Here is a 72,089-nt window from a genome sequence, read left to right on the forward strand (position 1 = left end):
TACTGCAACCAGTGCAGCGCCACTTTCCGTGCGCCCTTTAGCAACACCCTACCGCCACTATGTGTGCACTGTATCCAAGATAAGGCGCACCATGGCGCAGGGTAGGGGGAAATGGCATAATAATTGTTGACGGTATTGATGTACATTTTAGGGTTAGTCCTAAGATATTGGTCCAACCCTGAGCAGTACATGGGGGCTATCATAATTAATGGGGTGCCCCCTTTTGATGCCTAGTCTAAGGAGGCATAGAAAATGCCAGAATGATTAATGCAAACATTTTTCTCTGTTTTCTTTGTGCCTTTCATTATTTCCCCTACCCCCTCCTAACAGAGGAATGCCCCCTTTGCATAGATATAGCACGGTGTAAGCATAATGTTGCCCATAGGCTCATAAAGTGGCACAACGCATGCACTATGCAACTTTATCACCCTTTCTGCTACATTATGCCTGTGCCAACTATTATGTATGCACAGTGGGCATTTGCCCATTACGTAGGCTGAAGAAATGGCACATTGAAACTTAAAGGAACATTTAGCTTCATTTTGTTTTGCATATTTTAATGACTGCTCAGAGCATGTGTTAAAAAGGGGGCACATCATCATATGTTGAAGGCCCACCCTGTACTGGTCAGGATTTTTGGCAAATTAATGGGAATAATCCTGAAAAGTACATCAATATCATCCAAAATTATAGTGCAATTGCCCCCTAACCTGTGCCATGGTGCGCCATATCTTAGATACATTGCCCACATGGTGGGGGTAAGGCGGTGCTAAGAGGTGCAAGGGAAGTGGTGCTGCGCTGGGTGCAGCCACTTACTTTAAACCTGCCCCTTGATGTCCTCACCTTTCTCATGACATGCTAAAGTTATCCTTATGCTCTACTGTCATTCCCATGTAAAAGAGGACGTTGCAATGTTACAGGTTTACTTACCAACAGATCATCCAACCCGAACCACCAGGTGATCCAGGAGATCACCTTTCCTGGCAATGAAGTCTGCCCACAGGTGCTTGATTTGGTGGTCTGTGCACTCCACATTGAAGATCCTACGCAGCTGGAACAGGACTTTTCCCCAGTGCAGCTTCCTGGCCTATGTAGGGTAGCACATGGTTACATGGCCACCCATTCTCATCATATTGAGGTGGTGGTGACACATTAGCCAAATGAACCCCCCGTTCATCTGGACTCAGGTGCTGTGCCCATCCCTTGCCAGACATCCTGCTGTCTTCCACCATAGCAACCAATGACCCAAAAAAATAAAAACATATAATAAGCTCACCTAACCCTAAATACCCAACAATGTAGCCCAGGACTAACACCTGACAATACAAATATAGGGGGTGATTCTGATTGTGGCGGGCGGCCGAGGCCGCCCGCCACAGTCCCGCCGACAAATGACCGCACTGCGGTCAAAAGACCGCGGCGGGCATTCTTACATTTCCGCTGGGCCGGTGGGCGCTCTCCAAAAGAGCGCCCGCCGGCCCAGCGGAAATGCCCCTGCAACGAGGATGCCGGCTCCGAATGGAGCCGGCGGAGTTGCAGGGGTGCGACGGGTGCAGTGGCACCCGTCGCGTATTTCAGTGTCTGCTTTGCAGACACTGAAATACTTTGCGGGGCCCTCTTACGGGGTCCCCTGCAGTGCCCATGCCATTGGCACTGCAGGGGCCCACAAGGGCCCGGCGGCACCCCCTACCGCCATCCTGTTCCTGGCGGGAGACCCACCAGGAACAGGATGGCGGTAGGGGCTGTCAGAATCCCCATGGCGGCGGAGCGCGCTCCGCCGCCATGGAGGATTCTCCCGAGCAGCGGAAAGTCGGCGGGAGACCGCCGACTTTCCGTTTCTGACCGCGGCTGAACCGCCACGGTCAGAATGCATGAGGGAGCACCGCCAGCCTGTTGGCGGTGCTCCCGTGGTCGGTGACCCTGGCGGTCACCGGCCGACAGGGTCAGAATGACCCCCATAACGACAGAGCAATAACACTACACAAAACTTACAAATTCAACAAAATGAGCTGAACAGCAACAGGACACAGCACAATACTCTCAGCAACCACCATTCCTCAACCGGCTCCACACAACCTCTCCCAGACTGTAAAGTAAAAGTGAAAGTAAATTCACTTTACTATGTGTACAGCAAGGAAGTCTTGTTACATCACTTCCTAGACGAATGCGTCACATTTTCTGAAATGCGTCTTTTTTTTAAGCAACAGCCATGCGTGGATTTTTTTTATGAAGGCTGACAAGGTATGTTGACTTGCAATTGACGCACAGAGGCAAGGCATTATTTTTGGAATTTGCGATGTTTGTAAGACAATGGTATGCATCAACATTTTTGACGGATGCCGGGCATGCGTGAATTTTTAAGGGAAGGCTGAGACAGGAAGAAGCGCATGGTGCCAGGCATTATTTTTGTGATTTGAGCTGTTGGAGATCTACCATATTCGGACTCATAACAGCCATGCGTGGATTTTGGTGGAAAGGCTGACAGTGCACCCACATTCACATTCCTTGTTACAAGGGCTATGCATCTATGTAGTTTGTATGGTTTGGCTACATATGTGTATGTGAATATAATTGTGTACCAGTAACCTAGGAATATGTTACCATACGTATGTATGTGTGTGATGCATATGAGGACTGATAAAGTTTGCAAATGTGCCTGTGTATGAAGACTCTCAGCCTCATACATGTTTACACATGTGTACTGAGTGTGCATATTGGTGCTACTCATGTTGTGGGTCTATTACAATGTCATGTCAGAATTCCAACTGTACGTTACTGTACACAACATAGGATGGGAAGGCCCATGTGCAACACATGTTCAGGTAAATCATACCCTTAACAAATCTTTAGCAAAAGATGCTGTTGATGAAGGCCGACATAAGGTCCTGTAAGCCAATTAAATGTGAGTGCACGTATGTGCACACTATGGTGTGTTGTAAGGGGCAGACTTAAAGATGTAAAGCAAAACACGTGTAACACATGGTTCCCATGAATGCAAAATGTTGGAGATGATGTGCTGACATGTGTTATTGTAGGCATATGTATGACATGTTTTTTGTGTTAAAATGGATGTATCATGGCGGAACAGTGCTGTATGATACAGTGATGAGTTTAGGTGTTGGATGCATACCAAATCTCTATTCCAGCTATCCTAAATGTAGGCCATTGTTCCAAATCTGTGTACTCATATAGGTGAAAAACATGTTTCACAATGGGGGGGACATTTGAACTGGTCATGATAAGTTGTAAGCTGCCATGTGACATGAACACATTTTATGATGTAAATTGAACTCATTTGTCCATCCCCAAATTGACAGCAACAAGCCTGGTCCACCTAGCTGCGGCATGTGTTGATACATTTAGGTATGTTGTGTTAACAACATATATTATCAAAGTTCAATTAGTCAAACATAGATATGATTGGCAGATTGATGAAATTTAATACAATCTGTGCGGCAGGGGTTCTCTCATGCAGTGATGGCACCGTGGTCACCGGTACTCCTGTCACAGTTTAAAGGAGCATACATTGCATTTGTTGCATGTATGAACACCAGTTGACTGTGGTCACCTCAGCTCAGTTCAGTGTGGGCAATCAGCAGGCCCCTGACTGTGTCAAGGGTCAAAGTAGGCTACTCAGGCTCAGGGTACTGAGGGGGCATTGAGTGGTGATCTGCCATCCTCATGATGGATCATCTGCACTCCAATGCACAGTACCCTGCAGACATACACCTGCACATTTGCGATCCCATGACCAAGTATTTGTTCTTACATTTGAGGTACTTATTGTCAGGCTAGCCCTATCATATACTGAGGAATGGCAGCTTGTTTGTGTAGGACAAATCTAATCAGTTCCTGCTGTTTCACATGATTTGCCAAGAATCGGTGTGGTTATTCCTTGGATGCTTGGTTAGGTCATTGATATTTATTTTAACTGTGTCTAGTCTGTAGACCCACGGTACAGATACTTGCCTCCCTGGGCTTCCCTTATTTGTGGATGACCACTATAGAAGCTTGGCGCTGGTCTAATGGGAGTACTCACCCCTGCTGGCTCTTCTCACACATCTACTTCTGATGTGAGGCAAGGTGAGTGGCTGTCAACTTGTAGGGTTCCATTGTTACCCCACTGGGTCCTGATACTTTGACAGACTTCACATCCCTGATGGTTCTTACAATTTCCCCCAGGGAAAGTGCATCTTCTAAGGCTTCCCTATCCTCTGTAGTGAGGTTTGAGTGAGGTATGCCAGCCAAGAGCTTGCCTGATTTGTTTTTTTGAGGTGAAATACCTTGCATAATCGATTTTCCCATTTGGGCTAAGCCTACCTCAAGGGACAAAAACTCATGTTCAAGAGCCTTCAATTTGACCCTTCTTAATTGTTTCCCTTGCACCCTCATGGTGAATCCCACCTCCTTGACTACTGTCTCATAGGCCACCCACAACATGAGTGGAGACTCGACTGATGTGCTGTTTCGCTGAAAATAATGGTCTTTTGCAGCTAACATCCATTCCCTAATTTTTGGCTCTTTAAGGTACCAAGAGCTCAATGTGATGCGGGTAGTGTTTGGCCTCTGGGCCCAAATATACACCAGCTATAGGGGCGAATAGTCAGAAATAACCCTGGTTAAGTTAGTGGCCTCACTGACTTTTAACAGCTGGTGAGTCAGCATGAGAAAGTAATCAATTCAGGATAGACAATCATGCACCCCCAAGAAAAAAGGATGAAGTTCTGTTGTGCTGGGTTAAGGGTACACCGTACATCTGCCAGTCCCTGGGAAGTGAGGACGTCTGCAAATTGTCGTCTGATGGAGTCCATGGGCCTGGGGGATATTAATGAATGCTATCACTCGGTGTCGCGCTGAGGTCCTCTCACATGATCACTTTCCCATGTGTAGCAGAGTGGTCAGGGCTGGTAGTACTGAGTTGTGAAGTCATGTTGTGATATCTACTGAAGGTATGTTTAAGATGCCTGACCTCTCAGATCCCAGAGATCACCATATAGGGACCTAGAGGATCGTACATATTTGCCAAATGACCAAGGGCAGCATTCTCCTCACAAACATTATTACTCCTCTAGAGGAGGGGGTATGGCCCACATTAGCAGCCTTTTTATTTCCCCAATGGTGAAGGGCATTACACCTATTACCTATGAGGGGAGTCTCTTGTATGAGAACCATCTCAGGGGAATCTGGTTTGAAATACTGGGGCACCACTCCCCGTTTGACTTTGTCGCCTAGGCCATTGACATTCCAGGATACTATCCTTAGGGTTGACATTTTAACTTTGGACATCCCACTCTATGGTTAAAGGACAACACACAAAACACTTTAGGTGCATATCCAGTGCCATATTTATGATCCCACAACCCCCTCTCATCTCTCCATGGGTCCCAAGATCTGTTTGGGTTATCAGGATAATGCCCTAGGCTAGGCGTTATATTTTTGACCTGCACCTCCACTTCAAGTGTTTCACTATTCTCCTTTGCCATGCGCCACCCCGGGGCCTCTCGGGGCAGTTTCAGTGTCTTGACCCTCCTGCCACCTGACATTCAATCCAGCCATTCACGACCAGCTTCTGGGCTTGATAAAAAGTGAGTTTTGCATGCTGTGACTAATCAAAGCTGCGCTGGATAAGTCATTGTTTACTTGTGGTCCTGTTCCATCTTAATCTAGAGGAAACTGAGGTGCAGCCTCTGGACCCACAGACATAAATTGGGGATGAAGGTAACCTGAGCTTTACCTATATGCAATGGAGGGGCACAGTGAGCTGCTTGGTGACTCATGTCCTGGTATCAGACGTTTATGAGTAGTGGTATGATGGGACAAGGGTGTGCTTGAGGCTTTCATAGTGGATCTGGGATGCCGTGGGCTCTCTCCACCTAAAAGATTTTTGGGAGTCCACGTGTTTGCAGGTGTTTCAGAATGAGATCGTCCACAAACAGGTCCATGGCTGGACCCTTGGTATTTAGAGGTACCACTAGTATCCATACATCATTTCATCAAGACCAACCCTCCAAGTCTTCAAACTTCTCTCTCAACTGTTCTACTGTGGCTTCACATCATTTTTCATACATGGCTACATGCTCACATTTGCTTTCCACAACCTATGTAACATTCCCAATGAGTGTATTTTGGTACTGTGATTACTCGTGTCAGCTATAACAAGAAGGAATGACTCAATCAAGCATTCTACAGTATGTCATTCTTCACACATACAATTTGGCAAAGGGTCTGTGACTTGTTAGTACTTTGCTTGACTTACATGGACATTCCGACTTGAGTGGGTGTGATACACCTAAACATTTGTCTGTATTAGTCCCTTTATGTCACTCTCTTGCTAATACATGTGAGTGGCACTGAGAAGTACGTTCCCAGTACTCACGTGTGATATTGTCATTCAGACGTAGCTAGGTTACATAGCAGATACACACCTGCCATTATAGGTGTTGGAAAATGGGTTATTGGTAAGGGCTGGTAGGTACCTACACTTAGCAATAGGCCACTAACGTTCACTAAGGTCCAGTTAGGTCTCAGTAAATGAAACCCAGCTCAACCCTTGGTAGCTTGGCAATGGGCGTCAAGGCTTAATTTAGGAGACGGAGTATAAAGCATTCAAATTTCACAAAACAGTAATTAAATAAAACACAGGAAACAGTTTAAAAATCCGAAGCCAATTTATAAAAATAGATTATATTTTTATCTTTAAAATGACACACAAACGAATAAAATCGGATAAGGGGAACCGGACATATGAATGTTTAAAGAATTTTATTTTTTTTCGAGCCTAGAAACAAAAAGCACCAATCGGGTCATCTGGTTGCACCTCTACCGGGGCAAAGTCAAAGTTTAAGGCCGACCGCGATGGAGCCCTGCTCGGCTACAGGCCACAGGAGGCCTCGGTTAAAAGTTTACCTTCACACTTAGGTGGTCATTCTGACCTCGGCGGTAAAAGGCGCCTACTGCCGGTCAGAAATCCTCCATAATTCCGCCGCGGTCGCGGTAACCCGCCACGGTCATTCTGACCCGCAGCAGCCAAACCTCCAAAAATCCGACAGCCACAACAGACCGCCAGACCAGCGGTCGGTGGAAAAGTGGAGGTGACCAAACCTCCACCGTCACGCCAACAGAAATACGCCCATGCCATTACGACCCACGAATCCACACGGGGGTCATTTAAACGCGGTTTTCCATTGGCGGTACACACCGCCGCGGTCAGAATACACACAAACGAACAAAACTCAGCCACATTGGCCGATTTGAATTCCACACACCTGATACACATACACACACCACTCCCACACACACAATACAATATAAAACACACACCCACATCACCCACAAACCCCTACGACCAAAAATTCCGAAAGAAGCACTGAGAGACACATCAGCGATCACAGAATACCATCACACAGAGGCAAACTACACCATCACCCACACAATATCCACACACAAAACAACACACACCACCACACTCAACACACTTAACTACACATACTCCACCCCACACATCATACACACCACTCCATTGCACCCCAAAGACACCCCCGCTTCTCAGACGAAGAACTCAGGGTCATGGTGGAGGAAATCGTTCGGGTAGAGCCCCAGCTCTTCGGCACACAGGTCCAATACACCAGCATTGCCCGGAGGACGGAGCTATGGCAGAGGATTGTCGACAGGGTCAACGCTGTGGGACAGCACCCCAGAAATCGGGAAGACATCAGGAAGCGATGGAACGACCTACGGGGGAAGGTGCGTTCCATGGTATCCAGGCACAACATCGCCGTGCAGAAGACTGGCGGAGGACCCCCACCTCAACCCCCACAATTTACAACATGGGAGGAGGAAGTCTTGAACATCCTGCATCCTGACGGCCTCGCAGGAGTCGGCGGAGGAATGGACACTGGTAAGTTGAAGCTTCACTACTGCTTCCCCCCCACCTGCATGCCAAATCATACCCCAACCCTCACCCCCATCCTCGAACCCCACCCTCACCCCCACCCCCATCCTCACCCCCACCCTCACCCTCACCCCCACCACCATCCTCACCCCCACCACCATCCTCACCCCCACCCCCAGCACACCTATTCCCTGCCAATGTCTCACCATCACAACCCACACATCCCAAAACCTAGGCCTGCATGCGTCCACTAAGCATGGACACCCATCACCAAAGCATGCCCAATGCATATACACATCCCCCCCACAAGCCACCCTCACCAAAGCCCCCACACACGAATGCCAGCACTTGGGGACACGGAAACCGACAGATACACCCATATGCCACACATTGAAACTATAACCATACCTCTATACCCCTGCAGGACCCGACCGCCAACACACCGCCACGGAGGGCCCAGAATTCTCCACACCCCCCACCCAAGAGGCCGTCAGCGATGACAGCAGCTCTGTCGACCTGGACACCGATGACCAGCCCGGACCATCGGGGACCTCTGGACAGTCGGTTCCCCTCAGACAGCCACAGGCCACTACAGACCCAAACCCCTCTGGGAACACCAGCACAGCTCCCACCAAGCGGGCCCATGCCTCTGTCTCCAGGGCGCGTCAATCTGCGGTGTGTCTACCACTACAGGGCACCCAGGATAACCCACCACCCCAACAACAACAGGGACCTGGGGGCAGTGGTAGTGGGCACACCGGCCAGGGGGCAGAGGCCCAGGGAAACAGGGCAACTCGGAGGGCAGCTGTGCGACAGGGGGGGGACGGGCCCAGGGAACCCACTCTCCACGAGGCCCTCACCACCATCATGGGAGCATACAACCGCTCCCAGGAGACGATGGCGACGGTACTGGCCTGGTTCCAGGAGATCCAGGTACTGCAGGAGGAACACTATTGGGGGTACAGGGAGGACATCAGAGCCCTCACCTCCACCCTGGTTACCATGGTCGGGCTGCTGCAGGACCTCATCAACACCAGGACGGACACTCAACACCAACAAAGGGCCCCTGCCACTAGCCTGGACCAAGAACAGCCAACCACCTCCGCCGGCGCTAGTGGTCAGGAGGCCCCCGCACAACAGCAGCCCACCAGACCCCCACCTCCTGCAGGAGAAGAACCACCCCGCAAGAGGGCCCTGAGATCTCGCAAGAAGACAGAGTAGGATGTCAAGACCCCCGCCAGCAAAGGATACCACCTGATGTCATCCCACTGTCCCACATTGTCACCCTGTCCATCCTTGAACTGCCCATGCTCCATCTCTCCACAGGCCTCTGGACAATGCACCTGTGTGACTGTTACTCTGGACTCTGCCATGGACATTCCTTCACCATAGCCCCCACCCACTTGAAACCACCCATCCCATATTGAGCACTGAAATAAACACCCATTTAGCACAAAACTATCTGGAGTCTGGCTGTGATTTCAAAATATTGTAATTGACATGACAGTGCAAATATGTCCTTGTACATAGTGAAGTCAACAAACAGCTGCCACAAAGCTGTAGTCCATGGGGAAACGAAGCACAGGACTCGTAGTGGGGACCCCAGATCTGAAATAGGGAGGGAAAAGCCACAACTCAGTCATCATACACTGGGGCAAATAGACAGGCAGCAGAGATGCAGGAGAGTAGTTCACATTCACTAAATTATGTTTGAATTGTTACCTGTGTCCTATTGGAAGTACTGTTCAATGATTCTGTCCCTGTTGTCTGTTTCAGCCCCGTCGTCTTCCTCCTCGTCACTCTCCACAGGTTCCACAGCTGCCACTACACCACCGTCTCGACCATCCTCCTGCAGGAAAGGCACCTGGCGGCGCAAAGCCAGGTTGTGAAGCATGCAGCAGACCACGATGATGTGACACACCTTCTTAGGTGAGTACATTAGGGATCCACCTGTCATATGCAGGCACCTAAACCTGGCCTTTAGGAGGCCAAAGGTGCGTTCGATCACCCTCCTAGTACGCCCATGGGCCTCATTGTACCGTTCCTCTGCCCTGGTCCGGGGATTCCTTACTGGGGTCAGTAGCCACGACAGGTTGGGGTACCCAGAGTCCCCCAATAGCCATACACAGTGTCTCTCTAGCTGTTCCATCACGTAAGGGATGCTGCTATTCCTCAGGATGTAGGCGTCATGCACTGACCCAGGGAACTTGGCATTTACATGCGAGATGTACTGGTCAGCCAAACACACCACCTGGATGTTCATGGAATGGTAACTTTTTCTGTTCCTGTACACCTGCTCCCTGTCTCTTGGGGGAACCAAAGCCACATGGGTCCCATCAATGGCACCAATGACGTTGGGAATATGTCCAAGGGCGTAGAAATCACCCTTCACTGTAGCCAATTCGCCCACCTCAGGGAAAATGATGTAGCTCCTCACGTATTTCATCAGGGCAGACAACACTCTGGATAACACCTTCGAAAACATGGGCTGAGACATCCCAGAAGCAATTCCCACTGTTGTCTGAAATGACCCACTTGCCAGGAAATGGAGTACTGACAGGACCTGCACCAGAGGGGGAATCCCTGTGGGTTGGCGGATGGGGGACATCACGTCGGGCTCCAGCTGGGCACACAGTTCATGTATAGTGGCTCGGTCAAGCCGGTAGGTCAGGATAATGTGGCGTTCTTCCATTGTCGACAGGTCCACCAGCGGTCGGTACACGCGAGGATTCATCCGTCTCCTCGCCAAACCCAGCGGACGGTGCCTAGGAAGGACAACATGGAGCACAGAGTCAAGCAACCCACAGGTACGTACTCACAGCTTGCACAGTAAACGATTCTCTATGCAGTGAATGGCGTGTCTGAGTGGCTATGCAAGGCCTAGGCCTGTGTGACGCAGTTGAAATTGAGCCATGTGGACCCTCGAAATGGCGGCTGCCTGACCTGTGAAGTGTGACAATGGGATGTGAGGTCAATGCGCTGGCGTGGCACACCGCGGCGGTTGGCGGGCGAAGACCGCGGCGCGAAGCCGCATTGGTTAACATTGAAGCCTATGGGTTTCAGGAGCCAATGGCGAAGGGCGCCGGTGGTGGCGGTACGCCCCGCCGCGGTACGCACCGCCGCGGACGTGACCGCCATTTCCTATCTACTTATCCACTTGCGACTTGAACTTTCACAGGAGAGGACCTATACTGCAAGTGTTGCTGTGACCTCGGTCTGGAAGGGACAATGGCTGCTGCGACTGGGGAAAGGGCCCCTGCCTTCACTGGAGAGGAGTTGGAGAAACTTGTGGATGGGGTCCTCCCCCAGTATGCGCTACTCTACGGTCCTCCAGACCAACAAGTGAGTTTAATTCAATATGGATTTGGGGCCACTGGCTGGCTTGGGGGCCTGGCGGGGGGCCTGGCGGGGGGCCTGGCGGGGATGGGGGGCATGTTGGGCCTGGCGGGGATGGGGGGCATGTTGGGCCTGGCGGGGGGCCTGGCGGGGGGCCTGGCGGGGGGCCTGGCGGGGATGGGGGGCATGTTGGGCCTGGCGGGGGGCCTGTCGGGGATGGGGGGCATGTTGGGGCTGGCGGGGGGCCTGGCGGGGATGGGGGGCATGTTGGGCCTGGCGGGGGGCCTGGCGGGGGGCCTGGCGGGGATGGGGGGCATGTTGGGCCTGGCGGGGGGCCTGGCGGGGATGGGGGGCATGTTGGGCCTGGCGGGGGGCCTGGCGGGGATGGGGGGCGTTGGGCCACTGGCAACAAAAATGCAGACAAACTTGAACGTGGTATTTCTCCCTCCCTGTACGTGTCACATAGGTCCGCGCCCATGAGAAGATCGGGATTTGGCGTGCCATCGCCAAGGAAGTCCGGACCCTGGGGGTCCACCATCGACGGGGCACCCACTGCCGCAAGAGGTGGGAGGACATCCGCCGCGGGACCAAGAAGACCGCCGAGTCTCTGCTGGGGATGGCCTCCCAACGTAGGCGGGGTGCCTGCCGTCAACTGACCCCCCTGATGTTCCGGATCCTGGCGGTGGCCTACCCTGATTTGGATGGGCGCGTGAGGGCAGCACAGCAGACACAAGGGGGTGAGTACAAGCATCATCTACTCTGTTGTCGCACAGTGGAGGTGTCTGGGTGGGGGAGGAGGGCTGTGGGTCCCCCTAGGCCAGGGCGATATCTGTAGGCTGGGCACCCCCGTAAGCCCCTGTGTCCCCAGCCACCACCCTCAGTAGTGTGTCAGTACAGCCATCCCTGGGCCGTGTCATCCATGGGTGCAGTTGTCAACTCTAGGCGTGTAGGGCATGTTCCACGGAATGCGTAGCGGACCCCAAGTGCGCAACTTAGTGCAGGGGGCATCTGTGTCTGTCATGTCCGCTAACTGTACCGGTGATCCATGTACTCAAAATCCCTTTATTTCTCTCTCCCACCCCCCTTTTTGTTTGTCTTTCTGTGCTTGTGTGCATCAGCATCATCAGGCGGAGGAGAAGTGGCATCGGGGCAGGAGGGAGCTCCATCTTACATGGCCCAGGAGGGCCATGCCACAGAGTCTGACTGGACCAGTGAGACGGAGGGCGAGGGGAGCTCCACAACGGGGACGACTGGACCCTGCAGCGACACGGACACGTCCTCGGAAGGGAGCTCCCTTGCGGGGGTGGCACCATCCGTGCCCCCCGCCATTACAGGTACAGCCGCCACCCAGCGCACCATCTCCGCCCTCCCAGCAGCCCCTCAGCGTTCGCCCCGTGCCCGCTCTGCCAGGAAGCCGGGCATCTCCTTCGCCCCAGGCACCTCAGGCCCTGCCCCTGTTACCCCCGCTGCCCTCAGTGAGGAGGTCATTGACCTCCTCCGAACGCTCATTGTTGGGCAGACTACCCTTTTGAATGCCATCCAGGGGGTGGAGAGGGAGGTTTATCGCAGCAATGCGTACCTGGAGGGCATTCATTCGGGTCAGGCTGCCCATCAGCGATCGTTCCAGGCTCTGGCCTCAGCACTGACGGCAGCCATTGTCCCTGTCTCCTGCCTCCCTCTATTAACTCCCTCCTCCCAGTCTCCTGTTCCTCTGCCTGTCCCACCCACACCATCAGACCAGCCTGCACACACCTCAACACCCAAGAGCAGCTCATCCAAACATAAGCACCACAGATCACGCAGACATTCACACAAGCAACATTCCGATGCAGACATGCCAACAGTCACTACCACCTCTGTGACCCCCACCTCCTCGTCTCCCTCCTCCCTCCCTGTGACGTCTACACTCACACCTTCATTCACCTCACCATCAGCCAGTGTTTCCATCACCAGCATACCCTCCACTCCAGTCCGCACACGTGCAGTCACCACCCCCACGGCCATTTACACGTCCCCTGTGTCCTCTCCCACTGTGTCTGTCACCCCCTCTTCCACACCACACAAACGCAGCCACCCACCCACCCAACAGCCATCCACCTCACGACAGCCTCCCGCTCCTGCACCTGCACCTGCACCCAAAGACAGCAAACTTGTCTCGCCTACAACCACATCCTCTCCCTCCACTCCCATACCCACTGTACCTACCACTCTCCATTGTCCCAAGAAAATCTATCTCTCCACTGCTACCTTCTTTCCTGACCCTGAGCCCCCCCCTCCTTCTCGTCGGGGTAAAAAGAGCACCTCAGCCACCACCAGCCCTGCAGCCCCCTTGACAAGGGTGCAGGGGTATTGGAGCCCACCAGCCCGCAGGTCTGGATCTTCGCCCAGCAGCAAGGGGACAGCCAGCCCACCCCCTGGGAAGAGGAGCAGAAGGCGGAAGGGCCGCCGCCGGAGCCCGGATTCGATATCCCCCCAGGACACTAGCCAGCCACGGTCAACAGCCACAACTCCAAAGGGAAGAAAGGGCCACAGACTCCCGACTAAGGAGGGCAAGGGCAGCAAGGCGGAGAAGTCAGGCAGCAGGCCTGCTGCCCATGGAGGACCCGTCACAGCTGCCCAGGAGGAGCCCGCAACCCCCATAGCCGCTGCCCCGGGAGGAACCGGCACAGCTGCCCCGGGAGAGCCCACCACCCCCATAGCCGCTGCCCAGGGAGGACCCAGCCCAGCTGGCCAGGAGGGCCCCACCACCCACAGCCCAGGTGGGCATTGAAGGAGCACCATCCCCGCTGCCCAGGAGGGCACCACCAGGCAATGAGCAGTTGGCCATAGAATGGCCGCCGTCTCCTGCACCGCTCCGCTGGGGCCCGCCGTCTCAAGGACCGCTGAACTGGGCCCTTCAAGGCAAGAACCGCTGAACTGGGCCCCGCCGTCTCCAGCACCGCTCCGCTGGGGCACGCCGTCTCAAGAACCGCTGAACTGGGCCCTTCAAGGCAAGAACCGCTGAACTGGGCCCCGCCGTCTCCAGCACCGCTCCGCTGGGGACCGCCATCTCAAGAACCGCTGAACTGGGCCCTTCAAGGCAAGAACCGCTGAACTGGGCCCCGCCGTCTCCAGCACCGCTCCGCTGGGGACCGCCGTCTCAAGAACCGCTGAACTGGGCCCTTCAAGGCAAGAACCGCTGAACTGGGCCCCGCCGTCTCCAGCACCGCTCCGCTGGGGACCACCGTCTCAAGAACTGCTGAACTGGGCCCTTCAAGGCAAGAACCGCTGAACTGGGCCCTTCAAGGCAAGAACCGCTGAACTGGGCCCCGCCGTCTCCAGCACCGCTCCGCTGGGGCCCGCCGTCTCAAGAACCACTGAACTGGGCCCTTCAAGGCAAGAACCGCTGAACTGGGCCCTTCAAGGCAAGAACCACTGAACTGGGCCCCGCCGTCTCCAGCACCGCTCCGCTGGGGCCCGCCGTCTCAAGAACCGCAGAACTGGGCCCTTCAAGGCAAGAACCGCTGAACTGGGCCCCGCCGTCTCCAGCACCGCTCCGCTGGGGACCGCCGTCTCAAGAACCGCTGAACTGGGCCCTTCAAGGCAAGAACCGCTGAACTGGGCCCTTCAAGGCAAGAACCGCTGAACTGGGCCCCGCCGTCTCCAGCACCGCTCCGCTGGGGCCCGCCGTCTCAAGAACCGCTGAACTGGGCCCTTCAAGGCAAGAACCGCTGAACTGGGCCCTTCAAGGCAAGAACCGCTGAACTGGGCCCTTCAAGGCAAGAACCGCTGAACTGGGCCCTTCCAGGCAGGAACCGCTGGCCCTTTGGCAGACGTGGCAGGGCAGGATCTGTCTCGGGCAGGGCTGCAGGATGTCCTCTGGCCAACATGCCTCCTCCAGTGGCAGTGGAGTCTGTTATGGACTGCTTGGACTGTGGCTTTGCTCTCCCCAGGATGGCCCAGTGGGAAGGCCACCCACTGTATGGACCGTATGGACTGTGGCTTTGCTCTCCCCAGGATGGCCCAGTGGGCAGGCCACCCACTGTATGGACTGTTTGGACTGTGGCTTTGCTCTCCCCAGGATGGCCCAGTGGGCAGGCCACCCACTGTATGGACTGTTTGGACTGTGGCTTTGCTCTCCCCAGGATGGCCCAGTGGGCAGGCCACCCACTGTATGGACTGTTTGGACTGTGGCTTTGCTCTCCCCTGGATGGCCCAGTGGGCAGGCCACCCACTGTATGGACCGTATGGACTGTGGCTTTGCTCTCCCCAGGATGGCCCAGTGGGCAGGCCACCCACTGTATGGACCGTATGGACTGTGGCTTTGCTCTCCCCAGGATGGCCCAGTGGGCAGGCCACCCACTGTATGGACCGTTTGGACTGTGGCTTTGCTCTCCCCAGGATGGCCCAGTGGGCAGGCCACCCACTGTATGGACCGTTTGGACTGTGGCTTTGCTCTCCCCAGGATGGCCCAGTGGGCAGGCCACCCACTGTATGGACCGTTTGGACTGTGGCTTTGCTCTCCCCAGGATGGCCCAGTGGGCAGGCCACCCACTGTATGGACTGTTTGGACTGTGGCTTTGCTCTCCCCAGGATGGCCCAGTGGGCAGGCCACCCACTGTATGGACCGTATGGACTGTGGCTTTGCTCTCCCCAGGATGGCCCAGTGGGCAGGCCACCCACTGTATGGACTGTTTGGACTGTGGCTTTGCTCTCCCCAGGAAGGGCCAGTGGTCATGGAGTCCCCTCGTGGATCTGGCGTCGTGTACTCAAGTGGCTCCCCTTCCCTTCCCCCTGAGGTGCCTGTCCTTTTTTCTTTCTGATGCCCCTGCAGTGTTCTCTCCGTGGAGTTCTTGTCGTGGGACTGGGCCTTGCCCCTTTGCTCAGGACCCCTGTGGTCCACGGACAGTGGTTGGACTACATTTAGTGGCTGTATATATTTTGTACATAGTTTATTTATTTATTTGGATTACTGCTGTCCATTTTTCAATATATCTGCCCGTTTGAGTTCTCTTCTTTTGGTCTTTGCATTATTTCGGAAGGGGGGGGGTTTGTGGGTTGTGACAGTGATCTGTGGGAATGCATTGATGTGTGTGTTGTAGTGGGTGTGGGTGGGTGGGTGTGTGCTGGTAATCTTTTCCCTCCCCTGTGTCGTAGGTGCAGTACTCACCGATGTCTTCCGCGCCGCCGGGCGTGCTCCTGGTACAGGAGCAGGTATAGGAGTGCGGGGATGACCTGCAACTCTGGTTCCATACTGCCGGAATCTCGCGTGGTGTATGTGGAGGTGAGCGTTTTCCCGTTCGTAGTCTGTTTCCGCCGTGTTTTTATCCGCCGTGTTTTTATCGGCGGTGCTCCCGCCCCGGAAAAGGTGGCGGATTGGTGGGTCGTGATAGGGTGGGCGGTACATTGTCTGCCGCCTGGCTGTTGGCGGGGGACCGCCGCGCTGTTTGTTTGTTCCGCCGTGGCGGGCGGAGTGTTAATGCGGCGGGCTGTGTTGGCGGTTCCCGCCAGGGTCAGAATTGCATATTTTGGACCGCCGGCCTGTTGGCGGGTTGGCCGCCGCTTTATCACCGACCGCCAGGGTCAGAATGAGGGCCATAGTCTCTTTTTCGAAGATTTTCTTCAGCGGGACAAACCTGCCAGTCCAATCCGACCTCCTGGAGCCCTTCTCAGGATACACGTCGCGGGAATCCTCAGTGGAGATTTTTACCTTCGGACTTAGTAGTTCTTTCGAGGTGAAAATCCTTCGACCGAGGTAAACCTGGATCTTGATCTGATGTCCCTGGAGCCCTCCTCGGATACGCTGGCTGGGAGATCCCGGTCAACTTTTTACCTTCGGACTTAGTCTCTTTTTCTGAGATTTTCTTTACCGGGACGAACCAGCAAATCAGGCCGGGTCGCGGTTGAGGCAGGCCGGCTAGAGTTGCCTCGGCGGGTCGGTCCCTCTATGGAGCTTTTTTTCAAAAGTTCTCCAAACTTCTCCAAACTTCTGGGGATTCTCCCAGGTGTCCTTTTGGACCCAAGGGTCCAGAGGTTCTGAGATGGTCTTTGGGGGTGCAGACTACTACTCCCAGAATGCACCTGGCACAAACTCCTTTTTGGCCACTGGACAGTGGTCAGCTGGTCGCTCTCTTCAGGAGTTGCTGCAGGGGACTCCGGTTAGCAATTTTTCACCTGTAGCAAACAGGGAGTCCCTCCTTGAACCAGTTGAAGCCAGGCAAAGTCCTTCTTGTGGTGAAGCCCAAGTGTGCAGCTGCTGTAGTCCTTCTGAGTGCAGGTTCCAGGTGCAGGCCAGGGGTCCAGCAGGGCAGTCCTTCTTCTTCTGTAGTTCTTCCTGGTAGGGATGTGGTAGGGAACTGAGGTGTGGGTGCAGGTCTGTCAGTTTTATCCTTGCTCCTGGGTGAAAAGCAGGGGGGTCCTGGTTCTCCACTCAGGTGCAGGGTCCTTCCTCCTGTGATGACCACTTCCTGGGAAGTGTGGCAAAAATCAATCCCAGGAGGCAACATTCTTCAAAAATCCATCATGGCTGAATCTGATTTTTGGAGGTTACATCTGGCGGAGCCCACCCACTGGTGTGGCTAGAAATCATAAACACACTTCTCTCCTCCCCTCTCCTAATCTAATCAAGGGGGCACCTAGTTGTCTGGGGTTGCAGGATGTGAGGGTGTTGCTGGTTGCTCCAAATGTCCTTCTCTGCCTTTGAAGACCAGTTTGGCAGCCCTCCCCCTTCCTGCCTCACCATCTGCTGAGGGGAGATTCCCTCCCACAGGCACATCCCTTTGTGTGAAGCCACGCCACTTCATACCTCATCAAGGCAGCCTGGCCAGGCTGCTAGAGGCAATGCAGGGCTGAAATTGGAAACTTTTCAGGAAAAGTTTAAAACTCTTTACCTGAACAAGTTATATTAAATCCAACAACTGGAAGTTGTGGTGTTTATTATAACAATTAATTTGATACCAAACTCCTGGTATCCATCATTTAAGGGGAATTTAAAAATTAAAATAATGTCTCCCCATTCTAGCCCATGAAGGCCATTTACTACAATGAGGGTAAAACGAATTTGGCTGTTTTTACCTCACCAGGGCTTATAAAACTATTTTTATGAGGTCCCTGCTTATAGTTACATGGCACCCAGCCCTAGGGGCGCATAGGGCACATCTTAGGGGTGACTTATATGTAAAAATAAGGTAGTTTAAGACTTTGGAACTACTTTTAATTCCAAAGTCGAATTTGCATATAACTTTAATTTAAAAGCAGCCAGCAAGGCAGGCCTGCCTTTAAAATGACACTGGGCACCTCAGCAGTGCACCTATGGGTGCACTACATATGCTGTGGTCCCTAAACCTACATGCCCTACCATACACTAGGGACTTATAGGTAGGTTAACTTAGCCAATTATAATTAGCCTAATTTGCATATTGATTTTACACAGAGCATAGGCCCTGGGACTGGTTAGCAGTACCCAGGGCACCATCAGAGTCAGGAAAACACCTGCAAAAAGTGGAAAATAGGGGCAAAAAGTTAGGGGGCCTCTGCAATCAGCCCTGTTTTCTCACAGTAGGTAGATGCTAGCCTTTTCCTACCTAGCCTATAAATATGTACAGCAGTCTTCATGCATATTTCCTGGATTGCTACAGGCATTTGTCAAACTAACACATTTGTCTGATATGTGTGTGACAATGTAAAATGTATTAGCCACAGATAATGCCTACATTCCACCAACACATTCATGTGGTATTGAAATATTTAGGAGATGTTTATTGTTCCTGACTATTGGGGACGATTAAAGTAAAGTGGCGCAGAAGCCAGTGCAAGGCCACTTTTCTTTCCCCCTTAGCATCTTCCTACCACAACCATGTGTTTGTGGTATTTTACAGACTCCACACCATGGGACAGGGAAGGGGGCAATAGCGTATTAGGTATTTGATGCAACTGATGTACTGTTCAGGGTCTGAGCTAAGATTTCAGCCCTTACCATGAACAGTACTCAGGGTGCCATTGGTACCAATGGTGTGCCCCCTTCAAACAGCTACTCTGAGTAGGTGTCAAAAGTAGCATATATATATATATATATATATATATATATATATATATATATATATATATATATATGTATATATATATATGGCACAGTTGTTTTTGTTCGATTCCACTGCACCATTTTGGCTCCCCGTACCAGTTGTACAGCCCCCTTGCATATTGTGGCACAAGGAGTTACCAAGTGGCGCAATGCCTGCAACTATGAGTTTCTACTGCTTAGATATTTGCATAGTTGGGCCATATTACTGTAAGATGTTTGACACTAATGGTGCACAATGATGTACTAGGTTCTCTTAAAATAGGGCCCAGGTCAAAAATGGTATACAAGTATTGTGGTGTAGTCATGCTCCCTGAGATATGGGCAAGTTACAATTGGTATGCGATGGTGTAAAATAGTACACCATGTACATTCTGAGTTTACATGATTTTATTTAATTATTTACCTCGTGATTCTTGGAGTACAGTTTTGTGTGAAAAAGTTTTGCACAATTAGTTTTGATTCAAAACAAGCTTTATTCGGTCATAAAACCATCAAATCATACAGCCTTAATACGCAATATGAATTACATAAAAGATAAAACAGCATACATAATTAACACCATTAGTTAAACATACATAAAAGAGATAAATATACTAATCTTACAAAAAAAAGTATGTGTGTACCATGCAGTCACAAGGAACTTGCTAACTGCATGAACCAAGATGGTTGAAGTATCACTTTTGAGAATTCTAAGAGCAGTGATATGTTGTGATATGTTGTCTAATGCCCAGGTTCTGGCAAATTGGACATATCCACTTACACATTGGGGAAGCATAAACTGTGCACAAAAACAAAAGAGAGTTCATCTGGCTCAGAGGCAACACCGCAAACCAAGTATAGGTTAGATACAGATGACACCCTCCAACTACTTATAAAAGACGTTAACAACAAGCACCCATAACGGAAGTGGACATGCAAGCTCTTGGCTAAGGATTCAGGGATGGCATCTATAAAGGACTCATAATGGGGGTACCATTTAAAATCAATAAATTTATCGGTGATTCGTCCATGGGTTGCGCCAAGGGGATAATTATTCCTAACATAAGACCAACAGGCTAGTTTCAGAGATTGCTTCTGGGCCTTCCTAAAGCCCAGTGGATTCTCCAAATAACTGCAAAGACCCAGAAAATGAAACCAGTTTGACACATGCTTGAAACATGGAATAGAAGCTACATTGGGTAGTTTTTTTTTTAAAGATCAAGAAGTGAGTCCCTATAAATATTCAGCTCGGGAATACACCAAATCCTTACCCAAAAAATGCAATGGACTTAGGGCTAACATATCTGATATTCGATTGAGCTCAAGATCCAAGAAGATAGGAACCAGAGGGTACTGCTTGGACATGCAAGCGGTGCTCTAGCGAAGATCTTTGCAAAAAAAAAAAACACCTAAGCGCCAAAGGCAGCATCATTTTGTGCTTTTGCCAAACAGATCTTTAGAGCCGGAGAGAAGGTTCTCGTGTCAGTACTTCTATATAAGCGGAAGATGGCACCTGACTTATGTTGGAGAAGTGTCAACATCAGGACAGTGCGCGCTCTATGGGCGACAAAAATGCAAAAACCCAGTCTTTATGCAAGAGTATAATTCATGCATTGTGTTTATATGCAGTATGTTAACCTTTTGCATTGCAGAGTTTAACCTTGAAAAACACTATTAATGATGTTTGCAATAAATGTTCATTTGCAAGGTATTGCTGCAGGCTTACTGAGTGTGTTAGAGTGTGGTCCCTTTCTAGGAAGCTTTCCCTGCAGCATGACTGGGTGTGGTTTGTGGGCTTGGCCAGACTCTATATAAGGGAGCCAGCCCAGCTCCACGTGCTCACTATTCAGAGGTCCCGGTGCAGAGCAGCAGCAACTTCCTGAGCTCCTGTACCGGAGGCCTACCTTGATGTTCCAGGCCAGCCCTCATCATATTGGTGATCCTTGAGCAGGGTGGTAAGGCGGAGGTCGGGCTGGGCCACCGACCCCGTTCTCAAAGACTTTAGAGTTTTGGGCCTAGTTGTGAAACTTTCAGTGTGCGCGATCATTGCATGGCATTTGCATATTATTGTTCGAATTGACAGTGTGCGCGATTCATTCCTAGCATGTAAACCTTGACATTCAGATCGGCAACAGTGTGCGTGATCATTTCATGGCATTTCCATATTCTTGTTCGAATCAGCAGAGTGCGCGATTCATTTCTCTCATGTAAACCTTGGCATTCAGATCGGCAACAGTGAGCGCGATCATTTCGTGGCATTTGCATATTCTTGTTCGAATCGGCAGTGTGTGCAATTCATTCCTATCATGTAAACCTTGGCATTCAGATCGGCAACAGTGTGCGCGATCATTTCATGGCATTTGCATATTCTTGTTCGGTTCGGCAGAGTGCGTGATTCATTCCTAGCATGTAAACATTGATATTCAGATCGGCAACAGTGTGCGCGATCATTTCATGGCATTTGCATATTCTTGTTCGAATTGGCAGAGTGCGCGATTCATTTCTCTCATGTAAACCTTGACATTCAGATCGGCAACAGTGTGCGCAATCATTTCATGGCATTTGCATATTCTTGTTTGAATCGGCAACAGTGTGCGCGATTCAACCCTGGCATAAATCGCTTGGTTCTTAGTTCACATTGTGCGCGATCATTTCATTCCATTGAAAACTTTGGTGTGTTGTGCTTGTTGAGGTGCACACATTAATCCAGAGCTTTTGGATTTTCTGTGAAAATGCTTAATTCAAAGTGCGACATTCTTTGTGCATATTAAGTTCCTAGTACAGTTCCTGTTGTTTTCAGGGAATGTTTCAGATACCCTTTGTCCTCATGTAAAAATGCAATGTTTGTTCTGAAACATTATTCTAGAAAGTTTTTGTATTCTGGACAGTATGTGATATTTAATGAAAAGCTCATATGAAACACTGTATTAACCCATTCTTGATTTTTTCCAGGTAACTAGATTTCTTGAGGTCTAGTTATAGTAATTTCGTAGGTTATCCATGGTTACAGTATAAGAACTCTTAGAACCATAGTTTATTGAAAGTCAATGTGATTATATCTTGATATTGTGTTGTTTAATCTCTTGCTTCCCACAAGTCTCCTTCCCAACTGTTCCCTACCTAATCCCCTTTTCCCCCACTTGAACTCTCTCAGGCTCTGTGGTATTTCTATCTGAGCTTTGGAGCTGTCTAGTGGTGGACATGTTGGGAACGTGCGCAGGCCCTGAGGATCTGGTCTCGCTGACCAGAAGAGACACACTCTTACTAATCTGTTCATCCCAGTTGAAATTATTAGAGATAGAGAACTGACTTTATCCAAGGGAATCCTGTCAATAGAGATTGTGCATCTTATGGCTGGCCCTGGACTGAACACCATCAATTTAGTTTTACTGGCATTCAGTTCCAGCCCATGATCTGCACAAAATGTTGTGAACTTATTAACAAGAGTCTGTAGCCCCATTTGAGTCCTGGAAATAAGGAGGGAGTCATCCACAAAAAGTAGTATGGGAATTTTGTGAGCATTTAAAGAAGGAACATCATTCTGACAAAGAGACACAGCTTGAACCACCACATTTATACATAAAGTGAATAGTTTTGGTGCGAGGACACAGCTTTGGCGAACTCCCTCCTGAATAGGAATGTGATCAGTTAGTTCTCCCTGATTGCCCCATCTCAACTGAACAGAGGTTCCCTCATGCAGCCACTGTAAAAGATGAATTATATTCCTTGGAGTACCTGCTTTGTGTAAAGCTTCTCACAGTTTCCGTCTGGGAACCAAGTCAAATGCAGACTGAAGGTCCACAAAGACAACAAATTTGGCAAGAAATACATATTTCCAGTATAAAAGAGCCAACTGAATGACTTGATCCATAATGCTTGTTTTAAATTGGAAGCCCGCCTGAAGGGGAGACATTACATGATTAACTTCAGCCCATTCTAACAGCCTATCCAGTATCTGTTTTGCAAACATTTTGTAAAGGTTATCGATAAGGATGATGGGTCTGTAATTAGCAGGAGAACTCACTACACCCTTGTAAATGGGTATTATTTCTGCCCCCTTCCAGGTAGTGGGTGTTAAGCCCCCAGCTGCTATTGCATTAGATATCATATTAATATAACTGGACCATTTTTTCATCTCAGAGTTGTGTAGATCCCCCAGTATCTTATCTGGATCAGGGGCTATAGAGGGCATTAGGGAGGCAATTGCGGCAGTGGTTTCCCCCAGAGTAAAAACAATGCAGTCGTCAGGATTGCTGAAACCCAACTCTGGCCCTCCTGTCAGTGAGTGCATTTCAACCAACTTCAGAGGGGAAAAATCATGACTGACTGTATCACAAGGTGGGGCATAGAGTTTGGAAAAATTATCCACGCAGCTCTCTGGTTGAATATGAGTACGATTCAAACTCCTAGCCTCATTAAGATTATTAGAAAGTAACTTCCTGAAGGTCACATTATCATTTTGTCTAGTTGCATCAAGCAAATTCTGCCAGATTATGACTTCCCGGCTTTTCTTTGCCTGTGCTGTGACCATATTATGAGCATTCTGGCTATTCTGATCATCCCCTGTGAGCGAGACACAATAGCTGACTTTAGCCTTAGAGCAGACGTCATTAAACCCATCCTTTTTCTTGTATATAGAAGCAGTTCACTTGGTAGTAGCCTTCCTCTAGAAAATATTCTGTAATTTAGGCACCAGAATCTCTTGGATGCTGAGGATTGGGATACTTCCAACCTCAGGATCTTCATAGTTTGCCATAGCATCAATAAACAATTTATAAATCTCCTTGTACAAATAGGGATTTGACATCACTTTTTGCCAGTTAACACGTTTGTGGTTTTTGCCACTAATGGCTCAGGGACCATGATAGAATCTGTGTTCTGAAATCTCCTAAATACATCACTATGAAAAGTAAGAAGCATAGAATTGTGATTGCTATCATGGTGAAAATCATCCCTCATGTCTTCCAGCATCGGCCACACCCTAACATCCACTAGAAAGTAGTCAAATACCCTAGTAGACTGGCCCAGCTTGAAAGTAGAATCATTACTTAGATCAGAGCGCTTGCAACCTTTAGAAGTTCTAAGCCGTCACTAAAGACACAGCAGTGTTAGCTGAAGTGCAGCATGAGAGCAGATACGCAGCCGTTTTCCTGTCCATTTTGGAATACCTAAATATTCATCCTCATCCGCCATAAGATCGCAGTTAATAAAAGAGGGTTCAAATGTGCCGTTAACATTACCTGCAATCACTGAGAAAATGTACATAAAGTTAATCATGCACCATAGCTGCTAGGCGGCATCTGTTTATCTTTATTATGTTACCATGTGCTCGACAAACCTCCTGAACTTTGATGATTGACCTTGTGTTCACAGCCTTGGGCTGCAATCTACTTATCGCTGTAAGTTACTTGTTCTAACCGTAGTTCCGAGAATGTTTGTGCTTAATCAGTAACTGCCAGAACAGGTTTGTACAGGTCGTTGCCACCTCCTGCCAGCTACATCTGTACTTTCTCCCACCACACGTGTATCCCTGAAATATTCTGAAGGCCGCAGAGGACATTGAATACACTAGGGGTGGAGTTGTCCTCTGACTAAGCAGTTTTGTGTGTGTATAAGGTTGGGTGCCCCAGAGTGAAGGGGCAGCCTCCGTAGGAAAGTCTCTATGACTGTCCTGGGACTCTGTACTGGCTCGGGCTAATAAACCATCTAATAAAACTCATCTTTTCTCCTACAGCTGGTGACTCCGTCTGGTTTGTGTAATGTATGACTATATACCCAGAGGACTTAGGGTGTCCCTCCACCGCTGAGAGAGAATCAGCGACATTTTCTCCCGGTTCCTCAGTTGGCGCCCGAACAGGGACACCATCCAGGCATCCAGGGGGTTGTCCCGGAGACGGAGGACTCATTGACGAATTTCCAAGGGAGGCGCCCCACATCTGATCCTGAGCACCGTTCTCTGTTGTGGACCTGTGGACTTCGACTATTGGGTCTTTCGGTCTCCTGAGACACCTCCTGGCGCTGTCTGGACTGGTGTCTTTGTCTTCTGTGAATAATCGGAGTCCCTGACTGACTGAGAAAATAGAGTGTCAGGTAAGGACAGGAATTTGAAATTCCTGTCTAAAACTGTCTGTATCTGTTTCTTTTAAAAAGGTAAAATCGCTCTTTGCAAAGATCGACGTCGGTGGTAAAACGGACCTAAGTTGTCTGATATATATTATGATATAGTAGGAGAAAGCATATTTGCATTTGAGTTGTTTTGAATACCACTGATGTAAGTAATTCAACGGTTTATTTCTGCAATATTTATCGTACTATATACATAATGCCGGTACTGAGTCGTTTTAGAAAATGGTGTTGTTGTTGTTGTAACAAGGACTCCCGCCTGGAGGAAACGTGTCCTGCTCCTCCGGCCGGGACTCCAAACCATGACATGTATGTTAAATATGGGATAGACCCTATTGTCTGGTCTGACATATGGAGGAAAAGAAGGAGAACTAGTTCAGACCTACAATGGCCTATTCATGGCACCTTTGAAGAAAGTAAACTTAATTATTTACAGGAACGATTGGTTGCAACTAAAAGTAGACCAGGAATGTTCGACTCTTTGCAGATCTGGCAGAAAGAAGCAGACCAGAAACGCAAAAAGGCGGAAAAGGACGCTAAAAGACATATGACTAGGACACTGACTGATAAAGCAGGTGAATTAGACAGGACAGAACGTGAACAAGGCATTATGGCGTTTGACAGGGCACACCGCTTGAATACTGATAAATGTTACCCTTCCCAGACACTTCAGGAAAAAACAACGGAAGAAGACCCACTTATAAATGACTTGTTAGATAAGCCACCAATATACACGCCCCCGTTATACCCTGTTTTACCTAATTAACCACCGGTGCCAGGCACGCCTATTGTCACACCTCCTGTTGGGTCTAATACACCCACCCTACAGCCCCTTACCACTCCTGTGATACAGACGCCTTAGGATTATGGTCCCCAGGGTCCCACTGCTCCTCCTGCTACTGTTCTTCCCCCTCTGAATAGATTACCTGTCTCATGGTCTGCGGAACACCCTACGACTTCTGGGTCAATAGTTTCTCCATCCCTTCGAGACACCCCGCGTCACACCACTCCACGAAAGAGTACTTTACGGAGTCAGTTGTTCTCCAGTCCTCATGAGGAGGATGTGGTGGACGAGCTGACTCGGCGATGGATGACTAACTGGAATGAGTATGGGGCACGGGATATTTACCAGACCATAAGGCAGTGGAGGACCCGAGTCCAATTTCACGCGGCCTCTCTTATGTGTGAATTAGTCATCACCGAATACGAAGATATGGGAATACTGACCCTGGAGGGCCTGGTCGCCCTCCGAAACCGTGCCTCCAGCGGAGTCCCCTTTGGGACAGACCTTTTTTCTTATGTTGTCACCATTCTTACGTTTTGGGACCGTCTGTATTTATGCGACTCCAGTCCCGACACCAGCATATGCCCAATGAGGGAGGTCCCACCCGTCTGGCACGCACCAGTACCGGCGGTTGGGAACAACGCAGCAGTACCTAGCCACTTCCAACAAACATGGGTCCATACCCCATGGAAAAGGACTGAAACTTATGCATTCAAAGCAGCGTTACCCGACCCCCGAAATAATCCAGCAGGTTATTATAAGGAGTTGAATCAGACGTTAGACTCCTGTGTAATGACATTGTCCGATATTGACATGTTGATGGCTGTGGTAGTTCCCCCCGACATTTGGACACGTATACGCCGTGCTGACCATGTTGCTGAACTTGGGGGTACCTGGGCAGCATTTGAAGGAGCTGAGCGTGCACGAACAGGGAGAGCAAAACCTGAACCAATAATATTAGCTCTCCCAGATCGCATTGTAGATTTCATGAAAACAATGTTAACGCTGCATAGAATAAATTGGGATAAGTTGTCAGCTTGTAAGCAGAAAAAGGGTGAGAGTGTTTCAGACTTTTTCACTAGGTTTGAGAATATATTCTCTGACTGTAGTGGGCAGGATATGGCCAACGAAGGTGGATTCCGATTGTTTGTGGACAAATTTGTTGCTAACCTGTTACCTGACATAAACGCTAAATTGAAACTTTGTGAAAGTACTTGGCCAATGACAACATCCACTGGTATTCTGACAATGGCCCAATATTACGAGAATAGGGAACTAGAGGAGCAAGAGAAAGAGGACAAAAAGACAAAAGATTTGAAGACAAAAATATTAATTCAACGGGCATATCCACCGTCCCGTCCACAGCCTTTCAGGTCCCATTCCCAGGGCCCATCTAACAACAAACAACTACTACCACCTTCCCGCCCGTCTCTAGGGTATTACCAATGTGCGTACTGTAAAGAGGAGGGCCATTGGAAAAATGATTGCCCAAATAAAGTTGGCCCCTCCAGAAATATCGACCACCAGGATAATAGAGTACGCGGGCGCGCAGGCCCCTCCCCACAGAATACTGACAGAGACAGACAGCAAGTGGGACCGCGCTTGCACAGTACTCAGCGACAGAACTATTTTGACAATCCCTCCTCCAAAATTCCGCAGCAACAATTTTTTAATGATGACTATGACCCAATGGAGGGACATGGTTCCTCTTTTGATTAGGATAGCGTAGGACAGAGGGGGGTGGGACCGGTCTCTATCCCCGTTAAACAGAATGACCCTCACGTTGAAGTACAAGTCAACGGTACTCTTCGTAATTTTCTAGTGGACACTGTGGCCCTACTACAGCACCTTGCTCACCCTAATCACAAGGTTTCTCTCCCTAAATTGCAGTATTGTAGACAGCAGGTCACCTATCTCGGTCACCTCCTGTCTAAGGAGGGACGTACCTTGACTGCTGAACGAGTACAAGCCATTCGAAACATACCTGTCCCACGGACTCAGAGAGATGTGAGAGCCTTTATAGGCATCACTTCCTTTTGTCGTCAGTGGATTCCAACTTATTCCCTTCTCATCAAACCATTTTTGTCTCTCATACGTAAGGATTGTTCTGAGAACATCGAGTGGAATGATGATTTCCAATCCAGTTTTGACGACCTTAAGCACGCACTCTGTACAGCACCTGTGCTAGGCACACCTGACTATCGTAAGCCCTTCCAGTTGTATGACTGTGAGAAGGACGGATGTTCCCTGTCAGTATTGACCCAGGAACATAGGGGCAAACAGCGCCCGTGTGCCTATTTTTCGGCACTGCTAGATCCTGTGGCCTGTGCTCTCCCGGGATGTTTGCGCACAGTAGCTGCTGCTGCAGTTGCGGTGCGCCAGTCTGATGGGATAGTAATGGACTCCCCTCTCATGTTACTGGTTCCACATACTGTTGATGCATTACTGAATAAGACAAAAACGCAACATCTCACAAATGCCGTTTGACCACGTATGAATTGACACTTCTGGCTAGCCATATCACACTTCAGAGGTGTAACACACTCAACCTTGTCACCCTGCTGCCCCTCACGGAGGAGCTTGAGGATACCCACACTGATCTACATGACTGCATCCTTCGTACAGAAGATGAGACAAAAGGCAGAGTAGACTTGCAAGATACTCCATTACATGATCCTGATGGAACACTGTATGTGGATCGTTCATGCCTTAAATTACCCGATGGTACCATCTCTGCAGCCTCTGCTGTAACAACAATGGAAAAGATAATAGAGGCTGCTAGGATACCACAGAATTAGGCTCAAGCTGCAGAATTGATAGCTCTGACGCGAGCTTGTGAGCTGAGTAAGGGACTGAATGTCAACATCTACACAGATAGCCAGTATGCATTTGGGGTGGTACAAAATTTTGGTTGATTATGGGCAGAAAGAGGTTTTCTGACCTCACACGGTACCCATATTCAACATGGGACACTGATATCGAACCTCTTGTCCGCTCTTGCACTTCCCCAGACCATGGCCATCATCAAGTGTAGCACACACAAAAAGGTGACCGATGATGTCGGCCGAGGCAATGCCTTTGCTGACCAGATAGCGAAAGAAACAGCACGTGAAAAGATAGGATGTATGTACATAGTGGAAAATAGAAAGGAGGTCTCTGAGCATGAGATATTTGGGAACACACTAAAAAGTGTACAAAGGATTCAGGCAGAGGCTACTGAACAAGAGCTAATTTCATGGAAGGGAGGAAAGCCCGAGTTTGACGAGGACATACAGGGGGTCATTCTGACCTCGGCGGTAAAAGGCCCTTACCGCCGGTCATAAGTCAGCCATTCTACCGCTGCGGCCGCGGTAAACCGCCACGGTCATTCTGACCACCAACTGTGAAACCTCCAACAATCCGACATCCAAGGAAGGCCGCCTCATCAGCGGGCCGCGGAAAACTGGAGATGACCAAACCTCCACCGTCACGCCAACACAAACACGCCCATGCCATTCTGACCCACGAATCCACGTGGTGGTCTTTCAACCGCGGTATTCCATTGGCGGTACACACCGCCGCGCTCAAAATACACACACAGCTCCAAAACATAGCCACATTGGACAATTTGAAATACACACACCTGAGACACATACAAACAACACTCCCACACATCCAATCAACTATAAAACACCCACCCACATCACCCACAAACCCCCACTAGTTGGAAATCGGAGAGAAGGCGATAGAGATAGTGATAGAGAGAGCGAGCACAGCAATAGAAAACCCCAACACACACAGGAACCCAACTTCATCACCCACACCACATCTACGCACACATCACCACATATCACCACGCACATCACCACAAACACCACCCCACACCTCATCCACACCACCCCATGGCACCCCAAAGACACCCCAGGTTCTCGGACCAAGAACTCAGGGTCATGGTGGAGGAAATTATAAGGGTTGAGCCCCAGCTCTTCGGCACACAGGTGCAGCACACCACTATAGCAAGGAAGGCTGAGCTATGGCAAAGGATCGTAGACAGGGTCAACGCTGTGGGACAGCATCCCAGAAATCGGGAAGATATCAGAAAGCAATGGAACGACCTACGGGGGAAGGTGCACTCGATGATCTCAAGGCACAACATCGCTGTGCAGAAGACTGGCGGCGGACCCCCACCCACTCCACCCCAATTCACAGCATGGGAGCAAGAGGTGGTAAACATCCTGCATCCTGATGGCCTCGCTGGAGTACACAGAGGAATGGACTCTGGTAAGTCGAATCTCAACTACTTCACCCCCCCCCCAACCACCAGCATGCCAACCCCCCCCCTCACCCCCAATCTCAACCCCCAGCACACAACCTCCCTGCCAATGTCTCACCAGCACAACCCACCCTAAACAACACCAACCCCTGAATGCCAACACAAACCATAGACAGCCACCACCAAAGCATGACCATTGCACATACCCATACACCCCCCCCACCACCCTCACAACACCTCCCACAAGGGAATGCCAGCACTGGGGGACAAGGGCACTCAAAATGCACGCCATGGCACACACAGAAACAATAACCATACTCCTTTACCCCTGCAGGGCCCGAACGCCAACACACCGCCACAGAGGGTCCAGATTTGTCCATCCCACCCCCAGAACAGGACCCCAGCGAGGACAGCAGCTCTGTCGACCTAGAACCTGATGACCAGCCCGGACCATCGGGGACCTCTGGACAGTCGGTTCCCCACACACAGACACAGGCCACAGCAGACCCAACCCCCTCTGGGAACACCAGCACAGCTCCCACCCAGCAGGCCCATGCCTCTGTCTCGCGGACGCGTCAATCAGCGGTGTGTCCGCCACTACAGGGCACCCAGGCTGACCCAACACCCCAACAACAACAGGGACCTGGGGGCAGTGGTAGTGGGCACACCGTCCAGGGGACAGAGGCCCGGGGAAACAGGGCAACTGGGAGGGCTGCTGTGCGAGAGGGGGGGGAGGACAGGCCAAGGGAACCGACTCTCCAAGAGGCCCTCACCACCATCATGGGAGCATACCATCACTCCCAGGAGACGATGGCGACGGTACTGGCCAGGTTCACCGAGATCCAGGCACAGCAGGAGGAACGGTACATGGGGTTCAGCAATGAACTCAGGAACATCGCTACCGCTATGGGGACCATAGTCCAGGCCCTCAACCGGATAGAAACCACATTGCGGGACCATGTGGCACCACAAAGGGCCCCTGTCACTAGCCAGGAACAGCCTACCACCTCCGCCGGCGCTAGTGGTCAGGAGGCCCCCACAGAACGACGGCCCACCAGAACCCCACCTCCTGCTGAAGAACAACCACCCCGCAAGAGGAACCTGAGATCTCACAGGAAGACAGAGTAGGATGCCAAGACCCCCGCCAGCCTAATATCCCCCCGGATGTCATTCCACTGTCCCACAGTGTCACCCTGTCCAACCTTGAACTGCCCCTGCTCCATCCTTCCACAGGCATATGAACAATGCACCTGTGCGACCGAGAACTGGACTCTGGCATGGACATAACTCCACCCTCACCCATCACCGTTTTAATATCATGTACCAATATCTAGCACTACAAATAAATCACTCATTGCACTGAAATCATTCAGGAGTCAGCCTGTATTATTTACAAATGTATAACACATTACTGATCAATAATGTTCTGTTATTTTTGTGATGACAACATACCGATGTCAATAAGCATTAGTCCATGGGCTAACCAAGCAGAAGTCACGCAGTGGGTCATACAGCACTGAAAAGGGAAGGGAAAATCAAACATCAGTTTAAAAGAACTGGGGGGAAATACACAAAGTAAAGATGCAGGGGGCTTTCAGTAAATGTTAAATGGCGTGGGTGATTCTTACCTGTGTGCTACTGAAAATACTGTTGGATAACTCTGTCCCTGTTGTCTGGGTTGTCCTCTTCGTCTTCCTCCTCTTCACTCTCCGCAGGTTCCACAGCTGCTTCAACACCACCATCTGGACCATCCTCCTGCAGGAAAGGCACCTGACGTCGCAATGCCAGATTGTGAAGCATACAGCAGGCCACGATGATCTGGCACACCTTCTTTGGTGAGTACATCAGGGATCCCCCTGTCATATGCAGGCACCTAAACCTGGCCTTCAGGAGGCCAAAGGTTCTTTCTATGATCCTCCTAGTTCGCCCATGGGCCTCATTGTACCGTTCCTCTGCCCTGGTCCGGGGATTCCTCACTGGGGTCAATAGCCAAGGCAGGTTGGGGTAACCAGAGTCACCAATTAGCCACACACGGTGTCTCTGAAGCTGTTCCATCACATAAGGGATGCTGCTATTTCGCATCACATACGCGTCATGCACTGACCCAGGGAACTTGGCATTCACATGGGAGATGTTTTGGTCAGCCAAACAGACCACCTGGACGTTCATAGAATGGTAACTTTTCCTGTTTCTGTACACCTGCTCATCGTCTTTTGGGGGTACTAAAGCCACATGGGTCCCATCAATGGCACCAATTATGTTGGGGATATGTCCAAGGGCATAAAAATCACCCTTGACAGTGGCCAAATCAACCTCCTCAGGGAATACAATGTAGCTCCGCATGTGTTTCGTCAGGGCAGACAACACTCTAGACAAGATTTTTGAAAACATAGGCTGAGACATTCCAGATGACATGGCCACTGTTGTCTGGAATGAGCCACTTGCCAAAAAATGGAGGACTGACAGAACCTGCACTAGAGGGGGAATTCCTGTGGGTTGGCGGATGGGGGACATCAGGGCTGGCTCCAGCTGGGCACACCGTTCATGTATAGTGGCTCGGTCAAGTCGGTATCGTAGTATGATATGGCGTTCTTCCATTGTCGACAGGTCCACCAGCGGTCGGTACACGCGAGGATTCATCCTTCTCCTCGCAAGTCCCAGCGGACGGTGCCTAGGAAGGACAACATGGAGCACAGAGTCAAGCAAATCACAGGTACGTTCACCACAGCATGCATAGCACACGATTATCTATGTATTGAAAGGCGTGTATGTGTGGCAATGCAAGGCCTAGGCCTGTGTGACGCAGTACAAATTATGCCATGTGGGCCCTTGAAATGGCGGCTGCCTGACCTGTGAAGTGGGACAATGGGATGTGAGGTCAATGCGCTGGCGTGGCACACCGTGGCGGTAGGCGGTCGAAGACCGCTATACGAAGCCGCATTGGCTAACATTGAAGCCTATGGGTTTCAGGAGCCAATGACGAGGTGCGCCGGCGGTCGCGGTACGCACCGCCGCGGTACGCACCGCCACGGCCGTGACCGCCATTTTCTATCTGCTTAATCACTCGACACCTGATCATCCACAGGAGAGGACCTATACTGGAAGTGCTGCTGTGACCTCGGTCTGGAAGTGACAATGGCTGCTGCGACTGGGGAAAGGGCCCCTGCCTTCACATCTGAGGAGTTGGAGAAACTTGTGGATGGGGTCCTCCCCCAGTATGCGTTACTCTATGGTCCTCCAGACCAACAGGTAAGTACACTGGGTGCACATTGAATGGGCTATGCCTGTGTGGAGTGGGGTGGATGTAAGTTGGTGGGGTGGGGGGCGAATGAGGAGTGCAACGCACGACAGATGAGAGCATGTGCCATATGGCAAGGTTGGGGAGGGGGGGCCAATCGCATCTAACATGCAGAAAATTGATGAATTTTTCCTTCCCACCCTGTACATGTCAAATAGGTCAGCGCCCATCAGAAAGTGGACATTTGGCGAGCCATCGCCAAGGAAGTCCGGGCCCTGGGGTCCACGTCAGACGGGGCACCCACTGCCGCAAGAGGTGGGAGGACATCCGCCGCGGGACCAGGAAGACCGCTGAGTCACTGCTGGGATGGCCTCCCAACCTAGGAGGGGTGCCAGTCGTACCCTGACCCCCCTGATGTCCCGGATCCTGGCGGTGGCCTACCCTGATTTGGATGGGCGCTTGAGGACATCACAGCAGACACAAGGGGGTGAGTATCAGCACATTCTGCTATCTCTCTGCGCAGTGGAGGCGTCTGGGTGGGGGAGGAGGGTTGTGGGTGACATTAGGCCAGGGCGCTTTCTGTAGTGTAGTCCTCTCCTTTAGGCATGGCCCTGTGCTCCCGGCCCCCACCTCTGTAGGGTGACAAGTACAGCTATCGATGGCCCAGCATCACACATGTGCGCGTTTGTCGTCTCTAGACCTGTTGTCCTAGTCAGAAGTACTGAGTAGTGTACCCCGAATGCGCGGCTTAGTGCATGAGGCTCCTGTGCCTGTCCTCTCCGCCAACGGTGTTGACATTGCATGCACTCAACCTGGTCTTCGTTTTTCTCCCCCCACCCTTCTTCTTCATCTTCTTGTGCATGTGTGCATTAGCATCATCAGGCGGAGGAGAATTGGCATCGGAGCACGAGGGAGCTGCAAGTCACAAGGCCCCGGTGGGACCAGGAACAGACACCGAGGGCACCAGTGATCCGGTGGGCGAGGGGAGCACCACAACGGGGACCAGTGGTGACACCAGCGACAGCGACACGTCCTCGGATGGGAGCTCCCTAGCGGTGGCGGCAACATCTGGGCCCCCCGCCTCTACAGGTACAGCCGCCACCCAGCGCACCAGCCCCGCCCTCCCAGCAGCCCCTCAGCCTACGCTCCGTGCCCGCTCGCCCAGGAAGGCGGGCGTCTCCTTCGCCCCAGGCACCTCAGCTCCTGCCCCTGTTACCCCTGCTGCCCTCAGTGAGGAGGTCATTGACCTCCTTCAGACCATCATTGTTGGGCAGACTACCCTTTTGAATGCCATCCAGGGGGTAGAAAGGGAGGTGCATCGGAGCAATGCCTACCTGGAGGGCATTCATTCGGGTCAGGCTGCCCATCAACGATCGTTCAATGCTCTGGCCTCGGCACTGACAGCAGCCATTGTCCCTGTTTCCAGCCTCCCTCTTCTGACTGCCTCCACCCTGTCTCTGTCTCCTGTTCCTCAGCCTATCCCATCCACACCATCAGACCAGCCTGCACACACCTCAACACCCAAGGGCAGCTCATCCAGACACAAGCACCACAGAACCCACAAGCATTCACGCAAGCAACACCCAGATGCAGACATTCCAACAGTCACTACCACCTCTGTGTCCCCCTCCTCCTCGTCTCCCTCCTCCCTCCCTGTGACGTCTACACTCACACCTGCATGCACACCACCATCAGCCAGTGCTTCCATCACCAGCACACCCTCCAGTACAGTCCGCACACGTGCAGTCACCACCCCCACTACCATTTACACGTCCCCTGTGTCCTCTCCCACTGTGTCTGTCACCCCCTCTTCCAAGACACACAAACGCAGGCAGACACCCACCCAACAGCCATCCACCTCACAACAGCCTCCAGCACAAGCACCTGCACCCAAAGACAGCACACCTGACTCTCCTACAACCACATCCTCTTCCTCCACTCCCATCACCACTTCTCCTACCTTTTACCTTGGTCCTAAGAAAGTTTTCCTTGCTAATCTTGACCTCTTTCCCTCCACTGACCCACCCCCTCCATCTGCAAAGAGTCCCAAGAGCACCTCAGCCACCACCAGCCCAGCTTCGAGTGTCACTGTGGTGCATGGGTTCTGGAGTCCACCCTTTGCCAGCAGTGACACTTCAATCAGCAGCAAGGGGACAGCCAGCCCCCCACCAGGCAAGAGGACCAGGAAACTAAAGGGCCGCCATGAGAGGACTGACACGGCTGCCCCCAAGGAGCAAAGTTCGCCCACTTCACCAGCCACAACATCTAGGGGAGGCAAGGGCCCGAGAGCCCCATCTAAGGAGCGAAAGGGCAGCAGGGCGGAGAAGTCAGCCAGCAGGAGCGGGGAGCAGGAGGGGCCCACAAGCCCCATCCCGGGTGTTAGGAAGAACACCAAAGGGCCCAGGACTCCGTCACCGAAGGGTCCAGCAACAGCACGGTCGGAGGGCGACTGAGCAGGGAGTCCAGGCCAGGTCTGGCTCCCTTGACTTACTGGACGAGCACCGCTGAACAGGGCCACGCCATGCAGAAGAGCACCGCTGAAGAGGGCCCCGCCGTGCAGAAGAGCACCGCTGAAGAGGGCCCCGCCGTGCAGAAGAGCACCGCTGAACAGGGCCCCGCCGCGCAGAAGAGCACCGCTGAACAGGGCCCAGCCGTGCAGAAGAGCACCGCTGAACAGGGCCCCGCCGTGCAGAAGAGCACCGCTGAAGAGGGCCCCGCCGTGCAGAAGAGCACCGCTGAAGAGGGCCCCGCCGTGCAGAGGAGCACCGCTCCGCTGGGCCCCGCCGTCTCAAGCACCGCTCCGCTGGACCCTTCCTGTCAAGCACCGCTCCGCTGGGCCCTTCCTGTCAAGCACCGCTCCGCTCGGCCCCGCTGCCTCAAGCACCGCTCCGCTGGGCCCCGCCGTCTCAAGCACCGCTCCGCTGGGCCCTGCCGTCTCATGCACCGCTCCGCTGGGCCCCGCCGTCTCAAGCACCGCTCCGCTGGGCCCCGCCGTCTCGAGCACCGCTCCGCTGGGCCCCGCCGTCTCAAGCACCGCTCCGCTGGGCCCCGCCGTCTCAAGCACCGCTCTGCTGGGCCCTTCCTGTCAAGCACCGCTCCGCTGGGCCCTTCCTGTCAAGCACCGCTCCGCTGGGCCCTTCCTGTCAAGCACCGCTCTGCTGGGCCCCGCCGTCTCAAGCACCGCTCCGCTGGGCCCCGCCGTCTCAAGCACCGCTCCGCTGGGCCCCGCCGTCTCATGCACCGTTCCGCTGGGCCCCGCCGTCTAAAGCACCGCTCCGCTGGGCCCCGCCGTCTCGAGAACCGCTCCGCTGGGCCCCGCCGTCTCAAGCACCGCTCCGCTGGGCCCCGCCGTCTCAAACACCGCTCCGCTGGGCCCTTCCTGTCAAGCACCGCTCCGCTGGACCCTTCCTGTCAAGCACCGCTCCGCTGGGCCCCGCCATCTCAAGCACCGCTCCGCTGGGCCCCGCCGTCTCAAGCACCGCTCCGCTGGGCCCCGCCGTCTCATCCACCGCTCCGCTGGGCCCCGCCGTCTCAAGCACCGCTCTGCTGGGCCCGGCCGTCTCAAGCACTGCTCCGCTGGGCCCCGCCGTCTCAAGCACCGCTCCGCTGGGCCCTTCCTGTCAAGCACCACTCCGCTGGGCCCTTCCTGTCAAGCACCGCTCCGCTGGGCCCTTCCTGTCAAGCACCGCTCCACTGGGCCCTTCCTGTCAATCACCGCTCCGCTGGGCCCTTCCTGTCAAGCACCGCTCCGCTGGGCCCCGCCGTCTCAAGCACCGCTCCGCTGGGCCCCGCCGTCTCAAGCACCGCTCCGCTGGGCCCCGCCGTCTCATGCACCGCTCCGCTGGGCCCCGCCGTCTCAAGCAACGCTCCGCTGGGCCCTTCCTGCATGCACTGTTAGCGGTTCACTGTGCCCACCATGCCTCCTCCTTGACCAGTGGAAACTGTAATCCACCTGATGGACTGTGGCTTTGCACTCCCCAGGATGGAACAGTGGGCAACCCACCAACTGTAGAGACTTGAGAGACTGTGGCTTTGCATTCCCCTGGATGGCACAGTAGGCATGGTGGCCCCTTCGTGGATCTGGCGTCGTGGACTCATGTGGCTGTGGTGCCCCCCCCTTCCCTTCCCCCTGAGGTGCCTGTAGTTTTTTCTTCAGATGCCCCTGCAGTGTTCTCTCCAGAGGACTCAGGTCTCCTGTGTGGGCTTTGCCCTTGTGTTGTTACACTTTGGCCCACGGACACTTCGATTTTCTTTTGATGTGCAGGACTAATTGCCTCGGTTATCCATTGCACTGTATATGGATTTATTTTGATATTGATTATTTGGCTAGTTGACCATTACTTTTCAGAGCCTATTTTGTACATAAATTTTTATTCACAATTTAATTATGTCTTTGCATTTTTCTGGGGGGTTTGGGTGGTGTCACTGTGACTTGTTGCTCTGCATTGGTGTGTACATAGTTTGGGGGGGTGGGGGTCGCATATGTGTGTGCCGTAAGCTTTCCTCCTCCCCCCTCCCGTGTGTCGTAGGTGCAGTACTCACCGTTGTCGTCTACGCCGGCGTTCGTACTCGTGGTAGATGAGCAGGTAGACGAGAGCAGGTAGGATGTTTAATTCGGGTTCCATGTTGTCCTCCTTCCTCGTGGAGTTCGTAGAGGTGAGCGTTTTCCCGTTCGTAGTCTGTTTCCGCCGTGTTTTTATCGGCGGTGCTCCCGCCCCGGAAAAGGTGGCGAATTGGCCGGTCATAATAGTGTGGGCGGTACATTGTCTGCCGCCTGTCTGTTGGCGGTGACCGCCGCGCTGTTTGTTTGTACCGCCGTGGCGGTCGGAGTGTTAATGTGGCGGGCTGTGTTGGCGGTTCCCGCCAGGGTCAGAATTCAATTTTTTGGACCGCCGGCCTGTTGGCGGGTTGGCCGCCGCTTTATCACCGACCGCCAGGGTTAGAATCACCCCCACAGTGTTGGACAGATCTGTCGCAAAACAAAAGATGGATGCTCCCTGATGCATTTATCTTAGCAGTAGTAACAATGGCCCATGGTCCAGCCCATATAAGTGCCAAAAGTATCTGTGACATACTTGACCCTGTTTGGGCTAATGATAGTATCAGGAAGACAGCAGACCATCTGGTTCGAACATGTATGATATGTTTACAACATAACCCAGGAAAAGGTACACCAGTCCCATCCGGACATTTTGGCCCCCCAGATTATCCTTTTGAAGTGTTACAAATGGATTATATTGAAATGGAAAGGTTTAACAATTTGAGAGATGTCCTGGTCGTGGTTTGTATGTTTAGTAAATGGGTGGAGGCCTAACCAACTAAAGACAACACTGCTATTACTACAGCTAAAGTACTCTTGAAATAATTCTTTCCCCGATTCGGGATCCCTCGATGTGTATGGTCAGACAACGAAAGTCACTTTACTGGACAGGTCATGAGGAAGGTCTGCGAAGGTCTAGGTCTCCGCCAGAAGTTTCACGCAGCCAATCACCCCCAATCAGCAGGCTTAGTAGAGAATTATAATGGTACACTCAAGTTGAAAATATCAAAAATATGTGCTGATCGCGGTATTACATGGCCAGACGCACTGCTCCTAGCATTATTATCTGTTAGGATGACACCCCATTCTAGGTCAGGGTTGTCATCACACGAGATAGTGATGGGGAGGCTGGCGAACGTTTGGGGTGTTCCACGTCCTCGTAAATACTCTGACATTGAGCATCCTGTCTTGCTGGATTATCTCGCTGAACGTACTAATTCTTTACGTCTAATTCGTCAGCAGGTACACGAAGCACTACCCTCTGTGCCCACCGATCCAGGCCACAACTTGCAACCTGGTGATTGGGTCCTCACGAAGAATTTTCAACGGAAAAAGAGTCTTGAGCCCCGCTGGAAAGGTCTGCAACAGGTCCTCCTGGCTACTCGAACAGCAGTCAAAGTCGAGGGAGCCAAGAATTGGATACATGCTTCAGACTGCAAGAAAATACCTCTGTTTGTATCCTGTGAAGGCATAAAAGGTGGTGACTGCCCAACAAGGAAGGACAGTTCCAATAGAAATACAGAAAGAAATAAAGAACAGAACGACAGTGCCTTGCAGGGGACCTCTCCAGATCCTGGTCCCACTGAACAGTTGTTTCCTGACCATACCGTATCGAATTCCACCAGATACAATTTTCGCCCACGAAAAATTTGAAAATAAGAACATGAACTAATTGCTTGTCCCCTGTACTAAGTCTGACAATAGCTGCAGGGCCGTGATTTTGTCTATTGGGGCGGACCAGAGTGTGTCAATAGGACTGCTGGAATCACCCCTCAGTGAAGAAACCAACAGTCACGGGCAGCACCTAGGTTGGACTGAACTGCTAGTGGGACAAGCAATAAACAGAAATGGGCGTTATACAGGAAGACAGGAGGAAAATGCAGAAAATAAAATATCGGAAAAGACTATTTGGCCCGCGTATCGCTTGCCTCACCATAACAGTGCTATGTCTGGTACTTCTGGCTGCATTGGATGGTTGATACATGATTCTGACTCAAAGGTCTCTCCAACTCTGTCACCGCCTCCAGAACACAGCCATGTTTCCTTACCACCCAATGAGGAAGGACGACGCAAGGAATATGAAAAAAAATACCTTCATATCTATGTTACATCAACATCAGCTGGCTGTAAATAGAACAAATTGTTGGGTATGTGGCTTGCTACCAAGTTCCGTGCAAAAAGGGTTGCCATATATTCATTTCCTTTTTCTTTCGATGGCTCCTGCAGCGCCTGGTATGAACTATCAGCCATCTGGGCTACCTCAATGGATGCTACTAATTCTGGACTATTGGTCACCCACCTATACCGGTTATGTTGGCCTACTGGAACGAGAGTCTATGGAACAAAGGAAGAAGAGTCAGAGTATGCTGACCGACGAAATAGGTCTACTGACATATATTTTGTATCCTTTAATACCACACCCCGGATTGGCCGAAGATTTTTTGTAACACAGGTCAAGGCTCCACTTTGTTTTCAGAAAAATGGTAATAGAAGTGTAGGTGCCAGCATCTGTAATGCTACAATAATATTGAATGGAACTGATTGGCCTACCATGATACCGTCACGAAACACGTATTTTGTTTGTGGTAATAATGCCTACCCCTCCTTGGTACCCACCTGGACCGGTATGTGTTACATTGTTTGGTTACACAGCTGGCCCTCAACACCACAGGACTCGGAGAGGGGTAATATCTGCAGAAGATACCACAGCGCAAGAAGCATTGGACTACTTTAAAGGAGTCCTTCCATTTTGGGGCCCTATGACGAACAGTAGGGATATCAGATATCTCACACGAGTTGTGGAGACAACAATTAACGAGACTGCTGGGGCCCTGAGCAACATCACTGCAGAACTCGCTGCTGACCGCCTTGTTACTCTTCAAAATAGAATGGTACTTGACATCATACTAGCAGACCGTGGTGGAGTCTGTACTTTGATCGAATCGAGCTGCTGCGTTTATATACCAGACAATGCCCCTTCAGTGTATAAAGCTATTCAAAGGTTGCATATGATAGCTTCCACAATACACCAAGATGAAGGAACATGGTCCTTAACCAACTGGTTTTGGGGTTTGATTTCCCAATGGGGCTGGAAGATACTAATATTCCTTTTTATGCTCGCTGCTGTATTCCTCACCTGTTGTCTTTGTGTACAGTGCCTACCTGCTTTGTGCGGTTGCTGTATGGCATCCCTTGCCCCCTGGCCTGTTCGCCCTCCTCAGCACATGGCTATGCTGTCCCTTGCGCAGTAGATAAAAGACCTTATGTCCATTAACATAGACACTGAATGACGTTCAAACTTGCCTCACAATGGCAAAAGGAGGGATTGAGAAAATGTACATAAAGTTAATCATACAACATAGCTGCTAGGCATCTGTTTATCTTTATTATGTTGCCATGCTCGACAAACCTCCTGAACTTTGATGATTGACCTTGTGTTCACAGCCTTGGGCTGCAATCTACTTATCGCTGTAATTTACTTGTTCTAACCGTAGTTCCGAGAATGTTTGTGCTTAATCAGTAACTGCCAGAACAGGTTCGTACAGGTCGTTGCCACCTCCTGCCAGCTGCATCTGTACTTTCTCCCACCACACGTGTATCCCTGAAATATTCTGAAGGCCGCAGAGGACCTTGAATACACTAGGGGTGGAGTTGTCCTCTGACTAAGCAGTTTTGTGTGTATATAAGGTTGGGTGGCCCAGAGTGAAGGGGCAGCCTCCGTAGGAAAGTCTCTATGACTGTCCTGGGACTCTGTACTGGCTCGGGCTAGTAAACCATCTAATAAAACTTATCTTTTCTCCTACAGTTGGTGACTCCGTCTGGTTTGTGTAATGTATGAATATATACCCTGAGAACTTAGGGTGTCCCTCCACCGCTGAGAGAGAATCAGCGACATTTTCTCCCGGTTCCTCATCACTAAATTAAAGGAATAGTGCAATGTGTCAATAAATTCAGTTAGCTGTGCCAAGGTCTGAGACTTTACTCCCCGTGACACTGATTTAGCATATATATTATTTACTTTTATCTTAAATCCTCGATTAAATTCAAGCTATAAGCCTAATATATTAGGGGAATATGTTTTTAAAGCTGAGTGATTACACTGCAGATTCCTATTCATCAGTATCAAGAGGCCCTCCCTTGGCCCGACCGCTACCCGCAACTGCGGGCTGGGCCTCAAAGTAGTAGGATAAAAAAACATCCAGGAAGACTGGGCCCAAGGCCCAGGTCTCCTGGAATATACGTATATTCTGCTTGTTTACATAGGAGGCCCACTCTGGGTCTACTAGTTTACTACCCCACCCGGCCAAATTCCAAGACATAATGGATAATTCAGAATTATCTACCAAGATGCTGGACCCATATTGCTGGGCTTGGACTCCTTCCCTTCAACTGGCAGTCCCGACCAACACCAAAACTCTGTCCACTGTGGCCATTGAAGAATTGTTACATGGAATTCAGTGGATAGTCAATTGACAGCTGTTGAAAGACAGAGGTTGTTTGCTGCATGAACATGTCTTTGACTAGAATCACACCTCCCACCTACTATCCCCCTGCAGATTGTAGGTACACTGGTGTTGGGTGGGGATAGTTTTAGCCTTAAGCCAACCCCTCTAGGATTCCTGAGGCGACGGGTACGCAATTCAAAATCAATGAGGTTGGTCACTAACAGCTTGTCAATAAGAAGAATAGAAATAAAATTGTGGTTTGATCCTTGCTGGCTCTGTCCTCCAACCTCTAAGTTATCTGCTCTAACAACAGAAAGGCAGTTACACTGAACTCTCAACCAATAAATAAACTTGTTTATCTTATAAACTTGTTTATCAGGGAGTCCCACATTTCTATGGACCCTAGTGGCAACTTTGATACCTCAACCATAAGGATAGTGCCTTCTAATCTCCCCACACCCTGGGCCTGTTTCTTAGATGTTGACGATCTTACATCAGACATTTGTAAAGTACAATCTAATGTCCTGGTCTGTGGTACTCTAGAAGTAACTCCTTCAGCAGGCATCTGAACACCAGCCTTCCCACGAGGTCCCCTATACGCCCAACTGGTTGAGCTTCGTCAGGGCAACCTGGCTCAGCATGATTCCTCACCTTGACAGTGAAACTGCACTTACTCCTACTAGCCTCGGAAAGGGCCTCCATTCCCTCACCATGAGGAGCAGATTTATTGATAAGAGGGAGATTGATGGTAGATCTTGACGATCTTACATCAGACATTTGTAAAGTACAATCTAATTTCCTGGTCTGTGGTACTCTAGAAGTAACTCCTTCAGCAGGCATCTGAACACCAGCCTTCCCACGAGGTCCCCTATACGCCCAACTGGTTGAGCTTCGTCAGGGCAACCTGGCTCAGCATGATTCCTCACCTTGACAGTGAAACTGCACTTACTGCTACTAGCCTCGGAAAGGGCCTCCATTCCCTCACCATGAGGAGCAGATTTATTGATAAGAGGGAGATTGATGGTAGAACTTGAGGGCTGATTACATGACGGTAACCTACACAGCAGTACGAATGGACCTTCCCCCTGAAACAGGCAGAAACCTACACGTGCTTAGCCTCGGGCACCTACCCACACAGAACAGTCCAAGATCCCCTGTTACTTTGTTCAACAGCATCAGCACCAGACGCTTAACATTGTCAAATTTCTGGTGCACACATGCCAAATCTGGAATGCTACACAACATTGGCGGCCTTTCCAGGTCGAGGATATATTGGCCAAGGTGTAGTCTCCAGGAGGTACTCCAGTGCATGCAGGGGTAGCAGCATCACAGAGCCCCCTGTTCTCCGCCAGAGGCCCATATCGGTTGGAACACAAAATATTCGGGACCACAATGAGCTCAGTACTTAGGGGGGAGTGGGTGTCCTCTTCTTCCCCTGCAGGGCCACCATTAGCATGCTGCGAGACTGCCAAGTCAGTGCAATGAATGGTAGTCGACACAGGGGCCAGATACAATCTTGTAGGTTGAATCACTTCCTTCACAAGAGTCCCTTAGGGTTTTAGATGACTGCGGCCTTTTCATGAAAATGTCAGGAATTGTATTGGCAAAACTGCCACAGTTTGCACGGGTTGTATTTACATTACTTCTCAGAATGGCCTCTAATTCTTCAATTAGAATGTCTATGTCCTCTAGGGTATTGTTTTCCCTATTACCCAAAGAGCTGGTTTTGTTATTTTGATGTTTCTTGTTTTATTTTAGAACCACACATATGTGCAGGAGCATCCACAGCTTTAAGCTTTCCCATGGCCTAAATATAGTTCAAAGAAGGTAACTAGGAAAGAAAACCTGATAATGGTGTGGCTCAAATGCTTTAAAACTAATTTCTAGGTCATATAACTTACTTCTAGATAAAGAATAAAAGTGCCCAGCCCAGCGTCATAGTCTGATCTTGGCCCCGGCACGTGTCCCGTGTTGTGGTGATCAGGTAGTGCTTTATTAGCACGTGAGCATGTGCAGGGGTCTCCGTTCTGGAAGCAGTGAAGTCTGGAGGATGCAGTACCACCCCAGCCAATGTTGTGGCCCTGAATGTTCCCCAATGACAAACGCGTCCCCACTGCGGAGATCAGGTTGCACTTTAATAGTACGTGAGCAGGCGCAGGGGGCTCAGTCCTGGAAGATGTGCAGTGTGGGGGATGAAGTCCTACCACAGCCGATGTTGTGGCCCAGAAGGTTCCCCAATGACAAGCGCATCATGCACAATTAGTTCTTTTCTGTGTACTCCCGCAGAAGTGTTTTGTTGTTCCCCTTCCTCTGGTTGTACACCATTGTTGTAATCCTCCTCATTCGGGACATCTTCTTGGTCATCCCAGGGGACATGTGTGTGTAGCTAAATATTGTACAAAATGGCTCACACAAGGATAAATTTGCAGACAAGGGGTAGTGCATATAACTGTCCTCCTCCTGTAAGATGAAGGCACCTGAACCTTGATTTCAGGGGGCCAAATATTCACTTGATAATATTTCTGGTCCTTCTGCGGGCTTCATTGTAGGCCCACTCTCCATCCATTGTAGGATTTCCAAAAGGTGTCATGACCAATAGCTGGATGCTGTAGCCTTGGTCAACTGCAAAGGAATGTAAGAGCATGTGTCAATCATGCACATTAGTTAATTGCTAGGAGCCATGGCCCATATTTGTTTTGAGTGGAGTGGTGTATGAGACTAACATCTAGTATATTGTGTGTTCTTGTTTGGACTTATGGTTGCGTTGGTTTGTGGTAATGCACTTTCTGATCATGGGATGTGGCTTAGGTACCTGGTGATTGTATTTGGAATTTTTTTCTGACAGTTCACCCATGCCAAATGTGTGCGGTGTTCTTTATATTTGAGCCAGGGGATCAATTTTGCAAGGCCCAGAATCTCCTTGCATGAAATTAGCCTCATTTTTATAGACATTATTATGGGCCAACAAGGCAAATAATCACAGTGCCATGTTTAAAAAAGTGCCAATGCCCATGCAGTGCAACACTCAGTGTACCTTAGCAACACATTATGCCTGTGCAAAGCATCATGTAGGTATGGGGTATGTCCTCCCATTTGGCTAAAGCTAAAATGGAGCAGAGGAATATCAGAGGTTTCAAAGCATAATTTTTATCTAGCACTTTCGACACCTGCACTGAGCCGGCATAAGTATGGGGCACACCAGTGCATTAAATGTGGCCCTATGTACTGTGCAGGATTTTCCCCATACATTTGGCATTTATCCCACACAGTCCATTGATGGCATCCATCATGTTGACACTATTGCACCTACTCTGTGCCACGGTGTGCCATATATTGACTATGGCACACACATGTTGGGTGTAGGTGTGCACTAAGGTGCCCAAGTGATAGCACTGCTTTAGATGCTGTCCAACTTTTCTGACATGTGGCCCTCAGTGCCTTCACTTTAAACCTGCAGAAGAGTGATGAAGTGGGCATGTGTACCTATTTTGTGTTTTGTGTGCCATGTAAGAGGAGTAGGGCCCTGTGTGTCCCACCCCTTTGCCCTAGAAATACCCCGCCTTGAACAAAGTGTTGTGGTGGGCAATTGTTGGCTGGCATACATATGTGCATGAGGTTCATATGCGCAGTGTGGGACAGTTATATGGGACGCAATGTGCCCTGCATCAGGAGTCCGGCCCTGTTAAGTTTCATGTATCATCCTTCATGTTCACTTCTGGCCTCTCCCTGTACAATGTCAGTAGTACATCTGGCACAGTCCATCTTAGGTACCCTTGTATCATGATTTGGAGATGTGAGATTTACTGGTATGTTTGTTGGTGTGCTGTGAAGTGTCCATTCCTGAACATGATCTTTCATTGATGGAGAGGTTGTATTTCAATCTGTGCCTCACTGTGCACCACTCAAGGGAAAGTTGAACACAATGAGTATATCTATTATATTTATGTGATATGTATATGGTGATGGGACTACTCGTGTGGCAATAGGTATCAGTGCTGCCTGAGACTTCTACAGCATAGTAAATGTGGGGTAGTGCCAATATGTGTGATGTTTGACATTTGAGTCCCCAATGCAAATCACATACCAGAGTGATTCCTTGGTAAGTATTATGTGTATAGGATCTGTGTTTTGTTGAGAGCCTGTGGACACATGTAGTTGTTTGAGTCCAGCTTTTGTATCCATAGGCGATAGTGCTCCACCTGTCCGTCCAGTGATGTGTCAGTCAGGTGGTGCCAGGGACTTGTAGATATGGGCATATGTGAGAGTGATGTGCATTGCATGCAGTGGAACGTGGCATGTGGCTTATGTTGTGGTCTACACATTTGTTTTTCCCTGTCCATGTATGTATGATGTTGTGTTTGTATTGTTTGTGCTACAGGTCTGGTGTGGTGTGTGTTTTATGGTTTGTCCATTGCCACATTGTCCATTCTGGAATTGTTGGTTTATAGTGGAGTGCCTGGACGCTTCTGGGATATTTTTCTAGGATGTTTGTGAAAATTCCACGGTGGTCCACAATGGCCTGCACATTGATGGAGTGCGGGCAGGGAAAGAGATGAAATGATTGCTCTTGCACACAGGGAGCTACATGTTTAGCAGCTCCGTGTGTACAAAAGCAATGCTGGCTCCTACAGGAGGCAGGGTGCCGTCTTGGGCAGCAGGTGCCTTGGGGATCCCCCTGCAGTCCCATTGCACACTAGGGTCCGTGGGGGCATCCAGGACAGATGGATGTGCCCTCGAGTTGGGGTCCCTGTGGCTGAGTTCAGCCCGGGGAGGTGAGAGATTGGGTCCCCAGAGCCAAAATCTGCCTGGAGAGGGGGCCACGCAACCCCCCATTGAAAGGAGGTGGGCCTCACAGGATGGGGTACTCTGGTCCAATATCGGCCAGGGGAGGAGGGTTGAGTGCCCCCATTCCCCCATTGAATAGTGGTGAGCCTCAGAGGATTGTCCTTGGGGCCAAAATCAGCTGGGGGAGGGGGCCCCACTGCCTCCCTCCCCCATTGAATAGTGATAAGCCCCAAAGGATTGTCCCCTTCACCTACATAAAATGGTTTTCCTTTAAAGTGCTAAACGTATGCAAATGTGCAAATCAAATGGAAGCTGTGCCCGCTTGGTCACGCACTGTTTATCTTAGTACTACACATACATCTTCCCCACTATTGCCAGACTGATGTACAGCTTTCCAAAGGGCCCCCCGTGTGTTTCCCACCAATTTTGATGGCGTGTTCTTCATGCCAAGGAATATGAGGACATCTCCACAAAACACAGAAGCACCTACTTCATATAGATTAGAGGAAGGACCTTGGTGGAGATTTACATCTTTGTAGTCTCGTTGGCCTCTCGATAGTTTGTACTCATTCGGACCTTTGCTCAAGGCAGTGAGCTATTTTAATTGTTACTGCACTATTGCTTTTAGGGGGCTCTGTTAAATGTTTTAATATTTTAATGTAATTGCTGCAAGTGGAAATTATTTCTTTTATAATTTAGCCCAGTTTTGGCATTTTTAGCTGTGTTCAGTGCCAGTACCATTGGTGGGTGCCATTTTGGGTTTGCCTTCTAGTTTTTTTTAGGCTAACCCAGATATTTAATGTTCCCTATGACGCAGACACGCGTTTGCACTCAATCCTACCTTTGTTCAAGGTAATGAGCTCTTTTAATTGTTACTGCACTATTGCTTTTAGGAGGCTATGTTAAATGTTTTAATATTGTAATAAGGTTGTTGCAATCGGGAAGTTATTTCTTCCATAATTCAGCCCATTTTTGGCATTTCCAGCCATGTTCAGTGCATTTTTCCCCCAAAAAAATACTGGCAGCTAAGAACTCCACCAAATAGCTTTTTAAAGCAGTAGAGCTATTATGCAGTCTTTCACCAAATTCTTTATCTATCGCTGACCAAGTGTTTTGCAATCAACTTGCTTGTTTTTAAAAATAAAGTTGAGAATATCTTTAACAAGTTTAAGGGCAACAATAAGAATGTGGTCCGTTCCTTTGATGACGAGGGGCGGTCAGCGCCTTGCTCCCTAGTAATCATTCCTCTACTTACAGAGGATAGAGTGGCCGACCTCATTAGCCAGATGAAATCAGGTGCTCCCTCGGATCCATGTCCTCCAAAAAACTTGTATGAGGTCAAGGAAGTAATTGTACCTCTGCTTACATTGCTATTTAAGTACATTCTGGAGTCTTGATCTTTCCCTCAGGCATGAAAGTAAGGGTCCATTCCCCCATTGCTGAAAAAGGCTTCCTTGGACACTAAAGATGTAAAAACTATCGTCCCCTTTCCTGCCATCCCCTGGATGCCAAAGTGTTGGAAAAAACACATGAATGCCACCCTGTCTACATATGTAGAAGAACATCAAATGATAGATATAGCACAATTTGATTTTAGGCCCAATCATAGTACAGAATCAGTCCTGGTGGTGGTGACGGATCAAGTGAGAAATATTCTGGATAATGGAGGGAAGGCAGCTCTGATCTTATTACATCTGTTGATAGCTTTTGATACAGTCGACCATGAGATCCTTATCGCTCGACTGGAAGAAATGGGGATTGAAGGATCTGCTCTTCAGCTGTTTTGGTTCTTCCTTTCTCAGAGAGAACAATGTGTGGCTGTGGAAGGTTCCAAATCTAAAACTTTTACCTTGCCCTGTGGAGTACCACAGGGTTCATCTTTGAGTCTGATTCTTGTTAATCTCTATGTTGCGCCTTTGTCGCAGCTTATTCGCTTGTTTGTTTTTTTCCCATTTCTTATGCTGGTGATACTCAGCTTGTTGATTCTGTTGCCAATAATATAGAAATCACAGCACAGATATTCTACAATTTTATAAAGGCTATTGAAATATGGATGAGTCATAACAGTTTGATGATTAATTCATCCAAAACCGAGGTACTTCTGTTTGGAAAAGATCCATCCGCATGGAATCAGGGTTGGTGACCACAGTTCATGGGTCCTCCTCCTACTCCAGTGTCTAAGGTGAAAAATCTAGGTATCCTATTTGATGCAAGTTTGTCCTATAATGCACAAATAAATAAACTAGTATCTTCCAGCTTCTATCTGCTGTGCAAGATTAAGAAAACCCTAAGGTTCATTCCCTATGAATTACAGAAAACAGTGGTCACATCATTGATTCTGTTCAGATTGGACTACAGTAATGCCTTATATTTAGGTATTCATCAGTATTCTTTAAATAAAATGCAACGTTCACAAAATTCAGGTGCCAGACTTCTGAAAAGGATATCCACATTTCAGTTTGTCTCTGGCACTTTAAATGAGCTCCACTGGTTAACAGTAAGGGAATGGATCATTGTGCTGCTCCAAAATACTTCAAGGATAATCTTGCCTGGTATATTCCCAGTAGATGGTTAAGATCCTCTAGTGCTAGACTGGTCAGGCTTTGTAAATTCAGGAAATTTAGCTGGGGAGGCAGAAGCGTCATGTTACTGTCAGCCCAACTGTGGGATAGCCTGCCTGGGCAACTGAGAGGACAAGGAAATCTCATGGTTTTTAGAAAGCTGCATAAATCCTGGTTCTTTTCCAGTCCAGCCAAAGGGCGTTAGGACCTGGCTGGTTATGGTTATGCTCCTTCAGCTTTATGGGTCGTGGTAGTGCTCTTTTTAGTGCCAAGATGCCTTTGGGTATTTGTACGCTCTCCAAATAACTATCAATATCAATTCATGTTATCACAGAATTTTAGAGAAATTGGCAACAGGAACAATCATGTTGCCAAAACACACACATGATCACTAGCGACATTTCCCTGTGCTCCATTACACAGCTGTAGTGTAAAATACATACTGGACATTTGCCTGAGGAGGCAGAAACAACTCCACTTGCGTAGCTATCTCATCCCAAACTGTGCACTCCTGTCGGAAAAAAGGACAGACGAGGATCCTCTGGGCAGAGTCACTGATTCATTTAATTTTATAACTCGATTTGATTTGATTATTTGTAAAGCACAAAAATGCCCTAGGACACCTCGGTGCTGCCAACAATAAAAGGAAAGAGCAACCTCAGTAGATTACAAAGGATGGGTTAAAAAAGGCCATGTTTTTAGTTGTTTCCTAAAGGTCAAGAGATTGGGCTGGCTTCTAAGATGCCATGGCATTTGGTTCCAAAGACGACAGGTCATGTGGGAAAAACATCTCCCACCCCAGGAGGCTTACAAACGTTTGGGACAGTGAGCCATTTGGCTGTAGTACAGTGTGCATTTTTAAATGATATGTACCATGAGATTCTGTTTTTGAGAGGAAGAGAACTGGAAAGAAACAAGATTTTGTGTGCAATACTGAGTGCTTAGAAAGCAACACTTCTGTTAGAAAGCCAGTGTAGGTCTGCTCTTTCCTTTGAGACTGAGTCAAATTTCCTTAGATTCTTAAGGAAGTGAACAGCCACATCTTTGAGTATTTGAAGTGTGTGTAGCATGCCTATCTGTGCCCCAGCATATAGGGCATTACAGTAGTCCAGATGTGAGTGCACCAGGGAAGTGACCACTGCTTTTGCATTTCATGGGGTAAAAAGGGGAGAATCTTCTTTGTAGTTTTTAGAATGAAGTAGCAAGATGATGTCAGTTGCTTAGTCTGTTCAGAAAAGGAGAGGTGGGGATCAAAAATGACACACAAGTCCCTCACATTAGGCACTGGAGTAGGATGAGAATCAAGGGACTGAGGCCACCAAGGGGTGTTTCAAAAGGACGTTTTCTGCCTAAGGAGGAGCACCTGGGACTTCTTTGAGTTAAGCTCAAGCAGTGCAAGCTCATCCAGGGGCCTATTGCTGACATACATCTTTTATTCTGCATCATTTATTATGGGAACCATGATTTGGGTATCATCAGCATAGGAAATTGTTTTAAAGCCAAAAGAGTTTATCAAGGGTGTAACATAAATGTTAAATAATGTGGGGCTCAGAGAAGACCTCTGCGGGACCATGCGAGTGAGAAGTGCTTAGATATGAAGTCACCCATGGAAACTGATTGTTCCCTTACATCAAGAAAATAGCAAAGCAAATTCAAGGCAGCACCTGGAATACCAATGTCAGCTAGTCTGCGTTTTAGGAGTGAATGGCTCACCATATCAAAGGCTGTGGAAAGGTCTAATAGGAATGCTGCAGCCCTCACTCTTTATCTAAAACATCCCAAACCTCCTCAGTCACTGGTAGCAAGGCCCTCTCTGTACTGTGGACCTTATGAAAACTGAATTGTGCAGCATCTAAGATTTCATTCTGGTCCAGGTATTCAGAGAGAGAGATGTTTAGATGCTTGTCCAAGACTTTGGCAAGCAATTTGGAAATAGTCATTTTTCAAGATTTTGTTGATCAGTATGGTTAATGGGGGAGTAATGAATCTGTCTATCTTGTGTAGCAGCTTAGTGGGTCATGGATCGCTGGGCAACCCTAATTTAGTTAGACACAGGAACTCGACCACTCACTCTGTTGTCAGAGGTGGAAAATCAGTGAGAGAGTGATGAGGGTCCGACTGGCCGTCCGCTACCTGAGATGCATTATTGCCGTTGTAGATTTTGAAGTCTGAGAAAACTGTCTCAACCTTATTTCTAAAGAATACCAGTAAGCCGTCACAACGATGTTGGGAGCAAGGAAGTGTCTGGGTGGCAGGGAGGGTAGAGAGTGTCCGAACCATTTGAAGCAGTTCCTTGGGCAAGTTTATTGTGAAATTGATCTTATCAGAAAAATACTTTGTTTTTCCGTAATTATTATAATTTTTTTATTACTGAATAAGCATTTTTTTTTTCTTCTTCTAGAGCACAGTTACTCCTCCAGACTCTTTCCTGGCATCGGCATTCCCTTTTCATTTTTTTAAGCTCCAGAGAAAGCTGTGTAGCATCGGGATGTTTTTTTTTTTTACTTTTTTTTACTTTTTTCTCAGAGCTAGTTTGTTACCTGCTTCTGTTATCCAGCCCATCTCACACTCACACATATACTGACACACCAGCACACACACCCCCACTCACAGACAGACTCAGACACTCACTCAGACACTCATGCACCCACTCACACCCCCACTCAGAGACTTGCCCACCCACTCACAGACCTACCCAGACACTCAAGCACCCACTCACAGACCCACTTACTCACTACTGCACCCACTCACAGACACACTCAGAGATTCACGCACCCACTCACAGGCCCAGTCAGAGATTCACGCACCCACTCACAGATCAACTCAAAGACTTACATACCCTCTCAAGGACCCACTCAGAGACTCATGGACCCACTCACAGACCCACTCAGACAGACCATATCACACCCAGACAGACACTTTCACACCCAGAGACACCTTCTCACACCTACTCTCACACCCAGAGACCTGTGACTAACTCACGCTGCACACAGTCTAAGGCTGTGAGAAGCATGGGGTTGTGTGGATAAGGGAGTTGGCCACAGGGCATAGTCACAGGCCAGGCCCTGCAATCAACCCCTGCTGCACATGGCTAAAGGATGTGCACAGCGGTGGTTGGATTAATGCATAGTACTGAATATTACTTCACGTTATACAGAATTTCACTGAAAAACCCAAGGGTTACAAGGACATTATAGTCAGGAAATAGAATTAAAAAAATTGAAAACATTGAAATTAATGTAAAAACCCAAAAATTACAGGGACGTTATAGTTATGTTGTGAATGTACTCACACAAAATCAGAGGGATTCAGCAGTTGCAGCACAGGGTTGGGTGGTTGTAAGGGCTGACCTGCTCAGGCTTGGCCCTGGGCCTGGCCCTGTGGCCAAAGATCAGCAGTGGTTGGATGAAAGTATACTAATGGACATTTAAAAAAAACTTAGAAATTCACTAAAAAACAAGGTTTACAGGAACAATATAGTTAGCATCACATTTTAAATGCACAAAATCATAGAAATTCACCTGTTATAGTTATCGCAAGTAACTATAACATGTTCCCTAAGGTAACTATAACTTGCGCCCTCGCCATGCACTGCTAATTGCCCCATAAATGACGGCGCTTATCACATCTTTGATAACATCATTGATACTATCAATGTAGTATTTGCATCAAAACTTTTGACAGAGAAACTGTGCATGGCTGGAGAGCGAGTTATAGTAATCTTAGGGCATGTGTTATAGCAATAACTATAACAGGTGAATTTCTATGCTTTGCTACATTTAAAATGCGAGCCTACCTATAACATCCCTTTAACCTTTGTTTTTTTAAGTGAATTGCTATGTTTTTTTAAATTTTATTTCCTAACTAAATATAACGTCCCTGTAACCTTTGTTTTTTTCAGTGAATATGTATAGAGCCACTGAGACACCAAAGGTTAAAGTAACGTTTTAGTTAGGTGAAATTCTCACTGACAGCGGTAACGTTATGAACTAAAAATGTCATCAATTATGACACTGAAAATGTAATCAGGGATATCATAGATCATCTCATAGAGCACGTTATGAGAGATGTAATATGTGAGATTATAAGTAGGGCATTCGGGGGGCACAAGTTAAAGTTAGCCCTGCTAACTATAACTTTTAAATTTCTGTGTTTTTTTTTAGTTCAAAACATTAATGTTGTTAATGACATATTTACCTAACGATAACATTACTCTAACCTTTTTTCTGTAAATTTCTGCTTTCTTTTTAAACAAAACAGATCCTTGTATCACACGCAATTATAATGCTACCTTAATAATTGTTTTTTCAGTGAATATGTATCTATATTCACACACGCATATATATATATATATTTATATATATATATATATATATACACACATATATATGTATGTATGTAAATATATATATGTATATATATATATATTTATATATATATATATATTTAGATATATATACATCTATGTGTTTTTTGTGTTTGTGTGTGTGTGTGTGAGAGAGACAGAGGGAGCGCGAGAGAGAGAAAGAAAGGACATCAGTAAAAATGAGTGAGACTATAAAATTTGCTAGAATTCAATTCTTTATGTTCATGGATGTCTCTGAAGGTACTAGTAGATAAAAGTGAATGCTTCCTCCTGCGGTAGGTCGGTATACAGGAACTCCACATCCGTTAGTACCAGAATCTGTTTGTTTCTGCTGAAGCCCAACCAGTCAATTTGATTAACAATATCCATTGTGTCTTAAACACATGAGTGTGATGTACTCATAAAGATTCTCAAGAAGGGATCAAGATCACAGATTGGACCAGGTATGATAATATGGAGGTGGAATGGAAACTGGAAAGATATCATAATTAATATTACTTCTCTTTATATTTATGCTGATCTAACCTGCCAACATCTCAGGTAATAGTGAAGGATGAAAATAATTCCAAACTTATGGAAATTTCAGGTGAGCCCTAACAATACAACATTTTGGCAAAGCAATGTTCGAAAAGTTTGGAGGAAACCAAAAAACATTTCTCCTACTTAGCGCCTGCCTCAAGAAGGAATATTTTTTGTAAAAAACCCCTGTCTACAAATGTTCATGGTTAGGGTTTTGCATCAAATCCATGGGTGGGAGCGCCCATGTAAGACCAAAAGGACTCTCCCTTGACACAAAGTAATGCAAAAGAGCACATGATCTTGCTTTACATTACTCTTTGGCTGCAGTCTAGCGCCAATTCAGTTTTATTCTGGAAAGCAGATAACAAATTAACACTTTGTGCAGGTTTGCCTCACTTTTGGTGACTGCACCAGCACAAAGTGTTGAAAATCTGGCCCTAGAAGTCAAAAGAATAAAGGGTAAACTCAGACGACCTTAGACAGGCCTTAAGCATATTTTCCATGTGCTGCACCACATGGCCGCTTTCGTTTACCAGAAGCAGCATCATGCTATTCTTTAAAATAATACATCTTTAGAACTCGGTGAGGTGATATTTATCCAAGCATATTCTATTACAGTGGTTTCCATGAAAAGAGTTTGCATAGAAAGGGTTAACTTGTGTAGGTCCAGGCTCATTGTTGCTGGAGCTAATATGTTGAAGCCTCGCTGGTGACATTTAAATTAACTAGCGGTCTGACATCTAATTATCTCAAATATAAATATTTGATTAATAATGCCCAAACGTTTCAGCTCTCATATGTTGTCACTTAAATTCTGGGCTTGAGATCCAACACCCCTGTCTCTAGGTCAGAGTCACTTCCTTCTGAATCACTCAGGTCCTTTTGTTAACTTGCCAATATTTGCTTTTAGTTCCACATTATCAGATATCTTTAAACAAAATAGTAAATATGAGACTATATTTCTCCCTAAAAAGCTAATCATATGAATGTTTCCCAACATGTACAGTCCTCCAAAAATGAAAATACAAAACTGACTTTACAAAACATATTGGACAGTTGGAGAAACGAGTACATTTCTTTTAAATGATCTTTAATCTGTGACAAAACGTAGCAATCCACGAAAAAACGTGCCTATTAGAAAAAAAGGATTTTTTCATAAAAAGAAAGCTAATATATTTGTGAGAAAAACAGAAATCGCTTACTGAAACGAAGAACCTATAACCTGCGGTTTTTCAATTAATTTACAATTCTGGTTTAAAAAAAAAAAAAAAAAAAACGTGCACATATATGGGCCAAATGTACGAACTTTCTGGTCGCAAAAAGCAGTCTCAATGTGTGGTATTTTTCAGAACCGAAACTTATTTTGCAATCCACCCATGAATAATTAAGTTGTTAACAAACTGGAGAACTTAAGTGCATCTCAGTCCAACCTACCTAATTAATATTCACTGTAGGTTGTAAATTGCATCTCACTCCTATTAGTCACAGTCAAAGGGGTGGTTGCCTTCAAGGGTCAGCAGACCACCATGCCTTCAATAGTTTTTTTAATAAAGGAAACTTAAAAAAATAAAAATAAAATAAAAAGCCCGAATCCTTCAAGAAAACAAGGCTGCTTTTTTAAAATAAATAAATACAATTTCAGTGAAAAATGGCAGAGATCCCTTCTACCACTGCCTACTTTCCTTGAAACTTTTACACCAATTCACAGAAGGACTGATCCAAAGGAGACCCATTCCCTTTTACGAATCAGTTACCACCGAACCAGGCGGTCTGTAACTTTCCAGTGGTTTGTCACTGCTATTATGGCAAACAAACAAAATGAAATGGCTAGGAAGAATAATTTGGATGCGAGGTTGTTTGAGAATTGCATTTTGTAATCAGTTTTTGAACCCTTTTCAGGAGTAAGTACAACTTTAACAACTACTAAAAATGTATTTCGTACACAGAACTAAACGTCTTAGCTGTCGGAAACTCACACATATAGCGATTTGCAAAATTTGTGATTGTTAAGATGTTTAGTTCATAAGGCCCGACAAGATTAATTTGAGATGCCTGAGCAGGAGTTTTTTATTTTTATTTATGTGGGTTTGACTTTATTTTCTTTCATGGATGAATATCGTCTGGAAATCCGCTTTCTGGCAATGGTATTTTTTCGAAGTCCAACACTTGCCATCTCTATTATACAGATATTTCTGAGGAAAACAATACCCAACGAAAGAGTGAAATGATTAAGCAGATGACCTGCGTGGGTTCAGTGCACAACGTTGAGTACTGGAAAATGCTGATTAGAATGTTGTTTATCACTGCAACCATAATGAAATTCTAGCTACAGCATCCTATAAAATATTTTCGATTTTTATGTTAACTTTGTGGAAATTCAATCATGGAATCAGTCAGGAACCCATAACTCTCTGTCCTAGGCGTGAGAATAGTGCAGAAGATACATGTCCGCAACTTACCTAAATCTAAATGAGTACTGGACCTTAAAGTCTGAAATGTTAGGGAGATGATTGGTAGGAGTTTCAGCTTTAAGTAGTAATCGTTTTGATAGGCCTAAACAAAGACTATAGCCACAGACTGCATTGTTTAGTATGATGGTGGCAAGACAAAATTTGCCCAAACTGGAAGTGTCAGATTTCAACACAACCTATCGTTCGGTACGGATAAAAATATGAGATCTTCCAATTGGATCGAAAGTTACCTAAGAAAGTGGGTGGGAGTAAGAGCTTAAGACACTTGTGAGCCAGATTCAAACCTCAACTCGTGATTACATGAGAGATAATTATCTTATGATATTATTGTTAACAATACTGAGTAAAACAGTGCATGTAACTGATAAAGTCAACTTAATTTACCTTATCAATCCACTTAATATATTGTAATTCAAACAATGTAAAAAAAAAAAGGTGGCGTTGGCAAATTCAAGTCTAACAGTTGAGAAAATGTCCGGTTTCCCATGTGTTAAATTTGTTGGTTTAAGGATTTTCAAACTGGATTTGCAATCCACCTTCACGTAAAACGTTTTCAACAAAGTCACAAAGCCAGCCTGAGTTCGCTTCCTTAGCTCCAAGGATTTTGGTAAATGACTACATTTTCACATACCACATTTTTATCATGTCTGCCCATCTAAAACGATACTTGAAGCTCTGTTTCATCAACAAAGGCATAAATGAGCAGTCTGCACTACTGGACTGTTACATATAAAGCTGTTTTTGTCTGTAATCACTCAGCATTCCCAGTGAGAAGACAGAACCTCAATAACAAATTCCAATGTGTGCTGATGAAGGCTTATACATCGCTTATGAAGTGCTCGTATGTTCTATAGACATAATGATAGCCACTTAAGATATGAGGTCAATCTATGCAGCAAACAATTATCAAAAGCGCAGGCTTTATTTGGAGGTGATTAAACAATCAATACACTGCATTTTAAATTGAAGGCTGCGTATTGAAAAATATCAGATGTGGTTATTGAGTTATTGACAGGTGCAGAGATAGCTGACGTTTCATAGGATTCAAGGTCAGACCTACATTATATTTTTAGATTTGATGAATTTAAGTCAATAAAACCTCTTTATGAGCCTGTTTAAAATATAATGTCATTAACTTTAATCCAATTCTCTTTCATTTAAGTCATGGGTCATGTTTTTCATCTGAGCATTTCAGTACCATTGTCTGCTGAGTATCCAAATGTGATCAAGGTACCGAATTTTCAGTGCTCCCTACCAGGGCTGGCTCTAGGACTGTGCGACCGGTGCCACCACATTGGTTGCTGACTTAGGACGGGGGCGCATGTTTGCAAGTTCATTACGGTTTTCAAAGCACCTTCTGTTCCTTGCCTCCAGCAATTTTCAGGCAACAATTAAAAGGTTAAGATAACTCCGGTGATTACAGTACCTGCTCGAGAGAGAATAGGAGTTTTGTCTAGTGGCAGCTTTGACAAACACTAAAGTAGCGCAAAGGGTTAACATGCCTGCTGAAAAGAACATGTACTATGCAGATCACAAAGTGCATTTAATGTAAAAAGGTCATAGTGTTACTGCTTTTATCAGAGATATCTTTTTGCTATATGCAGTCTATAATTTGAAATCCTAATAAAGAACAGTAATCTATTCACTGTCATATAAGAGCTTCATGCAAGCTGCAAGGTATAGATCAGAACCTTATAATTTTTCTCTAGTTTTTCATTAACCTAATGTTGCAAAAAGATTAATTTGGGTAGAAATCCTTTCTTATTATTGAGGAGAACCCCCAACCATGGTGTTACAGTTTAATTTCAAAGTTTGTGCTTCTCCAGGCCAAGTACTTGTATACTATCATGCTTACCAGTATGGTTGACATGTGATTCCTACACCTTCTAGTCCTTTGTCTTATCTAACATTTCTTATGCACTGATTTACACATGTATGATTGATTGTCTCTGTGTGATGTGCGTAATGTAAACTGCTATGACACTCTACACCGGTATGAGTGGTGCTATAAAATTAATTAAATGCATCTGGGAGAGAGTGGTTATAGAGACTTGATGGGTACTGTTAAAGGGTGGTAGTGAGGAAATTCATGGCAAAGGTGGTCATTGGGTTGGGCTAACAAAATGTGCTGCCCTGGGCAACACAAGTGCTAAAGCTGTCCCTGTTCCCTACTTTGATAAGGTACTGATACAGGCAAAGTGCTTTAGGGGAAGGTTTGCGTGTGTAATTGAAAGCCACACATTGTAGGTATGTGGATATTCTGTGATGCTTGCTGTCTTTCATGTAAAGAGGTAGGAGAGAAGTGTTACTGAGGTACTCTGTCTCTTAAGGTACATTCAAGTACATGGCTCTTTAGAAGAAGAAATGGGCAAGCAGAACAAACATTTCATGCGCCAAGAGCAGCTGGCTGCTGAGAGGCGCTACAGGGAGACTTAATCATTGATAGAGTATTATAGGTACTTGATACTCCTGAGGAAGATGAAAGCCTGCCACATTTTATTTATTTAACATTTTTGTATGGGACAACTGTTTTTTGTGGCACCTGTGCATTTAACAATTTTAACATACCATACAATAAAGGTAGGAACTATGGCCCATATTTATGAAAAATGATGCACAACTGCGCTAGTGCAGTTGTATGTCAAAAAACGTAATGCGAGCTACCGTCATTCCCTAGTGCCATCTCTGCACCATATTTAAAAAATGACACACAGTGGATGGCGTTTAAAAAATCGAGCTAGTGGGCCAAAAATGAGCGCTAAACTGATTAGCTGCAAAATATCTGCTACTAGTCAGCCTAGCATCATTTTTCGGTCGCACAAGCAGCCAAATGATGATGGCTGTCTAATAATAGACAGGAGACAGTACCAAAAAAACACAATGTCCAACACAGGGGACCAGTGTCCCCAGGACATCCCCAACAGAACTAGTGCCATTCAGGGAGCCACATGTAAGTGGCCCTCAGTGGTACACAACAGCTAAGCACATATCATCATGTAGGATGGGCTCCCTCCACTTGTAGTGTCCCTGTTATGTGGGTTGTGGTGATGCTGGGGGTTACGGTGGGCCTCTATATGCCCAAAATAATGACACCATGGTGGACTCCATGGTGTATCCCGATGGAAATGTGCCTAGCATCACTTTAATGCCTGGTCTGACCAGGCGTTAAAATTTGACGCTAATCGACCTTAGCTTCATTTTTTTGGGTCCGCTTCCTTGGTGTGCTACATTTTTGCATTGTGAGGTAAATAAGGCGCTGAATTATTTTTTGGAAGGGAACCCCTACCTTGCATATAATTGTCACAAAACCACGCAAGGTGGGCTGACGCTCCCAAAAAATTACGCTAACTCTGATCTTTTGATGCTAGACGAGTATAGTGTCAAAATATAAATATGGAGTTAAGTAATTGCCACTTTTGCATACAAGAAATGATGCTTAGGTGGAGCAAACTTTCCATTAATATGGGCCTATAAATATAATGATAGCGATAGCTTAGTACTGAAGATGATGGTCGGGCTAGTATTGCAAAATGATGGGGACCCCCTGCAAATGTGGATGATTAGCCCTTGAATCTTCTATATCTCAATGATATTCATTGGACCTGGGCTGAAATGGCGGCCCCATACCACAGAGGCTGCAGGGGCCTGTATTACACCCCTGGTTTGTTGTAGCAATAGGCATGAAGGTAAAAAGTGCATTAAACACTCACTGTGTCTATAGTACTTTCTGTTGCTGATAAGCGCTGCTTCACCTGACTTCCTCGTGCTCATTTATTTAAAGATGTGAATCTTGCATAGAAGCACTACCAATGCACTGTTACACAAATGACAAAGGAAAGGTAATGGTTTTGCAACTTATGGCAACACACCCAAACCTCAATGCTAAAATATAGGTAGAAACTAAAATTATTGTTTCAGGACACGGAAACTCTACTAGATAGAACAAATCAAGAAAGTATATCTCAAGGAACAAAACCATGGTGAGACAAGAAGGCTCTCTGATTGAGAAGGTTTAAATCAACCTGATGCCAACAGCTCAGCATCATAGAAAAAACACACATCACAAACCGGAAAACTGACTCAGCAACTGACCCCACTGTGGACCTCTTTTACAAGGCCCTTGCACACCTGCTGAGCCATTTCTTTCGATGCAGCGGCCACGCTATAACAACTCCATATTTACGAAGTGACTCTAAAGGCCTCTGGTGTCATTTTTTCCACTGTGCATAATTTTTCCATAGTGTCAGATCTGGTTGAGTCAGAAAACCAACAATGATATGCAAGGTAGGCATTCCCCCTTTAAAAATCACACTGGACTGACACAGCTGTTCTTACAAGCTTTTTGGAAAATGATGCACCCTTAGCAAAAGTGACTTAGTTTCCAATGCATCAAAAAATAACACCTGGCCAGACCAGGTGTAAAAATTATACATTGGCACAGGAACATAAGGACAGCATACCCAAATCACTCTGGCAAGCTCTAGGAAACCATGTACCTACTCCTACTACAGCTTGGAGCACCAAGAAGACTACCCCAACCACCACCAACACCACCACTTCCACCATGACTATAACAAGCACCACCACCTGCACCACAGAGGCAGTGCAGGAGAAGGGAGCACATATATCAACATCATAGCTCTCCAATTGGACATGGAGAGGAAAAGGTAATTGCTTATTATTGTGTGAGGAGGGAGTCCATCACAGAGCTGCTACACCTGATTGCATCAAGACTACTGGCAACAGTCGACAGGGTCACCAACATCCTCCTACATACAAAGCTCCTGGCCGTGCTTCACATGCTGGCCCCAGGATCCTTCCAGACAACTGCAGCCTGAGTGGTGGAATCTCACAGCCATCATTCTAATCATTCCTACCCTCTTTCTTAGATGTCATCATCTGGCTCTGACCCTGCCACATCCTCTTCCCCAAAACCCAACAGCTGCAGCAGCAGATCAAACAATGATTCTATGCCATCAATGGGTTCCTACATTTGCCATGAACTGTCCACATGTGCAACTCATTCCTCCTGCTGCAACTGCCCATCTATACTGCAACAGGCAACACACCCACTCCATCAACATCCAGGCCATTGTTGATCATTTGGGTTGATCACAAATGTGGTGGCAAAATACCCTGGCATGATGCATTCATATTCAGATCCTCCATCATCAACCAATGATTTCAGGATAGACAATGTAGTAATGGTCTACTTATAGGTAAGCAAACGGCATGTACCTAAGGGACACAATAAAAAATGGATATAAGGAACACAATTCTCATCTCACTGTCTGCCTACACAGAGAGGGACTGCAGGATGAAGGCAGTTTCACATACATGCACCATGCTTCAGTTTACATATTCAATCTAAATCACCCTGACATACATGAGAACACATCTCAAGACAGTTTTCCAGATGTTGCATAATGTAATGGCAAACATCCCGGCATGCCATGCAGAAAATCTGGCCAACATCACTGTGTGCAAGGGAAGTGTACCATGTCCACTGGGGGTTGTTCACATGCAACACACATGGGCCATCAGCCGTGTCATGGCTTCCATGCCAGAAATTAGGTACAAGGTGACAAAGCACAGCTCATGGGCATGTGACATGTAACTGTACAAATGTATAATAACCATCAAAATTACTCCCATCCCACATGTGTGATGTGTATTGCTACACACATTCATCACTCTGAGGCAGTAGCCTTGTCTGGAAGGTACACGTGCACACACAAATACAATCCTGCAAGCAAAGAAGAACCCCTACAACCCATGATGCAAGTGCGAATGTGTACTTGCTAGGCAACTTGTGTTCAAATCTAGTTGGAAAGAACTATAAAGTACAGGAGGTCACAAATATTGTGTACCAATTCCCCTTCTCATAGACGTTGTACAGTGCAGGAAGTTGTATAGCTGGACTGCAGACAACCACTCACAAATCTTCAGGATCCAGGTGGTGTGTGCACAATTGGACACAATCCCCACACCCGTAAACAATGTTCCCCCACCGTGACAAGCAACCATGGATCGGGAACTGGCAGTTGTGACACCATGTCACTCATTTAGTAGTGCATACTGTGTGGATGTCAACTGCCCTGGACAATATTGGAAAATAAAAGGCCCGGGCCAATGTAATGAAGGCAAAGACTAAAATCTGAGGATGACCTTCGACCCATTCATGGGTCTGTGTCAGCCATGTCCAGTATGTTACCACCTACCTAGGCAGGACCTACACAAAAGAATCACATCCACATTCTGTCTTTCCACACATGAAGTGTGAACACATATCATCGAGTGGACTAAAGTGATGGGAAATAGCCACCACTAAAATCTGCAGAAATATGACAGTCAGGATACTGATTTGTATGATGTTTCTGCTCATGCACTGCATATTACAACAAATAGATTGATTGAAAAGGGCCCTGTAAATGTCATGACACATGCATGATTCACACATGAAGTGATCATAACTTGGAGAAGTGCATGCAATACTACTACACATAATATACATGGGCAGAACTTTAGCAAATACAGTTATCCAAACATTAACACTGCCGCTTTTTTTCTTTTCAGCTGACCAAGGATATGGTTTCCAAGAGTGGGTGATGACCCCAAATGCCTACCCACAGACAGCCAGGGAAGGCCTACAATCTGGCCAACATTCACACACATAATGTAGTTGAGCGGACCTGTGGTTTGTTCAAGGCCTCGTTTTACTGCCTGGATGTTTCTGGGGGTAGACTGTTACATTCCCTCCCTCCTGGCTCTGCAAAATTACTTTAGTTTGTGCCATACTGCACAACATGTTTGTGCACACAAATGTCCCCTAGGATGAACAACTGAAGGACAGAGGAGGTGGAGGAGGAGGCAGCACATTATGACGAAATCCAAAACACAGCTGCAGGTGCACGTAGATGCACACACATTGTGGAGAATTTCTTCACATACGTACATCAGTGACTGTGTGATAGTGCTTCAACATGTAAATAAATGATTAAATGTAACATGTGTCTTTGAGTTTGTTTCACTGTCCCAGTTAAAAATAACTCACCCATATCCAGGAAACCATAAGTAGGCCACACCAGGCGCCAATCAAGTGTGAACATTATCATCATTCCCAAAGTACCAGACACACTGCACTGATCTATGAAAAGTGTGGTGTGTAATGTTTGCATTGCCTGTCAAACAAATATGTTGAATAGAAAACACACATATCCGTCAAATATGTGTTGGTAAAAAGGAAAAACAGACAGATCGGAACTCTATGTGATGCATTAGGCCCAAACCTGATTCTTGTACATGAAAATAGTAGTCATAACCTGCAACCATAGAACAGTGTTAGATATGTGACAACTCAATGGCTGAATTACTTTTTTCACTTGTGACAACTTACCACATCCACATCATTTGTATTCATATGTATGACAAATAGTAAGTGTATCACAGAGGACAGTACACCTGTATTTGTAGCCCTTTGACACTCAAATCATCTTACATGTATGCCAAACAATGTCATAGCATGTCCATACTACTGACAAAGTGTATAAGTCAATCAGGACATAGAACAGTTTGTATATGGATGGGGGGGGCATCAGTTGGCATGACTATTTACCCACTCCACCGTTACTTACCGTGCATCTGGCAAAGGATATAAACTTCAGCTGTGGATGAGTAATCCTGACAAACACACCCAATACGAAAGGCCAGCAGAGCCACAATCATGTCCTAAACAGGACCTAATACTTTGTGGAGGGGACCACCAAGTATACAAGTACTACTTCAGCAGTCAGGATATGTGTAGGGGGCCAATTACTGAGCTTGCCACCAATATTTATTAAACAAATGCTAGTGTGCTACATATTGCAGAATATATGTGCATGGCTAAATTTCGAATGGCCCGATGACAATGAGGAGCATGAAGAACTGGATGATGAGGTTGAGGAAAAAGAGGAGAAAGTTAAAAATGCACCATCAGTAGCAGCAACATGGCTGATGTACCATATCCTAGAAAATCTATGTGGCACATGCGTGAACGACTTTCACTATGTCACAGGATTATGACAAAATGAATCATTATACCTATGTAAATCATCAGATATACACACAACCAGTATGTAGACAACTTGCCTGGCCAGTCACAGTGTGAGAAAGCCATCTTTTAAGAATTTTCACCACAATTTTTATGACTGATAGTGGTGGTAACTTACCCTGTCTGTACCCTGGGTCTGCTAACCAGGCCCAGGTTCAGTCCTCTGAATAAAAGGTATATGGTAAAGTAGTACAATTACATTTGACAATGACAGACTCCTGAAAGCCACTAGTAGATAAAAGGGCAAGGGGGATTTAAACTACCTCTACGTCCCTAGTATATAATATGCCAGGGAAGTTTAGAGGCCCAGTAGATTTCCTGCACTTGAGTGTACACTGATGTATTCCCTGCTGCATTTTTTAAAGGCAGCCCTGCCTTGCAGACTGTCTTCAAATAGTTAAATGTGTGCCAAATCCACTTTGGAAGAAATTGTACTTCCAAATTGTTATTCTCCCTCATGTTTACACAAAATTCACTCCTAAGGTCTCCCCTGGGTGCCCCAAAAGTGGGGTGCCACGTAACTATAAGCAAGGAAATTTCAAGAGATGATTGGTAGGCTATGGTGAGGGGAAAACTGCACATCAATTAGTTTTCTCATTGTAGAAACGTAGCTCCAAAGGCTGACATAGGAATAGCTCACATCAGCAAAAATATTGCTAGGAAGGAGCTAAATGTGTAATGAAAAGGTGCCATTGATTGGTAATAAGAAATCCAACAACCTACCATTGTTGAAATTCTTATAACTACTACCGGAAAGAAGAAATAAGACTTCATTTTCTGTACGCCAAATCCCAGGATGCTAGTAGCCTCTCCTAGGATGGCCATTCATACAGATATGAACCTAAGTACCACAGGCTGATGACGTTAGTGTCACACCTCCCATAGACCATTTAGTGGCACAAGTCTCTCAAGAATATCCAGGAGGCCACGCAAAGTCCAGCTGTGTGGCTTATAATGTACTCATAACTATGGAATAACTAAATGCACTCCGAGAGGCTCACAAGTGTCACGTAGTGTAATGGGTGTATTGCAGGGACATTGTTGGTGCATCGGTGCTGGGCAACACACATTGATAACCAGGATGACCAATGTAAACATGTGGATGTCAACATGGGGCTGTAGTAGATGCTCACATATCCACACAATCTGCTGTCATTTTGCATCACAGTTCACTCAACACCTTTATGCACATGTACCATCCATGACTGAGTCCAACATGGCTAATGTGAGCTACATGATACAGGACCAATTGAAACTGATGGGTCTAGGTCACATCAATTGATACATTCCTGTTTATGCTGTACTGGGGGTGTCTGACAAGGTTCGGACTGAGCTTGTTTCACCTGAGTCCCATTACCAGTCACAGTGGTAACCTACATGGGTTTTGCATGTTACACCCACTGCTATGCACAAACAACACCACCTTGATGCAGAATATAGTAACAGTTTAATGTATGCCGCCCTGCTGTCCTTAGCATGTCAGGGCTCACGCAAAGGCTGCATGGTGTGGTAACATTGCACCATCAGCATGAGTTCAAATCATGTGTACCACAAATCACGTGAAATGCACTAGTCAGGGCACCGTCACATGCTACCCCATTTGGAAATGGCACCTTTAGGTGCCACAGTATCCACACCAAGTTGTGTGTTGTATAAGTACTGCAGGTACACAATGGCCCTTTGCACACACTATGTGGTCTCCGGGGTCCCTGAAAATACCTGAAGGTGTTGTACATGTATGTGCTGACATTCGTGAAAGAGCTGTGGTGTAAGGAGACTCACAGTGGCTGTGGCATCAACAGATAGTGAACTCTCTTGTGCAAGGGTATGTGGGCTTCTGCCAATTAGAACCCTATTCTGATTTGGACTGTAAGCTGGATGTAAGTTGTGGGGCCGGGGGCAAAGTCAATCTCTGGAGGTGCACTGATGGTATCCCACTGGAGGAGGGAACATGGGCACATGGCACCATCCATACATCCCTTTACAAGTGTGTCCAAACTATCATAATTCTTACCTACAGGGGAGACTGTACCCTTCCCAAGTTGCCTGACAGACTGTTGTCTGCACCTTAGGACACAGCACAGATTGGCAAACGTCTGTGCTGTCCTAGATGTGGGTGTGCTGACCCTATTCCAGGGCACGTTTACGCTATCCTTCGGGGTAATCTAAACAATGAAATCAGGTGCCAATACATAGTTGGCATATGGGGCAACCATTCTAAGGTATGTCGTTACACAAACATAAGGATTGTACCCTATGCGTTGTCTTATACTAGTAATGCATGCACTTTCACATATGTACACTCCCAAAACACACATTGAACATATATAAAGACAGGAAGCAGGTAAACCCAACTATTCACAGGCAACACAGCGATCCATATGACTTTTCATGCATTCCATATCACAGTATACATAAACCACATATTTTTCTCATTGCATCGAATAATAGATGCATGAACTCTAGGCATGTTTTGACAGCCGTGGCATCAGCCAAAAATGATGCTTCCTATCGGACTCATCAGAATTTCCTTATGGTGCTTTGTCATGCCTTCTGTGAAATCCACGCATTGCCTGAAATGTAAACACAAATGATGCATGAGCTAAAACTGTGCTGCATTCACTCGGGAAATGATGCAATGAATCAGCCATGCTGCAAACCAGGAACTGTGAACTTACTTTCACTCTCTCTTCAACCTACAGTCCTTTTGTCTGTGCTTGGGAGAGGTTGTGTTGTGGTGTTGTTGGAGAAAGGAGTGCCAGTTTCGGAGTCTGATGTGCGGTCTCTTGTCCCTGTTGTGTCCCTCAAGTCTCATTTGTCCTTTGTATACGTATTTTGTATTGTATTGTACAGTGTATTGTCGTAAGTTTATCTTTGCGATATTATAGTTCTTAGAGGTAGTTGGGGATATTTTGGAGTTTTTTTGCATGGGTTGTTCATTATGTGTTTAGGGAGGGACATATCGGATAAGGAAAGGTTCCCAGGATGCTTGTTTCCGGTCCAGTGTTGCTAAAGTTGCCCTAAGTGGGAAGGGTATGCCCAGACGTGGGTCCCTTGCTCACTGTGCCACTGGATTTAAGCTAGCCTGGCTGATGAAGGGTGATACCCTGAAACTGGTCTCAGCATGCTTATTTCCGGTCCAGGGAGGACCTGGCCTGGCAGTTCGGGCAGGACTGTTCCCATGTGGAACAGGGTCAAGACTGATTTGTATATGGCTGGGTCCAAATTGGGGTGACATGGTGATCAAAAGAACGATGGATTAAACCCACATCTGTGACTGGGGGTGAGTGTTTGTATTGTTCAGCACTCCGTCCATCATCCTTTCGTGTTGCTAAAGTTGCCCTAAGTGGAAAGGGTATGTCCAGACGTGGGTCCCTTGCTCACTATGTTACTGGGTTCAAGCTAGCCTGGCTGATGAAGGTTTATACCCTGAAACTGGTCCCAGTTTGCTTATTTCTAGTCCTGGGAGGACCTGGCCTGGCAGTTTGGGCTGGACTGTTCCCATGGGGAACAGGGTCAAGACTTATTTGCATATGGGTGGGTCCAAACTGGGGTGACATGGTGAGCAAAAGAATGATGGATTAAACCCAGATCTGTGACTGGGGGTGAGTGTTTGCATTGTTCAGCAGTCCGTCCATCAGCCTTTTGTGAAACACATGAGTTCCCAGGAGCTTGGAGGTTTCCTGTGGCTGGTGACACACTGCCTGCCCAACATGGTGGCCATAGGAGGACGTGTTATGCAGGGGTATAAGACAGAGGCATACAAGCTGCCATGGGAGAAGGTCCACTTTGACATCCAGCGGGTACTCGAGGTAGAGTGGACCAACTACCAGCTGACGCATGCATTGCTGGGCGAATTTTATCAACAGGGAACGTGACCTCCTGAACTACCTCGGAATAGAAGTTGGTGGAGCTGTTAGTAAGTACACATACTTTGTGAATGATTCATGGATTGCACTTGCATTTAGATGTCTAGGGGGTTATAGGGCCTCATTTACTAAGTCTGGACTCAGGGCAAGGACGCAAGTTGTGTTGCTGCTATGCCGTGCATCCACAACAAGTGCAGCAATGTGCCTTATCTATGACATCCTTGTCCCCTGTGCTGGCAGACTATTTGCTGCCGAGCACCAACACAGGCACCCTTATGCCATGGTGCAAGGGGACATGGTTTACAGGGAAGACTGTTCATGTGCAGGAAGGGACACCTGCCTGCACATTCACACTGATTGATGGCGTTTTCCTTTGTCTATGTGTGCCGTAGAATGCAGCACACATAGGAAGAGAAAAAACACAAAGACATAATGTAATTACTTCCCATTGTGCTACTGTGATGCTACCCCTCAGGTGGCATAGGAATCTGATACATTGCGGGCCTTGTGAATATGGGCAGGCACACTGGGCCACTGAAACTTCAAGAAATGATGCTCTGGTGTTGCAGGGGGCTGTTTGGGCTTGTAAATGAGGCCCATAGTGTCAGTGTTTATTATATATCAGGGCACAAATGTCATCACATCACAAGACAAAGTTTTCATTGACAAAGCATGACACAGAGGCTTCAGTATACTGGGCTGTCATGTACCCACACTGAGCAGTGGCCCTAGCATACCTAGTAGCCACTTTCTCTGTTAGCGCCACAGTGCACATGTTAACAGATGTGCTGTGCACAACCTGAGGAAGTGTGCACCTTTACAATACATGCCCTGCTGCCAAGACATTTGGTAACTTGTGCTGCCCTGGGGGACTTGCTTTTGCGGGAGCTGCCCTATTTTGTGACACTCCAGTTGATCATGTCTCATGTAAATGAGGCATGATGCATTTGACTCTGTACATAGTTCTGACATGCGGAATGTCATAAATCTGAATATATATCATATGTGTGTTTCTGATTCTAAAGATTGAGGTTTGGGGATGGACAAGGCATGTATGTTCGGTATCTATGACCATGTAGCAATGACAGATACCAATGCCCTTTAAATGAGGGTGAAAAGATGTCTAACTAGCGATCTATGTAGCATATGTTATGTACATGTGATGAAAAGAGTAAGTCAAGGGTATTGCTAGTCCTGGCTGAGTGTGTTCTGTGATTCATTTAGGTGCAGAATGCCATTAAACTCAGCTACCCTTGCAAACTCTTGTGGTAGTGAGTCATTTGACATGGTTCAACAATGTGCCCAAGCGATGTATATATAGTTTCATCATATGTGTGTACATTTCAGCCTTCCTTACTGATGTATATCATTGAGCCAGGTCAAATGAGCCTTTTAAGTTGTTACAGCTGGAAGGGTTCTATGGCCATTCACAAGTCATGTGTAATGTTCAATATTTGACCATAGTGGGTGTGTTTTCAAAAATCACAGTGCTGTGTCTCATGTTATGTGTTGCAGGTGGACCCTAACCTTACATCACTAGAAAGGTTGAGAGCTTCAGCGATCCCGCTGCTACCACAGAGTATCATTTTGTATGTCTAATGGGTAATGCAAGGATTGTGAGTGATGTGCACTGTGTGCACTGCCATGCTCAAAATGCATGTAGTCTAACTCAGGCCCCAAATATGAAATATGTATATTGACAGGAAGGTAGAGGTTGTGTCCTGGACGTGCAGTTGCCTCTGACTAATGTCAAGGAGGATCTGATTGCTATCACTGAAGGGTTACATGTTTGCTGGTATGACCAAAGAGCAATGACCACAGTGCCAGGATCTGTGTACATATGTTGTGGTGGATTCATAGGTGAACATGGCAGGGGATGGTATACTGAACAAATGCATTTCAGATGCACAGATGTGCTATGTCCAATGTGCATGGCTAGCCCACATGGGGGGATGAGTCACAACACAGTAACAACAGTAATGACATGTGCCAGAATTACTGTGTCCCAACAAGCCATGCAGAGGGGCATCTTGTCATTTTCAAATTATGTTTCTGATGTGTGTGCCATAGGACTATCACAGAGCATTATGGTCTTCCAGGACTGAGGGACTTGTGAGTTAGGCCCTAAGCATAGCAGGACAGAGGTCATCATTCCACACTTGGGACTGCAGTTTAATTGCGCACTCATGTGGTGTGATGCCCCAAACTCTATTTTGGATGGATTAACATTGCTATCCATGTCATCTTCACAGATATGGCAACGTATGGTGGACCAGAGTAATGTCTCTTCAACTTTGTCAAGCAACATGCCAAAGCCCAATCCATCTTCAGATAGTACTGGCCATTATAGTCCTCAAAATGTACTGCTAACAGGATTGTACTAGGAACATTACCCATTGCCATCCCACGATTCCTGTTCAGATGAGATGCAGGGCATGCATGCATACGCACATCAACTGGTTGCATTGAGTGCTGGTGTGCTGCAAGGTAACATGAATATCAGACACGTATGTACAGGCAATGAGATGGAGTTACTTGGGGAGTATGCAAAAAGTCGTGGCACAACCCACCATGTACTAACAAGAGTTGATACAGGAGTGTTATGTGAGTGATGTTATGTGAGTGAGCTATCTACTCTCCATTATCACATATGATGCCTGGCACATGTAGATTCTATGTAGCAATGTGTTCAGATATATATCCTTGCATATAAGGCACGCAATGTTGTGACACAATACATGTACATTGTAGTCCTTGCTCAACTTACTTTGGTTAATGC

The sequence above is a fragment of the Pleurodeles waltl genome, chromosome 2_2 (genome assembly GCF_031143425.1).
Source record: "Pleurodeles waltl isolate 20211129_DDA chromosome 2_2, aPleWal1.hap1.20221129, whole genome shotgun sequence".
Lineage (NCBI taxonomy): Eukaryota > Metazoa > Chordata > Amphibia > Caudata > Salamandridae > Pleurodeles > Pleurodeles waltl.